This window comes from Pteropus medius, unplaced genomic scaffold (genome assembly GCF_902729225.1).
Source record: "Pteropus medius unplaced genomic scaffold, Ma_sr-lr_union100, whole genome shotgun sequence".
Taxonomy (NCBI): domain Eukaryota; kingdom Metazoa; phylum Chordata; class Mammalia; order Chiroptera; family Pteropodidae; genus Pteropus; species Pteropus medius.
The window spans coordinates 8,728,547-8,792,900 of record NW_024347788.1 but is presented as its reverse complement, the minus strand read 5'-3'; the positions used below and the strand labels follow the sequence as shown (position 1 = coordinate 8,792,900).

Here is a 64,354-nt window from a genome sequence, read left to right as displayed (position 1 = left end):
CCTCATTGACATAACAAAAGACACCTTTGGCTTTCCTCACTTAGGAAATGCCAAGGGTTTTAGGAGCTCTGTGCCAGAAATGGGACAAAGACCAAATATGTCTATCTCATTATAAATCACAGTCACATCCCCTAACACTGTCAGCCTCTCAGACATGCTCCTCCTCTCTGCCAGCTCGGCTTCCTCCTTGATTCAGGCCTTAGCATCAACTCTGTGGTCATTTCCTAACCGGTTGCCTTATATCTGGTCTCACCTCTCTCTGATCCATGCCACATACAGCTTGGGATGATCTTTCTACGGTACAAATCTGTTTGAGTCATCCTCCTTTCTATTGTAATGATTTTTAATGCCTAAAAGCTATCGTCTTACCTCTGTTTCATGTCATTCAGGGCCCTCATAATCTGGTCACTGCTTTTCCTTTAATTTCAACTTTGGCCATTTGCCTATATACATCACGCCTTCTTCCCGTGCTAAAAATGGTCAGACCTGAAATACTGTGCCATGTCATCTCACCAGGTAAACCCACCTTTGACTCTGCATCCATTTAAACTTTTAGACCTTACCCAAGGACCAGTTTATTTTTTGCCCATCCCAGCAAAGCGGATACTTTGGTCACCACTGTGCCCGGTAAATGCCTTCCATATACTTGTTCATATACCCGTTTTAGCTAGATCTTTTAACTAGAGCTTCTCCACTCTCAGATGGGTAGGGAGGGTTAGAGCAGATTCTGGCTTCGGGGAGAGACACAGTCAGGCATTTTATATATTATCATCACCACAATAACCACTCGAATGTTTGCAAACACGGGTGAGTCAATGATTAAAGAATCTAAAAGAGAAGGAATTTCAGGGGAAGAGAACAGAAAGAGCCAAGGCTCAGAAGCGGCAGTGAACTTGCCGTCATCCGAGACCAGCTCAGGGTGCTTCTTTCCTGACATTGCCAAATTGGAGGTTTTTATGAAGGTGCTAACGGTGAGAGAAGGAGCCATTTTGAACAAAGCAGTGACTCAACAAGTAAAACATAAAAATGAGTCAGAAAAATAACTCTAAGACTTCTGCCTGGGATGTCAGAAGATTAGTAGCACTTTCGCAGAGAGTAAGTGTCCACCATCTGATTTTGGAAAAATGTCTACGAGTTAAAAGCGAATGGTTACCCACAACATCCTTTCCAAGCTGAGGGCTTACGCCACCTGCTGGCAGTTAACCCAATTTTAGATTCAATTCTTCAAGCGGTTTAACTCTTAAAATTTGTACCTGCAAACCCTAGCTAGCTCAGTGCCAGGCACGAAGCAGCTATTCAAACATGATTTTGTTGAATGAATGAATACGTGAATTGAATGGATAAATCGATGATTCAACAAGGCAAAGCTCTGTGGTGAACGAGCTCTGATTCGAAGGTCAAGGGAGTAGTTCCCAGGGTGCGGGGTGGCTGCCCCAGGATAGTCCAGAATGGCAGATTGATTATTTTGCACTAAAATCACCCGAGAAGCAGCAAGAACCAGGAAGAGCTCTCTGACTCACCTCTGTCCCCTTAAAAGCAAGAAATAAATCTCCATGACAAGTGCCCTCCCGTTCCCCAAGGACTGAGAGATAACCTATCACAAGAGAGATCAGAGTCGAAAAAGCATGGATAAGCAAACCCTGTAACACTTTTACTAATTTACAACCCGAGCCCAAACCCTGTGCCGATGCCTCACTAACAAAAGCCCAAAGCAGCTTAGATTCCTTTCTGATGAGCACTAACTTCCTTGTCTTGTCAATTTCTCACCAATTTATTGTTTCTTTGCCTAAAAAGAATAAAAAAAGTGCCTAGTTGATCACTTCTTGGAGCCTTATTTTATGATCTGAGCATCATGTTGTGATTCTCTCATGCTCACATGTTAAATTGGTTTTTTCTCTTATTAATCTAGTCTTATGTTGATTTTATTATTGTGTAACTAGTCCAGCCAGAAGAACTAAAGAAGGGTGGAGTGAGGAGATTCTCTTCCACTCCCCAACGGTAGGCACTGAGTTCCACACTATTAACTCTGGGGTGATTCTAAAGAAGTCACCAAATTTCTGTGACTCTGTTTCGATGTTCATAGAAACCCTAAGTCAGTCTTTAAGGACATGTCCAGCTCTAACATTGTTGACTGAGGCTTCTGTTTATCCGTCTTAAAAAAAATGAGGTGGTGATACTTGATGATGTGTAAAAATCCCTTAAAGTTAAAATATCATGATTTTTAAATGTATACATAAATGTGATTTTTCTGGAAAATTACTAGCCAAGACCAAACTCCTTGAGAGTCAGAGCATAAGGTTTATCAGAGGGGATGTGCAGACTTTTGGCAGTTGAATTTGAACTCCTAGCTAGAGGAATCTTTATGGTTCTGACCTTTTAATTATATTAAAAGTTCCCTTTAATTATATTGTCATCTCTCCTCCTCAGACATATTTCTAATCATGGCTTGCTAGCTGTGATTTCCCCTGGGCTGACCCACTCCCCCACCCCCCATGGTCCCCTCTACAGTATAATGACCACCCCCTCAAATCCAGGCCATGCTCATGGGTGGAAATCGAAGAATGAACAACTACTACTATGTGGATTTTTTAAAAAGGCTAATATTAGGCTTAATATATGGAATTAGAATATTATATGTTTATCTAACTTTCTCAGCTAAAATGCAAGATCAGGATGAAAAGAGACTTTTTAAAAATTGTACTCCTAACACATGGTCTTGCATACAATAGACACAATACTTTTTAATATTGATGTTTATAACAAAGAGTTAAAAAAGCATGAGCCAATTCTAGGACCAGGGCGGGCATTATACAAGATGATTATGGAGGATATGTAGCATCAGAAAGCAAGAGAGTGCTAAAAAAAAAACTGATAATGATGGAGTTAGGTCAAAGGGATACAGGGGTCCAACTGAGAAAGTTCCAAATGGCCAATCTGAGCAACAAAATTAAGTAATATTGGATTATAATCCAAAATATAAAATAAATGTCCCTGAGTCTCTACTGATACAAAGTGTCAAATAAATAATAAATGGAGAAGAGTAGACAAATCTATATAGAATAATTTCGAATAATGTACGCAGGTCCTCTGCCCTCATAAAACTGGGGCGCAACGCCCCACTTCAAAGAGTGAAGCGCAGAAAGGGGGGATGAAAGAGTCACTTTCTCGAGGAGAAACCTGACAGATCCGCTTCCACCGGATAATCAACGGCGCTGAGTCACGCTGATAGATAGCAACAGTGCTGAGTCACGATGATGGCGCTCACTCTTGATATGGTTTTACTACTCTGGTCTTCCTCCCAAAATTCACACCCCAAGTCTAACCATTAGAAAAACATCAGAGGAATCCCAAAGCAGGGACATTCTACAAAATACCTGAGCAGCACTCTTCAAAGCTGCTAGAGTCATGAAAAAATAAGGAAAGTCTGAGAAATTGTCACAGCCGAGAGGAGCGTTGGGAGACGGAGACAGGGTGACCGAATGTTCTGTGGTTTGTTTCCTGAACATGATCCTGGAACAGAAAAAAAGGACATTAGTTGAAAACAAAGGCGATCTGAGTAAAGTATGGGCTTCAGCTAATAATAATACATCGATGCTGCTCAGTAATAGTAGCCAACATACCAAATGAATGTAAGATGTTAGTAACAGGAAAACTGAGTATGGGATATATAGGGTATTTGCAATTCTATATAAATTTAAAAGCTATTCTAAAATAATTAATTTTTAAAAAGCATAAGCCAACCCTCTCAGCACCATATGGCGATTCAAGAAAATGTCAAAGTGTTATTAACTACCTTTTGGAAAATTAGACAGCAGAACGATATATTAAAGAAACGGGGATTTTTCAGTGTATGAAGGAGAAAGATAAATGATGGTTTAGGCACAGTTATATATATTTTTTCACTTGAAAAAAAGTATTTTATTAAAGAAAATATAGGGAAAATACAGAAAAAGAAGCAAGGGGAAATAAAACTTTCATAATTTCGCCACCAAACAAAACCATTACTATTTTATTTTCAATTTTTAATACGTATATATTTTTTGTGGTTTTTCTCAGGTTGTCATCATACTTGACATGCAATTTGATTTCTTAGATGTTTTTCCCTCTCTTAATTGAATATAAATCTTATATAGAGCTAATTATTTGGTTTCATTCTGCATTTTGGACAGAATTAATTTAAGCAAAAAGGAACTTGATGGCTTCCCAAGGCTATACGAATAACCCAGAATCTGCTTGACTTCTCTAGGATGCTGTACGAAACCAGGGGGGGATGCATATGATACTACCCAGGAGCTTCAGGGTACATCTCTCGATTTCACTGTGGAGGAGGTATGATATTTAAGAAACAAAATGAAAAAGGGGCATCGGCAGGCACTAGCCGCAGAAATAAGGGGACGGGCACTAAGAGCAGTGGAGTTGGAAAATAGTTTAGCAGAATTTAGAAAGGGTTATGTGCTTAAGGAGAAGTATGGACAACTAGACAATGGCAAGGAATGAGAAGACCATGAGGGGCAGTCTATTTTGCAAATTTGTGACTTGTGAACATGTTAGCAGCAGAAGAAACGTGATTGAGTGGCAGGAAGTATTCACATTATCGAAATCTCCTTAGTCACTTCAAAGTAGGAGCTCGAATTCAGACAATACTGTTTCTTAAGATTGGATTACAGTGGCTGCTCTCCAGATTAAAAAGCTTGACATTTTTAGACTCAGCGAGATCGAGGGAGCTAGAAACAGCAAGCATTCCTGAGTATATATTGCCTCCCAGTGGATAAATGTGAATGATGCATGAGCATTTGTAAAAGAAAAGACAAAGGCTTATAACAAAGATGCTGGTATTAAAGCTTTATGTTCAGTGAAGACCAGTTATCAGATGTAAGCCAAACCCGAATCACACCACTCTATTAAAATTCCAGAGTAGGTTTTAATACACATTTTCAAAATATTCTGATAAACCCTATCAGAGGCTTTCAGCAACGAGTGAGTGTACCTACCACCTCGATAGATACTAAAGTCTCATTAATGCTAGTGAAACTTACTTATGTCCATAAATTTCAAATAAGACAAGTCAGAGATACGTAACTTATAATAGGGCAGAAAGAGGGTTGTCAAGGCAGAGATTGGAGATTCAAATCTTGACTCCCTGGGCTGCTAAGAGCTTTGACATGAAGTCTGGAAGGAATTACATACCTTGAGTTTCTCTTCCTCTGAAGCAAATAAATATACATAGGAATATGTAGAGAATATGGATGCAAGTTGGGTCATTTCAATATAAATTGAGACCGTGGTTAGGTAGGGATCTCTTAGTGGTTCAATTTGGAGGAGCACTTCTCTTGGGGGAACTCCATAAGAATCTTCCAGTATTCTGTAGCCAAGTCTAAACCTATTTATTGTTTCCTAAAAAAGAATTAATAGAATTCATATGATTTGAATGACATGGAAAATCGAAGGAAAACTAGCCTGTGGCTTTACTCTTTGCTATGTTTATGCAGTATCTTCACCAAGAGGTTTATCCCATTCCCTTTGAACGCCTAACAACTAACACCTAACAAAATTAACAATTCCTCGGTATCATTTAATATCTAGTCCACGCTCAAATTTCCCAAACATGTTTTATAGTTGGTTTCTTCTCACCGCAATCGAAACCAGGGCCACTCATCACCTGGAACTGTGATGTTTCGTAAAGTCTCCTTTAATCTAGACTAGTCCCCCTCCCAAACTTTAAAAAAAAAAACTCTTAACCAGTTGGGAAAAGTGGCTCTCTTTCTTTCACCGCTCTGAATCTGTAGGTCCTGAACTCAGTCCTCCCTCCCCCATATTTCCTACAAGTTGTTCGTTAGCTCTAGAGTTTGATTAGATTCAGACTCAACATTTAGGGAAGGAATATTTAAGGCAATTCCATGCTATTTCCTGTTCTGGCACACTGGGAAGCAACAATGGAGTTGCCTTGCCATGATTAAATCATAGTAAGGCATTATCTATTGATTCATATTGAGGGTTTTTTTTTTTCATTCTTCCTCCCTTCCTCTCTCCCTCTATCCCCCCTTTCTTTTGTCAAGAACATGCATTGAATTTTATCAAGCCTTTTAGACCTCCTTGGAGATAGTCACATGATTTTTCTTCTTATAATTATTGGTAGGATGAATTTATAAATTAAACAAATAGATTTTCTAATCTTGAATTAACCCTTCAGGCATTCTCAAAAAGAATCCCGCTATTTATATTGTATTTCTTAAATGTTTTGGATTCAACTTAATATATTTTTAAGATTTTTGCCTTGATATTCAAAAGCGAGATTGGCCTGTAATTTTTTTTGTTGGAAAAATGTTGATTAGATTTTAGTATTGATATATGTTTGCTTCATAAAAAAGAATTTGGAAGTTTTCTTTCTTTTTCTATATTTTGGAACAATTTAAGTAGCACAGGATTTATCAGGTCTTCAAAAGTTCGGTAGAATTCCTCGATGAAATTAATTAGGTCTAAAGGAATTATTGAGGGAGAGGAGAAAGCAGGAACAGATTTGACAACTTTTCAGGGCGTTTAAGTATATTTGCATGAATTATACAAAGTAGTTTTTCTTTCCTTCCTCCACCCCCCGCCTCCTACTCTCTGTTGCAAAGATTATTTCCCCTGTGTCATTTTGTATATTGTGAACTTATACTTCCTCCAATTTGGTCTACTAAATAGCGTGTCTATTTTTGTTGATTTCTTTAACTAGCTTATTTTTTTTAGTTGTTTTAGTTTTTCTCTCTTCCAGCTCATTAATTTCTTCCTTTATTTTTATCAATTCCTTCTGTTTACTTTTAGTTAACCCTTTTTTGTAATCTGTTGAGTTGAAATGTAATTCATGTATTTTTTGTTTCTGTTTCTAAAGGTATTTAATACTTAATAGAAAATGTAAATAACAGTGAATGTAATATAATGTAATATAAGCAACTGATGTTCCTTGTAACACCTCTTCGGCTGTATCTCATGGATTTTAATTTTTTTCGTTACTTTCTAGGAATTCTGGTTCATTTTGTAACCCCTTTTATTTCGGCAGCTCTTACGGCATAGCTGCTCATCTTGCTCTGGCCCTGCTCCTGTTGGTGATTTGGCCACATCCGCCCATACTTTTGGATTCTGAGGGATTTCATGTCACCAACTTTTGTGTGTTTTGTTTTGTTTTGTTTTTTCTTTTTCTTTTGCTGTGTCATTAATTCGTATGTTTGGTTTTCAGTAAGAGTTTCAAAGCGATGATTCAAAACTGCTACTGTGATCACAATAAATTAGTAAGATAACCTCAGTTAAAACTGCAGATATTTTAAAAAGAAGTTAAAGATTATTGCCACAGAACCTACTAACAATTCCTGAAACCTCGGTTCCTTTATAAGGGTTCTGTAAGAAACGACCTTTGCAAGGATAGTTTTACAACCCAGAATCATTTTGTTCTGTTCCGTTTTATTTTGTAACTAGAGAAGAAGGGACTTTTTCCCTCTATCACGTGATTTCTCTTATTTCCTTCACGAACAATTCGAACAGCCTAGAGTTTCATGGCCAGACATAGGAATCCCGTAAGCACTAAGAGAAAAGCAGGCCTGAGCAGCTCAAGACTTACAAGTATGAAAAGTAAAGGAGAGAATAAGAGTTTTAGTGAATGAAAGCTGAGACATACATCACAATGACTGAGTCTTCAAGCCCACATCTCTCTGAGGGGCACCGCGGGGTCCCGATAAAAGAGACCCCCCACTTGGACACTCCAGCGAGGATGATCTGCAACTAATCACCGAACAGTATCGGGGCCAAATTGTCTTCATGTACTTTAAGTAGATGTGATATTCCAAAGATTATAAATTAAAATCTACATAAGTAAAATTATATGAATAAAAACAGAATGAAGAAAAGATAAAGCGGAAACACGTTCCCTCTATATATGTCTTTTATTTCTTCTAGATTGGAAAATTCAAGATGTGATTTCCCACGAAGTTGTTCCAGAACATGAGATTTTTTTCCTGTGTGGAGTCTGCTGAATGGCTAAAGTTGAAAACCATGGCCCCAGATTCCAGGCACAAAAAAGCAGAATTTGGTAATAGGTGGACCCCTAAACGACTCCTGGCACCCTGAAACTATCACCTACCTGCCCAGATTCAGGCTTCGAGGCGGGGAGCTGGCGAGAATTATTTTTAAGAGCATTGTCAGAGTCTTGTGCGTTTCCGGTCCCTTCTCATGGATCTGCCGCCTCCCCCAGCAGAGCCCGCTGCTGCTGAAAAAGGTTCGGAGCCGCACGTGCCCATGCCACCTCAGCAAACCCAACGTTCCCATTCCTCTAAACGCTCTGCCAGACCAGAAGAGCACTCGGCATCCCCAGATGCCAAGCCAAGCCCGGGCTCTAGACCTAGGTCCTTGTCCCTCTCACCCCAAGCAAGGGGGACTGTGTAACCCAAGCGATCAGACGTTTCCTATTTTTCTCTTCCTTATTCTTTGTTCTTTAGCCTATAAAAGCTTCCTACCTTCAGGCTCATTTTGCAGTTCTCCAAATGGAGACTGTCTGCTCCATGAAGTGTTAGAGCTTGTGTCACCTAAATTGTTTCCTTTAATCACTTTTCAACAGAACTAAAGCTGATCATTGAAGCAGCTTTTCTAAACTTAACCCGTGGTCCCCAAGTTTGGGGATTGTGCACTGTGACCTGTGCCTGACTCTCCCATGACAGGCTGAAGAAAAGATGCTGGCTAGTGGTTGGAGCTGCCTAGAATAACAGGGAAGAGAGAAGGTTAAATCGGGAGTAGTCTGTACAGCCACGATATGGATGGGCAAAACCAGGCTCAAGTTTGCTGCAAGCTGGAGGACCACAGCTGGACTAGAACCATCTTTAAAAAACTTTGCCCAGGAGAACAGAGCGGCTGTGCAGAGTGAACCATCAGAGCGGAGTTAAACAGGCAGCTGGACACGGGCACGTGGAGGCAGCGTGGATGAAGCCTCCCGCCCACGCAACCTCTCTCTCGCCCTTCCTTACTCTCAAAACTGGCAACAGCGGGTGGCAAAGATGGGCAAGGGAGGGGACACGGAGAACAAACCAAGCCTTATTCCTCGATGCCCGTCTGGTCCAAGCTGGGGAGAGGAGAAGCTGTAAATTTCGATCCGATTGAACTTGTCAATACTCTAAAATTTAACACAAGTTAGAAACAGGGAAATCTAACGATGGGTAAAGTAACATGGCTGAGCACCTTCAAACAGATCTCCATCACTAATGTTCTTTCCTTAGAATGACTTTAATGTATCCTTATTATTTAAATGAATTCAGCTAAATATTGAAGCTATAAAGGTACCTGGTAGAACTTGACAACACGCACACATCCGGACTTTGTATTGGATCATTGAAGGATTCCTTCCTCACCCTCCCTCCGTTTTTTTCTTCTATAGATATTAGCTGTTTACAGTGTGTTAATATCTTTGCTAGAGACCAAATATATGAAGAGTAAGACATGGTTCTTACTCTGAAGGAGCTCATATTAATAGTAGACAGGAAAACAGAGTAACATTCAAAAATCAGTAAGGACTAGGAAAAATAATGCACAGGACGTCAGCGAGGCAAACGACCAAGGCACATGTTCTGGAAGAGGTGACCCCTGACCCAAGTCTTAGAGGACAACCGTGAGTTATTCAAGGGAAGTGAGGTTGGAATCGCTCTGCATACAGAGCCGGCACTAGGTGTAAAGTCAGGAGGCAAGAGAAATGTGGCTGTGGGAGATCACGGTGACCTCTGTAGGCCCGATGACACAGAAAAAAATCGTTCATGTTTTTACATGTAGCAGAACTTTCCTTATTTGGTAGAAAGTAGAACTTTGCACTGACACGCCCCTCACCCTGCCTAATGGAACAAAGGCTACTGAGCTTCTATATATGGCCTGGCATACTCCTCACTGTGCACATACCACAGACAATGGAACTTCGGTCCTATCTCCATGAGGAACTGGGGGCACACGAGAGGGCTGCATCCATTCACTTAGGAGTGTCTATTGTATACGTCCTTGGTACTGCTCATTTGCTAGTTTTGTAGAAAGCCTAAATGAAAGAAAGTCACCTTGAACCCAATCTGAGTTCTAGCCAGTCTTGGAACGCAAACCAATTTTTGTGGTCTGACCTAACTTCACAGCATGTTCTAGGAAATGAGAAAAATATGGAATGGCTGAAATATATGGCACAGAGTTGGGGGGAGCAGTGGAAGTTGAAGAGATAAGCAGGGGGGAGATCATGACAGCACTTATAAGCTTTAGTGAGTAGGTCTTTGTCTTGGAGACAGTGGAAAACCCATAAAATAATTTCAAAGTCTATAATACGACCCGATTTTGGAGCAATCACTACGGCAGGGTAAGAAAGGATCCAGTGGGGGAGGAGTAATGAGGAGGCTGCTCCGGTGTTGCAGGTGAGAGATAAAGGTCGGAATGTCGGCCGTGGAGAGAGAGAGACACAGGCACAGATGGGACACTCGCAAAGTCGGCAGGGTGGGAAGAGAAGGGCTGAGGGAAGGCGAGGAGTTGAGGAACACTCGGGTTTCCAGATGGGCAACTGCACGAGGAATTTCATTCCCTGAGACGGAACAGCAGAGAGGAACAGGTTTGCCAGAGAAAATGATGAGTTAAGCTGGGAGGGTTTGTGTTTGAGAGGCCCGCAGGACACGTCTAACAAGCAACTCTGTAGCCAAGTCTGAATACGTATTTAAAAGCAGAAAACTCAAAAGAATTCATGTACCCTGTGAACGTGAACTACCAATTATGAAAACAAGAAGGATGGGGAGGCAGATCAGAAAACACGAGTCTAGAACACACGCTAAAGGAAAGTCAAATAGGGAAGTGCTGGTGAGACAGAGAACTGAGCGATGTGATCCAAAACCAGAAATTAAGACAATGGAAGATGCCGAAAGCTCAAAACTCGACTGTCACCATGACCAGACCCATTTTCTACAAATGTGCTCATGAGAGTTATTCTTTTGTTAGAAAGGAATGTGGTATTTTGAGCTATAGAGTCTGCTGGAAATTTTAACTGTTTAATAAAATACAGTGGACATACATAAAGTAAGTGGACACTCCAGGCTTCTGAGAATTAAATAAAATTTAAAAACCTGCCCCCGATACAGAGAGGATATACTTCGCTTCAGGCACTTGGCACAAAGACAAAGGGAATGTGATATAAGCATTTCTTTGTCTTCAAAGAAAATACTAAGAGTATGAAAAGTTTGTCTCCACACAATTGACATGTGATCATCATCATCGCGAGTCCGAACTAAATGTGTCAGTCAGGAAAAAGCGCTGGCAGATTGCCTTTTCCTTTATTAAGCAATGGCCTAGCACGGAGCCACGCCATCACGGATGTCGGCTGACTCATCTTTGAAATCACAAGTTTAAAAACACTGCCTACAGTGGAAATGTGTGTGTTCCAGGCCAGAGTTCTCAGACACATGTGGTAAGCTTGTGGATCACACTTCCCATTCTTTACTGCACGATATGCAAACATTGTTGAGAGAAATCTATAATTCCGCTGCGTCTCATGGTTTTGTGTAAATTTACATTAGCTGAGTGAGGCAAAGAGGCTATATGTCATACATAGAAAATACAAATTTATTTTTTACCATTTAGCATATACACACAGAGATCCATATATACACACACATACTAACAGAGATAGGTACCTGCGAGTACTTTATATATAAAGTGCTGGGCTTCCTCAGATCGGTGGCATGCTCTAAGAGTTCACATGAAAAGTAGGATAAATACATTGTAAGTATAACTTTAGGGCAACCAAGTGAAAACAAATATCAAATCCCACTTGAGATGTAAGGTGATGTAATTCAGATGTCACAGTCATCTTATGTTCCAGCTTCTGAATCCATCGGGTATTATTTATGTTTTTATCATGTGACATAGAATAAGTTTCTCTAAATTTCTCCCCAAAAATCTTCTTATAGAAAAGCGGTTACTGGAGATTCCGTAGAGGGAAATCCAGGTGGCCGAGGGTCCCTAAAGGTTTTTATGTACTTGAACTACAGTATGTTACATCCGAAGTTAAGGGCAACATGCTCATTAACGTTTAATGTGCTCCTTTTTCTTCCGTACAGGGAAATACAGAGATAAAGCCTGGTTCGACTTTATGTCAGGAAAGAGCAGAGCTTTCTGTAGGAACACTACAGCCTAGTTTAAGATCACTTTTCATGTGTTTTATAAAGCAACAGAGTAGAGCATATTTAGTCACTATGCTGCTCTGCACAATTTAAAATTACAATTAAATAAATTTTTGTTTGATAATTGGCACCTCCAAAAAAAATCATGTCATGATCTCTTACTTGATTTCCAAACCTAATTTGTCTTCTTGATAAAATGACAGCTGAGATTTCCTATATGTGGTTAAGCAGCAATGCTTAGATTGAAAACAAAACTTATTAAAAATCATCATTGTGGTTGCAGCCTAAAAGTCCCAGAAACCTATATACAAACGCTTAAGAGTGACAGCAATCGTGTAGAGGCAATACGATATGATTATTTAACAACCTAGTCATTCTGTTTCTGAATTACTAAATCAACATTTTTTCACCCAGTAAAACCAAAGGAGACAATGTGCTTTGCTATAGATAATTCAAAATCACAGGTAATCACACATAATTTTTGTTTTTAAAAATATTTTCATGCACACAGGGAAATACAGCTGCCTAATAGTCTGTGAATTTGTAAACTTGAAACAATATAATGCACAGTGAAGAACTGGAATGTTATCGACCTTTCTCAATGTGTAGTTATTCCTTAGTCTTTAGTATAACCATCAAACAAAAAGAGTAGTTTCATGAGTTTGAAATTGCTACCTTATGTTATGTGTTTAATGTCTTCCCTCAATTGAAGGAAATGAGGTATTTTATTTAAATTTCATAGTGAGCTATGAGTTGCATAGAAGAATTAAACTAACCAAAGAATCAGGTTTTGATAACCTTACAACACATATCGTAGTGTTGAAACTGTTGGTTTATTGACTGTCACCTTTCAATGGATATTAAACATCTTGAGGGCTAGGACTGTATTTTTTTAACTTGTCCTAATACCTCAACAAAATTTTAACAGAATGTATGAGTAAATGATATTAATGAAAAATTGAAATTAAAATTTTAATTTAGATACCTTTGATTAACTGTAAAATCTGAAATGCGATTTGGAGTCGAAGATGTGCATTCAAATCCACTTTTTCACAAATTATGCGATTTTAACCTCCATATTGGTGAGGCTCAATTTTCTCATCTGAATGAAAGGGATAACACATCTAAGTATGTCGGAATAGCTATAAAGGTAAAAATGAGGTCACGTACATGGAAGTCCTTTGTAAATACCAAATGAATGCAATTTTCTGTTATTCTACTGTATATTCATGTAAGAACTATATGTATGAAATAAGAAATCTTAAGATGTAATGTGACAGTTCACATTAAAATATATACTATACCATTTTTTCCCAAATGAAAAATAACTTAATGCCTCTCCTCTTCAGCCTACAAATAAAACCCAACCCCCACAAAACACAAAAACAAAACAAATGAAAAAAACAAAACAAAACACACCCTTCCTTCAAGATACAGCCTGAGTGCTTTATCTTCTCTAGTAAGTTCTGTCACAGAAGACACCTGTGCGTCCCCTTCCCCGGTGAGTCTGACTCTGCCACCATGAGAACAGCTCAGCATGGCTAACCCATTAGTTTCTCCTCAGTCCTCATCTGATCTCTGAAGAATTCTTCTTGAAGAAACCTTCGCATGTTCACTGTACCTCTCACGTGTCCACTGGCTTCTTTCTTCAAAACGACTATACTCGCAATTTTTTTTTTCTTACTTCTTAATGCTTTTTACTGGTTCAGCTTCTTGTTCTTCAAATGCAGGTGTTGGATGAGGTTTCATCCTTGGGTCTCCTTTTTTCTCAGCCTATCATTCTGCTTCAATGGGCAGCCTACTCCAATAGCCTCTAAATCTCAATCTGTTTCCCGGCTCCCTCCTAGGTTCCAAGTCTATATTTCTAATTGTTGACCGAATATCTCCACCTGGATGTACTCTGTTCTGCATGTCAAACTTATTTTCCTTCTTCCTCGTCTCAAATCTCCTCTGTCTCTTTGCTGTCACTCTTGGTCGTCGGCCGAGCAGAAATCTTGGAGTCACCAATGATTTCACTCCCTCCCCACTCATCTCCATTATCTATTAACAACTTACTGATTCCATCTCTGAAAGGTCTCCCTAATCCACCTACTCTCTTCTCCATTTTAATGTCCAATACCTTCATTCACGCTTCATTATTTCCTTTATAAAGTATTCTGGCTGCCTCTGAACTAGTCTCTCTGCTTTGGTCTCACAATTTAAATCTATCCTGTTAAACATGATGTCAAGGAAATACAGACACTCCTCTACTTTTCATACCTACTCTTTGCCTGGGAAATAAACTCCCAACTCTTTGACCTGGCATTTAAGACCCTAGATAATCTGCTTCCAGCCTGTTTTTCCAGTTAACTCCTGTCCACACCCTTCTCCCTCTAAAACACATGATATGCTTTCAGTTTCATGCTCCAGTTCATGGTGTTCTCTCGACCTGTTACAGTAGTTTCTTATTTGTCAAAAGCTCATACATCTTTCAGACCCATGTGATCTCATTTTCTCTGTAATATCTTCTCTATCCTGCCTTCCAGAAAGAATTAATCCTGCCTCCTTCTGGACTCTTCTACTGCTATTAAAATTAAAGTGTTAGAAGTTTTTAATTCCTCTGGTGCATTAGATTCAAATAGGAAAAGTCTTACCTTTCTTTCACCTATGCTTCAGACAATGACTGACAAATAGAAGGGAATCTGTAAATACAGAACTGAACGGACCGATTCCTGATTTATGTAACAAACAGAACCAACTTTAAGAATACTCCTCATCTGTATAAAATGTATAAACCACATCATGCTAATTTTTTTGTCAGTTATTGTTAGAATCAAACGAAAATCATTTAGCTTTGGATAATACTGGAATTTTAACCTAAAGATAAATTATCCATTGTAATGGATTAAGGAAATCAAACAGCTAAATTTCTCCTTTGCAGTCAGTTTGGAAGAAGGCAGGAAACAGTTACATAGAAATCCAGTCAAGTTCCTGTAAAAATAAATAGAAATCAAATATGAGATCCTTCCTAGTACTATAGGAATATCAAAGGAAAGATCACTTAGTTTTTTAAAGTCTTTTGTATGTTAAAGGGTTAAAGATATTTTGAAGACTAAAAATAATATTCAGTTAAAAGTAACCTTAAGGAAAATTACATACATGCTACAGGACCAGTGCTAAATCACTGTCATGAAATATTTTTGTAGAACTCTGAAAAAAAACTATCTCTAATAAATGATAATTTTACAAAATTACACTCTGTCCTGCTCTATGATGTAGATCAGACGTCAGTAAACTACAGCCTGTGGGCCAAATCTGGCCCGTCACCTGTTTTTATAAATAAAGTTTAACTGAAACACGGCCACACTCATTTGTTTCTGTACTGTTCCTGTCTGCTTTTGCTCTGCACAGTTGAGTAGTCGAGACAGAGACTGTATGTCTCACAAAGTCTAAAATATTTACTGTCTGTCCCTTTAAAGAAAATTGGCCAATTACAGACAATCAGTTGGAAATCTAGTTGAAAACCAAGCCAGTTTGTGTATGTGAGAGTATCTTATTATTCTAGAATTTAGAATCTTTATGCAAATATGTCATCTCAAAAGGCAAAAAAAAATTTTTTTAAAGAAAGATATCAGGATGTTATGGTCTAGCAATCCCTCTTCTGGGTATCTACCTGAAATTTTTGAAAATGCTTATACATAAAGATATATGCACCCCTATGTTCACTGAAGCATTACTCGTAATAGCCAAGACATGGAAATAACCTAAGTGTCTTTTGACCAATGATTGGATAAAGAAGATACAGTACATATATACAACAGAATCCTACTCAGCCATAAGAAAGATGAAATATGACCATTTGCAACAACATGGATGGATCTTGAGAGTATCATGCTAAGGGAAATAAGTCAGATGGAAAAGGGTAAGAACCATATGATTTCACTCATATGTGGGATATACAAAAACAAACAAACAAACAAACAAATTCATAGACACAGACAATAGCATGGTGGTAACGAGAGGGGAAGGAAGTGGGGGGAGGATGAAGAGGGTTGAGGGGGTCAAATATATGACATAAGGAGACTAAATTTTGCATGCTGAGCACACGATGCAATATAGAGACGATGAATTATAAAACTGTACACCTGAAACTTATATAGTATAATGAAGCAATGTGACCCTGATGAATTTACTTTTTTAAAAAAGGATCTTATGATTGCAAATGTATAGATGTCAACTACAAAGGAGTGATAAAGGGCATATATACAGGATTTTTTTAAGAATAAATTATTTTATTTCTGTATCTTCAGCGCATGCCTGCCTGATCGGGGACAAAGAGTGGCTGCTCTTGACATGAGAGTATGTCACTGCAAATTAACTTTTCTACCTAACTTAACTAAAAAGTGGAAACTTAATTCTTTCTAGAGGAACAAAGGAGTAAAGTTCAACACAATTTATTTTTTAAAATCAAGGGAGGGAAAGGTAAAAGAAGAGGGAGAGAGGGGAGGGGGGAGAGAGAACCTACTGTACCTCATTCTCTGATTGATATGAAGCCAATCTGCGTGCCAAAATTAAGGCCATCTCGGACGTGGGAGAAGAACTTCTCAGGATGGCAGGATGTACAGAGGCTGAGATCCTGTTTCTGGTCCTGAATATTCTGCGGTAGAATTCCTCCCCGTTCTAGAAGAATCCTTAGGATAAAGATTTTTCACAGGACGGCAAGAGTTTATGTTACCAGTAATAGCCAACGCAGTATGAAAAAAGTATGCATATTGGTGTAAAAGAATTCTGGGAAAGATACGCTTGGAACAATGCCCATTGCTATTCGGTTTCAGAACACGGACTAGTTAGAAAATGGCAGATTTTATCACCGTTTATCACCTAAGTTCATATAGGAACTACAGAACTTTCCATATTGTCCTGCAGACATGGTCTGGGCACAGCATTTTGCAATCAAAATCGGGTAACTTTAAAGAAGAAACTTTAAAGCTACCAGAGTCTTTGTAGTCAAGATTCATTCGATTCAGACAGAGTGTGCTTTTTAGTTATTTGGACCTCCCATCTCCTTTCCTCATATTACCAGATTTTTCTCAGAAAACCTTTTTCATAGACTTTATGATGTGAAATATGACCATAAATTAGTGACATTAATTCTACAAGTTACATTTAAGAATCAATTTCAATCCTTTCTATTATGTGCTAAATGAGGCAGAATCTGGGCAAAGTTTTGCTGACTGGAATAGAAACATGATTCAAATCAGACATCAATTTTCCTTTGTAGAAAGGACAAATAATTTTTCACAGCTATTAAGAGCAAAACTTCATAAATACAAAATATATTCCTCTAGTTAATTAGAGAACATAAATAATTTTAAAATATTAGCTTCCTGAGAGTTTATTATATTTGGGAGAATTTAACCTAGGAATGACTATAAAGTAAATAAAGTACATGCCAACTCTTCTATATGAACTTTAAAAGTATATTTCCGAAAACTATATACCAACTGTTTCTTCTTCCTTCGCTTTTAAATCAGCCAGGAAAATTTCTGTTATTAAAACTTAGGTGAGAATAGATTTCATATTTAAAATGAGCTTTTGCGTACATGTATATGTCAGCTATTGAAATATCTGCCACATGAATTTTTCTTGGATTTACTAACAGTTTAGAAGCAATAAGCGATAACCACTCTTGCAGTTCCGGAGTGACATCAAACACACCTGGTGGCTTTCCGAATGTCGACGTAGGGATCCGGGGAGTCGAAGAGCCGCACGCACGCAGGGTCAAGGTTATGAAATGCTGCGGCTGAGTCCCTTGGAAGAGTAAAACAGCAAGGGCCTACCGAAGGCCCCAGTACGACAATAATATCGTCCAAACTACAGCCATATTCTGCTATCATAGCATTCACTGTAGCCATAGCAACACCTAACAAAGTACCTTTCCAACCTGACAAATGGGAAGAAAAAGAGGGAAGGAAAGTTAAAACATGACAAAATTTCACCTTAATTTAAACCTAAGTTAAAAATGAGCAGTCAGTTTATGTGTTTTCCAAAGTCCAGAAATAATAAATGAATCACAAAATTAATAATGCTAAATAATCAATTAACTAATTAAAATACTCAGTTTTAAATGAGGTATACTATACATAGAGCCTGACACAGAAGAGACATTTAATGGGGGGCGGGGTCCGTCCATTTCCTTTAAAAAATGTTCTATACTTTTCATTTCCACTGGGTGTACCTTCTTAGTCTTCTCTCTCTCTCCTTCCCTCACCGTTTTCTCCACATTTTAAAAAGTTGTGGAAAAAACATAATGTTTACCGTTTTAGAGTACACACTTCAATAGTATTAAGTCTACTTACATTGTTGTGCAACCAATTTCTGTTTTCATCTTGCAAAACTGAAACCTCATACAAGTTATCAAACAGTAAAACTCCCTCGCCACCTTCTCACAGTGCCTAGCAGCCACCATTCGACTTTCTGCTTCTGTGAAACTGACTACTGCAGATACTTCATATAAATGAAATCACATATATTTGTCTTTTTGTGACTGGCTTATTTCACCTAGCATAATGTCCTCGAGGTTTACTCCAGTTGTAGTATGTGTCAAGATTTCCTTCTTTCTAAAGGCTGCATAATATTCCATTGTATGGATATATCACGTTTGCTTATCCATTAATCCATCAATGGACGATTAAGTAGCTATGACCTCTTGGCTATTGTGAATAATGCTGCTATTAGCAACAGGTATGCAAATATCTCATTGAGATCCTGCTTTCAATTCTTTTGGATAGATACTCAGAAGTGGCTTGCTGGATGTAATTGTTTTAAAATTTTTGAGGAAACATGGTATCATTTTCCATAGCAGCTGCACCATTTTACATTCCCACAAACAGTGCATCTGGATCCAATTTCTCCACAACCTCACCGAATCTTGTTATTGCCCGTTTTTTATTTTTATTTTTATTTTTAATATTAGCCATCCTCTTGGGTGTGAAGTGATGTCTCTTTGTGGTTTTGATTTGCATTTTCCTAATTATTAATGATGCTGAGCATCTTTTCACATGCTTGTTGGTTATTTGCATATTGTCTTCGGAGACATGTGTATTCAAGTCCTTTGTTCATTTTTAACCAGGTTATTTTGCTGTTGTTGTTATGTTTCTTTAAATAGTCTAGATAATAACCCATTGTCAGATACATGAGTTGCAAATATTTTCTTCTATTCTTTGAGCTGCCTTTTCACTTTGTTGTGTCTTCTGATGCAGAGAAATTTTTAACTTTGATGAAATCCAATTTACCTCTTTTTAATTTTGTTGCTTGTGCTTTTGCTGTCATCCCTAAGAAACCATTGCCCAATCCAAGATCTCAAAGATTAATACTTGTTTTCTTTTACGAGTTTTATAGTTTTAGCTTTTAACTTTGGTTCTCTGATCCATTTTGAGTTAAATTTTTATATATGATGTAGAATGGTAAGGCTCTACCATCCGTTTTGTTTGTTTGTTTGTTTGTTTGTTTGTTTGCATGTGAATATCCAGTTTTCCCAGCACCATTTGTCAAAGCGATTGTGCTCTCGTATTGTACAGTCCAGGCGCGCGGTCAGAAATCACTTGACCATATATGTGAGGGTTTATTTCTGGGCTCTCTACTCTATTCTATTGTTCTATATGTTTATCTTTATGCTAGTACCATAACGTTTGATTGCTGTAGCTTCATAACGAGTTTTGAAATAAGAAAGTGTGACACCCCTCGCTTCAAATTTCTTTTTCAATAGTTTCATTTTGACAGCTTTAGCTTTGATTCGATATTTTAAAACTTAATGTTTTAAAACCTAAAAAGTAACAAACAATATTATTTTTTATATCCAAGAAGATTCAAATTTTAAATAACTTTTGACAATGTCAAATACTAATCCCAACTTCTAGTCAACTAATTCTATTATTTTAGCTAGATCAAAAGAAAAATATGCAACTTTCTTATTTATCTATGTCCTGACAAGCAAAGTTGCCACAGATTTTCAAGCAGAAGGAAATCCAAAAGATCATTTCTCATTTCACATAGAATCATCAACACTGATTAACCTAAAAAGTATTTTAAAACACCTCCGGAAAACAGAATTCCATAACTTTAATATGTCATCAAAAAATTCTTCTTTGTTCTTATCTTCGGAGAATAGTTAAAGCCACCAGACTATAGTCATTAGCAGAGTCAGGAATATACTTGAGATTTTTCAAAGCATAAAACATAACTTTACCTTTGTTCGGTAAAATTTTTTCACATTAAATACCGCATTTGGTAAAACTAAACTAAATGCAGTTTTCCAAACATTTCTCGCTTTCTCTTACCCCCATACTTTTACACGTGCTGCTGCATCTCATGAGCGCCTTTCTGCAACATGTCCAACCTTCCTATGCCCCATATAGCCATGACTTCAAGGCTTCTCAACCAGAGCAAGTACCACTCCCTGGGAGTGTTTTCAAAAGCATAGAGGCTTTTTTTTTTTTTTTTAAATTATGACAACCGAGAATTTTGAAGGCCAAGCAAACTATCAGCAGTGTAAGATTATCTTGTCCAAAATGTTAACAGCATCCCCAATGAAAAACACTGGCACCTAGCCAAACCCTACAAATTCCTCAGGAATCAGCCTAGGTACTACTTCTTTTGGGAATTCCACTCTGATTCATATAATCTGACTTAGATACTTCTGCTTCCATAATAGGAGTGTGCTGAACCTACCCCTATCACCAAGTAAAGTAATTAACTGCTCATTTATTTCATGCCCAGCAGAAAGGAATATTTTTTTCTATACTACAAAACTGGTAAAATCCTATATGCTTAGTTAAGTTTACGTACCAGAGTGAGCCACGCCGCATGCTTTTTTGACCGGATCTGCAAAAACTATCGGTATACAGTCAGCACCAAGAGCCGCTATTGTGACTCCCCTCTGATTTGTGGTTATTCCGTCATAAGATTCAGGCTCCTTCCTTCCCATGACCCAGACGTCATTGGCATGATCAGTCTAATAGCAAAGATGTGCAATTAAAACGTTTTGAAGGTAAGATTTCTCACACCATAAGCTTTTCTGAAAGTATTATTTTGTACAAAATAACATAACTAGTTTAAGATTACTAATCATTAAATATATCACTTCTATACATGGTAAAATACCAAATTTACTTATCACCTAACTTTTGGTATTATAATCTCTGCATATTTTATTCAAAGGAAAGCTGACTTTAACATTTAAAAATTCAATATTGTCCATCATGAACGCCTCCCATTAGAGATGGGTCTCTATGTGCAGTACTTTCCACAAAGAACTAATCCATGGAAAGAAATTAATTACCAAGTCAATAATATTTTTACTCTTCCTAGACTCAAGTCAAGTTAGAATTCTGTAAGAAATAAGGCATTATCTCATCGATTGTACCCTAAGTTCCTCCTGGTGTGGATTTAGAAAAACATGGCCTTTCTTTTCCACCATTTGGGAACCTTCCTTCCAAATCTAAAAGGGCAGTGGTACTGTACAATATGAGAATTAACTACATTTTCAGATGTGAGAAGCTCCACGTGAAATACATACATCACAGAGCTGATTGTTAGGCTATGGTATACAGAGCTAAGAAAAACAAGAATTATCCTAAAGTTTTAGATAAAACACCGACCAGATGCAAAAGCTAAATAGCCTGATTAAAGCCCAGTAGTCATTAGCAGAGTCAAGAATATACTTCAGATTTTTCAAAGTATGAAACATAACTTTACCTTTATTCGGTAAAATTTTTTTGCATCGAATCCTGCAGCAGTCCCCAGCCGACGCAGGTTTTCTTGAACAACGACCTTGGGATCTCTCCGTTTGGAACTGCTGAAGAGATTGAATGAACTGAGAGTTGGTATATAAGATATCCCACCAGTCCTCGTAGTAAATCCATGAATGAAGATATCTGTTGAAGATAAGTACCGAAAATTAAGAATGTGCTCTACGAAAGACAATAAAAAGCACGATAAGCCCTGTCTCTCAGGAAGACCTCCCTGATCATCTCAGCCTGCATCTGTTTATCTGGTATGTAATTTCCAAAGCCCTTCCCTGTGTTATTATGCACTGCTTTATGTTTACCTTTCCTATGGGGTTACTGCTCTTCAAAGGGTATCTTCTGTCCCATTTTTCTTTGCTATACCCCAAAACATATAGCTCATAGTAAATATCATTTAACTAAGAAGTCAGTTTGACTGTTTTAAATGTCACTCTTTCGTTAAGGGTCAAGGTGCCAATACGTTAAGGTTTCAGAATTGCTAAACAGGAGATGATTAAGAGTCATAAAGCTCATTTTAAAGGCAGCCTGGGGACTTGTCTTAAAGCTGAATTTGTCTTAAAGCAAATTTATTTATTTAGGGTGGCTTTGAAGGGACTATCCCTTGATGTCCCTGGACATCCTTAATACTATCCATGACATTTCCATGCTTCAATCAATGTTAATGAGCACATAAACCTCAAAGCAGTCTACAAAAGAAAGGAGGAAAAAAGGTGAAAGGCTTCTTAACAAAAGGCTGCTTTTCATGTGCATGGTGAAAACAACCAATAACTGTTTAATGTACCTGAGATCAATGGAGATGTGATAATGGTTAACTCTCCTTTAAGTGCTGGCAGACTTCTCAAATATGTTTCGACTTCGTTCTGGATTTCTTCTAGTTCTTGAGCTGTGATCTTGTCTATTTCTGTGGACTGTTTCAAAAGACTTCCCCTTAAAGTCACCTGTAAATCTTCAAATTCAAAATTGTAAACATCAGTGAAGAGTTGATCAATAAAAGCCTTCATTAAGTTCTTCCGGTGCATAGGTACAATTACCTTAATGCTGCTCAGATTTTTTTCATCAATTTTTTGTTTAATGGTATACAAACAGGCAGCCATGCTGGGATTGCTAACAGTCTCAAATTCTCTGAAGAGAGTTGATAATCCATTGCTTGTTTCTACTTCATAGTTATCATGGTCACTGTCTCTTTCACAGCCGATGTTACCGCAACGTATTATGCAAAGGAACTTGGCCTTGGCAGCGTGGTGGTACTGAACAGCATTCAACGTCTTCAGCAATGTCTGATGATAGCTTTTCTGAGAGTTCAATTTCAAACCAAAGAGATCAATCAACACTGCTTCTGCCATCCTTCAGTAACCTTATGACGTTCTTCAAAGAAAACTTTTGTGCCCCCCCGCCCCGAATCACCTGTAAAGAAAAATTAGCATAAATAAGAATACAATTTTATATCAATTTTCTAATAGTTAAAACAGAAATTTGTGGCTGGGAAAAAATTGCATTGATCTAAAAATAGAACCAAAATTGTAAATATAGAACCCTCCCAGAAAAGCTAGTCCATTGTTTGTCATAAGAGAATCATGACAATTAATGCAAAGCCAAGTCTTAATCCATTTCCTGAAAGCAGATGTACATTTTCCCAGTAAAACAACAGTTCCTGTTTTTGTTTTGTGTTTTCATATAGCAAATTTTCAATAAGGAATTACTTGCTCACTTAGACAAAGTCCTGTTTTTTAATTACTTGGTGTCTATTTATGTGCTATATGATTAATTCTGACATGACTTGCATGTTAAGTCACATCCCTTCATATGAAATACCGGGGCCTTAAATTCAACATGTTAAACGGAGCTAAACTTTCAAATCGCGTTTTTAAGAGAGAAAAATTGAAACGACAGATACATTTCCCTCCAGGATTTACACAATACTCAGGTGTGACAATGAGCGCAACGGCGACTGTGATTTGGGGCAGACCTGCTTCCTATCTGCTTTCCTACTCATCGCCGCCGCGAGATTTTCTCACCTCCAGCCCTTGTCCTCCCACCCCACGCCATCGTCTCTCTTTGGAGACACGTTTTCTTGACCCCCTTTGCCCCCGACGGTTTTCTCCCGCCGCCACCCCTAACTTCGACTCCCTACCGTACACGGATCCCGCTCAAGTTCATCTCGTCAGTTTCGAAAAACTTGAGGAGATTGGCGACGCGGGGCGGGGCGGGGCGGGGCGGGGTGGGGTGAATCCCCGGAACGCGCCCGTCACCGCCCGGCACCGCCCCCCGACGCCCCTCCGGCACCGCCCACCCCTGACGCCCCCTCCGGCCTGGCCCCGCCCCCGCCTCCCCGCTCCGCCCCAGACGCCCCTTCGGCCGCCCCGACGCCCCTCCGACTAGCTCCGCCCCCGACACCCGGACGCCCCGCCCCCTCGGGACTTCCGGGCGCGCCACGCACGCGCGGCGGTATCTCTGCGAGTCGCGCACCCGTCTGCGACGAGCTCGGTCAGGCTCTGCTACCCCCGCCCCGCCCCGCCCCGCGCCCCCGCGAAGCCGGGAAGTCCCGAGCGGGTCACCTGAGGTCGAAAGCCCGATCCCCGCGTCTCCGCCCGCGGCGCCTCGCCCGCCCCCGCGGACCGGCGTCGGCCCGGTGCGCCCCGCAGGCGGAGCGCGCGGGCAGTCCCGAAGGCACCCGAGCGGCCTCAGCGGTTCCGGGCCAGGCTGGCCCGGCGGGCCCGCGGGCGGGAGGCCGGGACACCCCGCACACTCACTCCTCTGCGAGGGCAGGCCCTGTCCCCAAGGCCGCATTCCTTCCAGAGCCGCTCGAGCACCGGTCGCTGTCCCAGCCACGTGTGCCCGGCGCACTTGTCTGTAGTCACCGGAGCCCAGGCCCGGGGACCGCGCTGTGTCAGCACTTGGCAGTCCGTCCGTCCAAGATTCAAGTAATGGGCCTCCTCGTGGTGGTGGTGGTGGTTTTTTTTTTTTGGTTGTTTGTTTTTGATGGTTTTGTTTCCGCAAGCTGGTCCTCCCTGTGCCTGCCGTTTGTCTGTCCCCGCCTTTCTCCTGACTGGACCAACACTGCACAGCTCCTTCACTTGCGTTGACAGACGGGTGTCCCGTACGCCCCTTCAAAAGTAGTGCCAGGTGTAGAAAAGCAGAAGGCGCCGACCGTTGAGAGCGTGACAAAGGTGCAAAGTAGCATCCTTTATCAGCCCTCCAAGAGTAGAACGTTCTTTTCTTTTAAAAAATTGAGCAGATACCATGTGGAAGGCAGATGCTATGGTAAAGGGAGAATATAGCCAGTTCGGAGAGCAGGAGAAACGGTGTCCTCTGTGGAGCTGGTCATGATGGCGGCGCGGTCCCCTTTACGGTGGCTCAGAAATGCTGGAGGACCTTTACCTGAAGGAGAAAGAAATTCGGCTCTGTGGGAGCTCAGGGCAGCACCTGGGGGTGGGCAAGCGCCTCTCTTCTGTTTGACCAGAGAACGGGATCACCAACCCTAAATAGGAACCTGCTGTTCAGCATCCCCGGCAGATGTTTTTGTCACAATTTGTATTTTCACTCTTTTCTCTGGACATTTGTTAAGAGCCCTGAGTGGTACATGGTACACCTGATGGGACGGGCACGCTGCCCTGAGCTTGTTCCGTGTTAAATATTCCCTTAAGCAACATAGAGATCTTTTAGTTACGAAGCCGGGTTTAAACATTTATCCCTGTTTTTATAGACAATGATGGCAGTTCATTTTCTTTCATGTTACAAGTAGTGGCACTAAAAAATTTTTTAAAAATACACAATACTGAAGCTGTCAGGGAAGAGAGAGTTTGTTGCTCTATTTTATTTACATACCATTTCCTTTCACCATCTGGTGACACGCTCCTGCACTCTTACCTCATCTCCAGTCACGCCACTCCAGGTTCTGAGTCCTGGCTGCACATCAAAACTACATGTAGAACTTAAAAAAAATTTAGGGACTCCACTCCTTTGCAACAAAATCTCAGAGTCAAGTGTAGGCATGTTTTGCTTTACTGTTTTGTTTTGTTTTTATCTCTACAGATGATTCAAATCCATAATTAGGTTTGAAAAACAACTGCCCTATTCCCTAGCCATTCAAAGTCAAGGCTGTTCCTTGGGTGGGCCGCATGATTTCATCTTTTGTGTATGCTGTTCCTTCTACTTAGAACACCCTTCTCTTGATGTAATATTTAACTGTTACTTGTTCAAGACCTTTCAAGCACAAATGTAACCTTCCCTGAATCTCATATATTGCTTTTTATTTAGCATTTTGGTCATATGAAAGAAGCCCTCTCATAGGTGCAGTCTGGACCCATAGCCAAGCAATAAATTGAAAAAAATAGATTAAACATTGACTTATACACTATACACCAAAACTTGTATATTAATTATATCTGAATGAAGCTGTTTAAAAGAAAAGTCAATTAAACAGAGTGAAAAAATATAAGTCCCTTAAACAACTGTATACCCACTTGCCAATATATTGAGGAAGTCCAAGACTTACTTTGCATATGGCCTGCTCATGAGAGTTCTACACTGTATGTCTCGCATAAACTGTACCTCTAAACCATTAGCTAAGAGTTCCCAAGATTTTGTTTATTTACAAGGAATATAACTTAAGGCACTTGAGAAGCTATCTGAGTACAGATTTCTTCTCTATAATCTTTCGTAGTTACTTCCCACATTCAAACAACTCGGATTTATTGGGTCTTTCCAAAATATTAAACAGATTTTAAGAAAACAAACTTAATTTCCACACTACTTCCCTGGTTTACGTAACATTTCATTAAATTACAAAAGCATAGTCACAAGTACAACTGGCATAAACAGGTTTGGGAACAAACACAAGTAACTCTGGCAGATCGAACAGGTCGACTGGTATTAAGGAGTGGGCAGGCTCACTAGAAAGTAGCTTTCTAGCCATTCAGCGTGTAGCGCAAGCATTCAGCATGATGGGGGAATTAGTAGTTTATGATTTACAAAGGAAGAATGAGTTAACTGTAAGGGGTTAAGTGTAATTAGACTTAGAGATTGTCTACTGTAGCTCCTACATTTTAATTATTTGATTATGTGTGTAATGCCTGCTATTAAGAGGAACCGTTGGGAAATCCCCAGACATTCTTATATCATCATGTAAATCTTCTCATGAAAACCAGTGGGATTTTCATAATCTAAACAGTTGTTTTTAAGCCATTTATACTAAGGTTTCTGGGTACTTCCAGAAAAGGACATATAACATGCTAATTTTCTGGTTAAAATCTTCGTCGGTTTCCTAAGGTTGCCATGACAAATTACCACATGTTAAAAAAACAAAAATGCATTCTGTCGTATTTATGGAGGCAGAAGTCTCAAATCAAAGTGTCAGGACCATGCTCCCTTCAAAGCTTTCCTTGCCTCTTCTAGCCGCTGGTAGCTCCAGGCGTTCATTGGCTTAGGTCTGTAAGGTTCCATTTTCACGTACTCTACTTTCCTATGAGTCTGAGTCTCAAATCTCCCTCTGTCTCACATAAGGACACCTGTGTGGAAACAAAAGCCAACCATATGAGAACAACCAAAAGCTCTTCAGAGCTTGCTACAGCAAGGGAGGCAGCCACCAGCCCTTGTGTTTTGGCAGAGAGTCAAAGGCAAGCAGAGGGGTGGAAAAAAGGGAAATTTTCAGATATGGCCTGATTGAAGGCTTTTGGCACAGGGAAGCTGTAGGAAGCTGTGGGGCTAGCTAGAAGCAGGGCATCCTGTGCGATTGGTTAAGGTGCATATTTGTTTTTCTCTGGTTGGTCCCAGGTTGGAAGTGGGAACAAAAATTAGAGAAGTTGTCAGTTATTAATAAATTTTGGGCCAGTTGCTACAGGCATTATTGTTTGGCTTTCTGAATTGTTAGTAGGGATAGTGTTCCGACTTCCTCCAAGTCTGACTTACAGATAGCAGGCAGGCTTCCTGGGCTGATTACTGGAGATAATAGGTTGGTGGGTGCTGGTTTCCTGGGTCATTGCTACAGATTGTAGGTCAGAGTTCTGTTTTTATATATGATATGGTCACCGCTTGTTCAGTCTCTAACCCGTTATTGAATTTAGGGCCCACTCTAAATCCAGAATAATCTCGAGATCTTTAACTTAATAACACCTGCAAAGACCCTTTTCCAAATGAGATCACATACACAGGTTCTAGGGGCTAGGGCATGGACATTTTTGAGAAGGGGGCACCCCTCAGCCCACTGCATGCTCCTTTGGTTTAGAAGTCACGCTTGCTTGTCCTGAATGAGACAGGCTGGTAGTCATGACTGGGGTTCACAAAAGGCCTACCATTTCTTTTTCAAACAGCTGCCAGGGCATCTCGTAAAGCTTGGGATTCAAGCTCCCCACCAATCCCTGTATGCCTACACCCCAAAACAAGATATTTTGGTAGTCCAGTCCTATCTATACATTCAGAGAACCCCCACCTTTGGTAGAAAACTATAAGCCACGTGGGTAATGTATGAATGTTGTCTATATTGTCATTGCTAGGAAGTTAAAGAATAGAAAAATCCTCTGGTTTCTTTCTGTTTTCAGCATTCTGAAACTTTAACTTCATTGCCTAGTCAGAGAAGAGAATAACTTCTACTTTCATCAGATTCTAAGACGTTATATATATAACAGGTATGCAATATATTTTTAATAATTTAATTGATTCCTTTTGGATGACTCTGATGATGTCATAACTTCTTGAAAATGTGGTTGAAAAGACTAAGCCTTTTTCACCTGAAGTGTATATTATTGATTCTTACTCCTCTGTGCACTATGTCACAATTTTTCCCATTATGCTTTTTTAAATTTATTTTTATTTTATTTTTTATTTATTTTTATTTTTTTCCATTATGCTTTTAAAATTTATTTGTTGGAATTGAACCACCTATATCTTATTCTTTTATGCTTATAACAAATATGGAACATAATTTTAAATTCCCTTGATTCCAGGAAAAAACTTTTAACTCATCTTTTCTCAGGTTAATTTTTTTTAGCTTACCCAGTTGAATAATCAGCTTTAATATTAAACTCTCCCTCCCCTTACAAAACAAAAATGAGTTCACGCTTATGTGACAATTATCTACATAATTTTTCTTTCCTCGTTTTCTAATAAAATACTCTCGAGGGGAAGGATGAAATTCTAAAATCAGCTACTTAAACTACCTACCTTGTGGGTCCTCATAACAGCTTTTTCCATTCAAAATGGTGCTTATGTGACATGGGTGCACATATATAATTGCCTCTTAATTCCTCTAAGCCAAAAGCTCTCAAAAGCCCCAGTAGAGTTTGACAGCTTTGCTTTATTTTGCTCGCTAACTTGGAGGAATGTACCAGGTGATGAGTTTCCAAAAGCTGGAACCACATCCTTGTTAAAATCTCCTTGCACAGACCAAGTGTAAGGGCTTACCTCTTGTATTCAAATGAGATCACGCACAAATCGTTCTCATCACAGTGCTTTATTACATGCTAAGTACTTAGTAAATGTTAACTTGGGTCCTAATTGCTTCGGATTCCATCCTTCCCACTCATTGGGTATGTGACCTTTGGCAAATTTTCTAATTTTTCCACATCCTAGTTTCCTCATCTACAAAATATATGTAAAAGTAAAATCTAACTTAATAGGATTGCTCTGAGGGGGAGAAAAAGATAATCTATGCAAAAACACTTAAAACAGTGCCGGTTACTTAGTACTTAATAAACATTGACTATAATTAATATGGAAGAATGGTGGTTTATTATGGTATTTCCATTGCATTGTTCTCTGTAAAACTACTTTTTTAGTTGAAAGTGTTTTTTAAATGATTTTGTTTTATATGTAATGTTTGAGATCAAATACTGTAGGTATTGTAGGTTTATTTGTTCATTCGTTTGTTTCGGAAACAGAGTCACTTAATTCATTATTATATTCCCTACGATGCCTTGCATATACACCAAATATGTCGTTTGAATGAAGAAGTAATTGGTACAATCTAGTCTCTAAACCCTTGTTTTCATTGATTTATACAATTGTAATGAATTATCAGTAGATGGCAGTAGTTTATTTTCATTTTTATTTTTGTCTATTCTACAATAGAGATCCAGAAAAAAAAAAAAACACTAAAACTGTCCCAATTTTAAAGCAGATATCTTTTCATGAATATTTGATTTAAATAAATATCCCAAGAGTTCTTCAATTTATATTGCTTTAGAACTAGAGATCAAGAAGTACCAGTTACTTTATTTTTTATTGTGTAAATCTAATTTTTAAAAATTTTTTTAGATTTCTTTATCAAATACTTTAGCAAACAGAAAAACGAGTAAGACATCGTACTTGTCTTTCTGGAGCTTAAAGTCTAATGGAGAGATACAGTATAAAATAATGGAAATAATAAGAGTAAAAATATGTTGAGTGGCAGGAATTTGCTAAATGCTTTGTGTGACCTCACAGTAACCCTGACAAGGCAAGCACTACTGTTTTTTTAGTTTTATGGATAAAGACTCTGAGGCCCGGGTTAGAAAGAATTTACCTAATAAACTAATAAGTGGAACAAACTGCATTCAAGATTAGCTCTGTTCTTCTCAGGGACCTATACTGTCATAAGTCACGATATTATAAAGAGATAGAAACAGTTGTACTAAAGAGAGAGAGGAAGAAGTCACATGTACCCAGCAAGATCAAGAAAGACTTCTAAAAGAAGATGCCTTCACAGAGAGAGTAGAAAGATTGGTTGCAATGTTGACGTGATCAGAACAGTGTTTTAGGAGTGTTATTCTGTCAGATCGATAGCTACGGTCAGATGCCTGTTATGTGCCAGGCACAGTCCTAGATCTCTGAGCTCATGGAGCTTACATTAGTAAAAGAAGATAGAAAAGAACCAAATGTGTAAGACGTTAGTGGTGATAAATGCATTAAGAAAAAAATGAGGCACGGTGAGTAAATGGAGGAAGAAGGAGAGGAGGTCATGTTTTTTAGACGGTTATCAGGAAAGGCTTCTCTATGGACATAGTATGGGGAAGTGGTAAGGAGTGACTGGATCCCGATATAATGGGAAGGTGGAACCGATGAGTTTTTCTCAAAGAATTGCATGCAGCTGGTAAGAGAAAGAAAAGAGTCAAGATTCCGGCTTGTCCTTCGGGTAAAACAGTTGGGGCAGCAGTCACAAACAGTTGGGCCACATACTTGGGGAAGATGTCCAAAGAGCTATGAAACATCAACACCGAGCCTCATTTATGCTTAAGGAAGTCTCGTTCAGTTGCTCTGGGCTCCCCACCCTTTTGGAGACCTCCCTGCTAATGTCTCTAGGGTTTGGAGCCTGAACGAGAAAAATGAACTTGTGATCTACCAAGATGGAGAAGACAGTGAAGAAGCAGATTTGGTGGCGATGTCGAACACCTGTGGTGAACAGAGAACTCAGGAGTTCAGTTTGGAACATTAAGTTGAAACGCCTATAAGAAATTCAAGTGGAGATGTCAGGGAGGCAATTTGGTATCAGTTTGGAGCTCAAGAGGGATATTCAGGTTAGAGATATAAACTGGGGAGCCATCAACCCGTAAGTGAATTTTAAAGCAGTGGAACTAGATGACATCACCAGCAGAGTGAGTATGGGGAAGAGGCCTGAGGGTTGAGCACTAGGACACTCTGAACATAAATGTGAAAAATAGGGAGGAACCAGTAAAGGAAACCAAGAATTATGGTGTTTCAAGAAGGAGGGCATGATCAAATGTGTCAGATTATGTGGATAGTTCAAGAGAGATGAGGACCAAACTTACCCATTGGACACAGGAACATGGGGGTCATAGATACTTCGATAACTTTTTTTTTTTTAACTATGGGTGAGGAGAGCTCTTAAAATCATGAGGAATCTGGCTATTTTTGTGCTCTATAAATTTAGGATTCGGATTACATTTTTAGCTGGCAGTTTTGCAAAGAGAATTATTCTACAAAATACAGATTTCACCATTAAAAATGAAAGCATAAGACTGAATGACATTAGTAGATAGCGTTGTGTCTTTCTATTGGTATGGAACTCCACTTTGGGCAAGAAATAATTTCTGAGAAGTTTGTGTTTAGTTCTGGCTGATGAGCAGGGAGAAGAGAAACCTGTGAGGAGTGTTAGTCCGCCGACCTGCGACACTTACGTACTCTCAGGCCCATTTGCATCATGCATAATATGCACCTGGTACACTTGGCAGCAGGTAATCTTCAGGGTGGGAGCGAATTATAGTCATGAAAGGAGGTTGGGGAACAGCCTGAGGAGTTTGTGGTGATAGACAAGAGATGAAATGGGAATGAAGAGTGAAAAAAAGAAGCCAAATCCGATAAAAAGAGCTGGAAAGACGGGCAGTTCACACTCTTTCCTGGCGCTTAGGTGAGTTCTTATTGGATGCAAGAAAGGGGAGCCAGCTTGAGAGCTTGACTGGCATAGACTAGACAATAACTTAATTTACTTATCAGTTCTAATCGCTCCTCATATCTGCTTGGTTTTAGGCAGCACCACACGAGTGAGTGAGAATGATAAAATGCTTTGTTATTTATATTGGAAGACAAAGTGAAAATGTAAAGCAGGTGTTTCCCAGGTGAGGCTGACATATATTCAAGGCTTTCTAAATTACCATCCTCACGATCCCTTGAACATGTTCTTTACTTAGAATATTATGTGACACGATTCTAGAGAGGTGGGTTATAGACAGTGAACCATACAGTAGTTGACCATCTAAAATAAAAGTGAGTTTAAATAGTGGTGTTATTTTTTCCTATAAATGCATTTTATTGCTACTTGAGCATTTACAGTACCATGGTTGGGCTCTGTAAAGCTGGCCTTGAAATGATTCTTATTGAAAGAATGAAAACTAGGAGTGTTTTTTAATGATACAGAGCAGTGGCTAAGAGTGTGTATTCTGGACATAGTATTTGCCTACTCTGCCACCTGTCAGGGTTCCTGCCCTTTGCAGAGTTAATGTACTAGGAGGGAAAACCCACACACTTAGCTCAGTTTGCAGGTATTTTCCTGCAAACAAGGATTATTATAGGTCTGCATTCTATTCCTCAAGAACTCAGAAAAGATACTAGGAAAGCCCCATCGATAACAGAACACACAGCATATCTGTCTGCAGTCTCTACCAAATGAACTTGCTATAGGCCTCAGATATGAGCATGCTGGTATCTTGAGGCTGGCCGCCTGAGATAGGCACATGGCTCTGTGTAGAAAAGAGCAGCAATAAGGTTGTGGTTTTCAGGGCTGTTCACTGGGATTCTGACTCCACTCTTTGGGTGTATAATGGAAGTCATTTATTATCTAAACTTGGGTGTGCTCACACTGGCTTTGACCAATGGAATGTAAGTAGAGGTTATATGTGCCATTACTGAGCAGAAAACTTTAAGTGAGAGCATGACTTGCCACGTTTCCTTCCCTCTTCCATGTTGATAGATGCTCATATCACGATGGAGCCCGAGTTCCCTTAGATGGGAAGAAGCTCCCTCCAGCCTAATATTGACATATAACACTGTAAAAATTAAACCTTTGTTCTTTAAAGCCTCTGAGATTTTGAGGTTATTTATTATTGGAGCATAACTTTGCCTCTCTCTTTAAAATTTTTCTTTTAATATAGTTGTCATACAGTGTTATATTAGTTTCAGGTGTATAACATAGAACTTTTAAGGTAGAGTGGTGAATGATTAATTACAGTGGGTTCAAGAAGAATGATAGGAAAGGAAGTAGATAGCAAAGATCTGGACTATAAAGAAGAAAAAGAAATAGCCGAAGAGGGTTATAGGGTCAAGCAAGGCTGCTTATTGTTGTTGGTTTCATGCGGGCTGTTCAGAATAATACGTTTGACTAAGAAGGAAATTCTGTCGAAGAAACAATTGAAGGAGTAATATTCTTAAGTAGAAGAGAGAGGACTACCAAGGAGTGGATTGGCCTTAAATGGGAGCAAGGACACTGTTCATTGCAAGAAAAGAATAGACTAGATACAGCTGCAGGTGCAGGAAGACTGGGAGGTGGGGGATTTACCATTCTCTCTGATTTTTTCTCTCTCATCTCAATTAAGAAGCTGGATTATCGACTAAAAGAGGAGGGAGAAAGAGATGTGGGCGGTTTCAAGACAGAGAAGACGGGACAAAATAATTACCTATGAAACTTGGTAAATCCTAGGGGCGTAGCACCACGGGCCTCTGATACAGCCTTGAATTTAAAATGCGACCCCAGCACCGGTGACCATTTTCCTTTCCGCATATTCAGCCGGCTACTAGAGTGTAAGCAAAGCAGCTGGTTGGGACTTTTCCAGGGGAGTAGGACAGGGAGAGAGCGGTAAGAGGAGTGAGGACGAGTGCAAAGGAATCTGAGCCAGGTAAGGAGCAGAGTGAATACGTGACGGGCTGAGGGATCATGAAAATGTACACGCGTCAGTGTGGTTGAACCGCTCTTATAGGCAAAATACTAGGAATTAAAAATGAAAAATATGAGTTTGACTCAAATTATGGATGAGGTGTAGTTATAACGTGTGGGTGGTTGAGGAGCATGGATGAGAGAGGATGTCAGAGAACTGAGAGGTTAAGATATTAGAGGTTAAGATAAACCATCTGTGTGGATGTTGAAATCCCCCCAAAATGTAAGAGGAGTCATAATAGAGACACCATAAGTCAGATGCTGTAATCTAGGAGTGAGGAGTAGAGTCAACAGGTAACAGCAGAGGAGGGTAAAGCTCATCTATTCTGATGGTGCAAACGTCACAGAAAACTAAGTCGTTTTAGGAAGAGGAAAGGATAAAAGTTTGGCAATGATAACAGAGAACAGAAAAAAGGCCGCACCTCCAGATTGTGGCTTGCGGATGAGAACGCATTTTCTTTGGACGATTTCAGTTCTAACTGAAAAAACAGTGAAAAGAAAGTTCACTGAAGAGCTTGAAGAATGAGACAGTTTTGCTGAAGGAAGGTGGGAGATCCATGGGTCACAATTGAAGGATAAAAAAATTGGGAAGTGGTTGACATATCACATTAGAGGACTTTCGAAGCTTCCTGAGGATGAGTCTCCACGATGAGGAACGACCTGGGAGTCAGGCTGCTCCTGCAGACTGAGGTTAACAGAGCTGTAGGAGCGGTGCCCACAGCATCTTAGGTAGATGTGGAGATGACACTACGATCTGGGGGAGAGAAAGGCAGGGGACTCACCAGAAAGGGACCTTAACCCGGAAGTAACTTAGCAGGACCATGAAGAATTCACCGAGTCTCCTCTTCAGTCGTGCGGACCGCGGTGTCGAGGCTGCTGGAGGTCTGCAGCGCCGCGGCAGGTCCATCAGTGAGCTTCACTGGCATGGTTTTCCTAAGAAGAAACGTGGCAGGTAGTGGGAATGGAAGGGAAAGGGTCGATTAAAATGGCCTTTGAGCAACACAGAAATAACAGAAGTGGTTGGCTTCTGGAGCGGAATATGAAGACATGGCTCTTCGCTCAAACAAGTCAAACTCTTGGTCGTCTAGCATACTGGTTAAGAGTGCGAACCTTGGAGCCGCACTACCCGAATTCCCATAAAATCTCTCACACTAATAACTGTCTGATTTGGGGTGGATTTCTTGATCTCTTTGTGTTCACTGTATTTCTCTGTTAGATGAAAATTACAATAGTATCTACCTCATAGGATTAAATGAGTTAATATTTGAAGGTTAATATTTGTAATGTTCTTACACATGGCACAGAATAATCACCATATAATGTTTGCTTTTGTTGTTATTTTTTATCTAAAGCACTTAGAACAGTCAGGTACAAAGTAAGCACTATGTAATTGTTTATCATTGTAATCAACCGAGAGAACTAACCGAAAATATAAATGTAGAAGGCACGCATTTTCAAGATAGGTAGGCAGAATTAGGGAGAAAGTCTGTGACCATGAAACCCATGCAGCAGAGTTAGAGAGAAAATCAGATGTGGATTTATTAGTATTAATCCGGGGTAGTCTGTATGTGAAGCAGAAAGGACATAGATAAATAGCGTGAACAGAGTGAATGGCCCCGTCAGCATCAGGGAAGGCAACGCAAAACAGGCAAGTTCGAAGTGAGATCGGGGGAAGGAAAGGGCAAGAAAAAACAGGAAAGAATCATAAAACGGGTGATTCTGACCTTCTGCTGAGTAAAGCTCTCCGGATTTAGCTTGGTAAGATATTTCTGGAAAGATTTCAGTCTCCCGATTCAGGAAGCAATTTAACTTTGTTCTTTCTTTTTCTTTATATATCAGGTTTCAATCCTTTAAATTTTTGTTTTTGAAAACATGTGTAATTATTATACAAGTGCTTTGTATTTAACCAATCTTTAGGAAAGATATTTAGTGGTTTTGCACATTTCCTTATAGAAACTTCTTTACACATGCCTTCCTGTTATGGTAATATTTCACTGCTTTTGGCTTGCAAACTTTATCATGACTTTTTATGATTGGAAAGATTCACAGGTTCTATAAAAATCATCGCGAAGATTTTTTTTAAAAGGATGTCATTGAAATAGGAAAAAATCCATATGTTCAAATGTTAAATGGGAGATGACAATTCCGGAAGTATTTAACAACATTACATTTCTTTTAATAATCATGCAAACTCGAATGAACTCCTTGGTGTAGGAATGGACAGACAAATCCAGATGCCCTTTTCCTGAAAACTGGTAATGTCTGACTCTGCCAACTCAGCTTTCATTTGCTGTGTTGGTAAAGGAAGGGACTCTTTCCATCTTCCAAAGGAGAAAAATATCTACCCCTTCATCTTATCAGTTACTCCTACATACAGAAGAGATTGAAATGCAGTTTTAAACCTGCTTAGGGCTTACCCTGCCCAGAATAGAACTGGACAGGAGTGCTTTATTTTCTACACCCTATACAGAAATTGCTGATCTAACTCGGCACTGTTTCTCCTTGATTCTGCTATTGTTTTAGAATTCATTTCATCACAGTATCGACGGTACCAGCTATTAATCCATAGTAATTAATTAGTCGTTATGTATATATGTATGTATGTATGTATGTATGTATGTATGTATGTATATATGTATGTATATATGTATGTTAGATACTGTGCCCAGCATGTTACATATGTTACTTTAATTATTACAACAGCCCTGTGAGATTTTACTGACGAAGACACTGACGATCAAAGAAGTTAAGAAAGTTGCTCAAGATTATTAACAGCTGAAAAGATGGAGAACCAAATTCAAATACAGTTCTGCCTTCCTTCCCAAATCATTCTTAACCACTGTATTTTAATTCTTGGAACTAAGGATGAAATGTCATTGCCATCCCTGTATTTGGCTACTAATTTACTTGCAGGATCAGCAGGATATATGAAAAGAGCAAAAAACAAAGAAAAGTGAAAGATTATCAACATCGATTATTCTGTAGGAGTAAAGAAGGTGAACCAAAAAGGAGACAAGAGACACAGAAGTATGCCAGGCAACGAAGAAAGGGGGTGTCGAGGAGTTCTTGGAGAAGGTAATAAAGCAATCGTAGGAAATAAATAATGAAAAGATAGGCAGCAACAAAAAAGTACATGTGATAAGATAATTGTGTTAAATTTTATAACAAATTGGAATATAGCGAAGCTGTTAAATTTCTCCAGGAAGAAACTTATTCAGTGTTTAGAAAAGGCATAACAACCTGAAAATGCAGGCCTATAATGAAAATTCATCAACTGTAATTGCTATGTAGTTGTTATAGTGGCAATATAATTATAGTATATGCGCAAGTGGTCTGGGTAAAAACAACTGGGACAATCAAAATATTTATACTGTTCCATAAAGGAAACAGGTATAACATTGCAGTAGGCGATTTTGAATCATCTGTTATTATGGCCTTTTATTTTGGTTTTGTTTATAGTCAGAAAGGGAAGATTACCAACTCTGAATTTAGTTTATTGATGAAGAAGCATCACATTTTTTATGACTTTGAGTAAAGAAACATAACTTTTTTAGAATGTTTGCATTTAAATTTTTTAATGTACGTTATTTTTTTTGTCTAGCTCTGGCTCAACAAGACATATCTTCATTAACCGATGCTGTCGAGCAAGTTGCAAAGCAACAACAATTGCAGACATCAGAAATAGAAAGACACAAAAAGATTCTGTTTCATTTGCAGGTAACCTGTTTTGTACTGTCTTCTAAACGAGTCTAGATTTTCCTCAAAACTATATTAAATTAGTAACAGGGAAGTTATTAAGGACACTTAATTTTGGGAGGCAATTTTAAACTCATATTTTTTTATATTTACCTCTTTTTTAATTATTCTATTATCCCTAAGTGAAATCTATGAGTATTCCAGTCTGCAGAACATTTTATGCACTCAATATACAAATATTCAAAATGTCATTGCAGCCGTGGTATAAGCATATAACCCAGCGTGTCACTTAGAATTGTTTTAAATTAACTTTTATTTGATAGTTTTTCCTAAAATACTGAATTGAAGGAAGGTTAAGTTTATAAGCCGGTGTTTTGAAAATTATCACTTGTGAGTTATGAGTTTCCAGTGAATATTTAAAGTAAATAAGGAACACTTCTCTCTTCTTTGTACTTCATAATATATTTATAATTCCATTACAGAGAATCTGGAAGCCGTACTTGGTTTTTGTATACAGCATAATTAGATGTAACTATACTCCGTTAATATAGCTAAAGAAACAAAATGGAAATAGTATCTTTACTATGTGCTCTGTAAAGCTTTTTTATTATTATTAAATATATCATGGAAATGAAAAGAATAGCTTTTAGAACTAAACTGCCTAGTTTGAGAGACAAGATTTGGTACTTTCAGCTCTTTGGTTTAATTTCGTGCTTCTGTTTTCCCATTTGTAAAACGGAGATAGCAATAGAACCTGCCTATAAGATTTTCATGATGATGAAGTGAATTAATCATACTTGTAAATATTATGTAAGGCATCCTTGCTAGGATGAGATACTGATATTGGCTTTAGGTATTAATGCATCAGCAGAGATATGATGATAATAATTATACTATCATGGTAATATGGATTTCTTATAAATATTTGCATAGCATTAGTCACTGTTAGAAAGATTACATGTTTGCAATAGAATATAAGGCAAAAATAGTAATGTCTTAGATTTCTCCAAAGAAATTTTCTGTTAACACTTCTCAGTCTTCAAAGACTTTCACAGATGTTATTTCACTTATATGGAGGCATTTTGCTTATTCGTAAGTTTCTCACCATCTAGGAAGGAGGGGACAGTGAAGTAAGTAAATAATTACATGCAGAGCAGTAGTGTCAGCAGTAAAGGCATGAACACAAGGTTAACACCAAAGGAGGAGCGATCTCAAAGAAAGTGATGTTTCAGTTGACTTTGAAGGGACAGTTAGAGTACACCTGAATGATTGGGTACCTGGGACAGGTGTAAGGGTTAAGGGGTGAGGAGGACAATATTCCAGACAAAAAGAACCTGAGAAAATTCACAAGAGCCTGAAATCACGTTGGTATATTCACAGAACTCTACGTGGTTTGTGGTGGTATAGCAGAGTATGTTTTGAGAACTGAGAGCTGTATAGAATGGTATGAAACTTGGACTTTATTTTAAAGGTGATGAGGTTTTGATGGGCTTTAAGGAAGGAAGCAAATTATTAAATTTATGTGTAGGAGGGAATTCTAGTGGTATAAAAAACAGTTGTCATAATCCAACATCCATTCATGCTAAACCCTCTCAGGAAATTAGGAATCGAAGTTTCTCAGTCTAAAAAAGGGCATCTACCTAAATCCTACAGCTAACTTTATACCTAATGGTGAAAGAGTGAATGTTTTACTCTCGAGATCAGGTATAAGGCAAAGCTGTGTGCTCTTACAGCTTGTGTTCATTTAAGCCACTGCAGTCATACAAGAAAAATTTTAAAAAAGCATCCACATTGGAAAGGAAGAAGTGAAACCGGTTTTATTCACAGACGACATGATTATCTTTTAAAAATCCTAGGAATCTATTTTTTTTAAAAAGCTATCAGGAATAATAAGTGAGTTTAGAAAGATTATAAGCTATAAACATAATTATAAAAATCAATTATGTTTCTATATATTGAAAGAAACAATCAGAAATTAAGATTTAAAAAGGAGTGTCATTTACAGTAGCATCAAAATTATGAAATACTTAGGGGTAAATTTGACAAAAGGTTTGTGTTATGTACTGAATGTTTATGGGCGGCAACACCCCCCGCCCCTGCCCCCGTAACAGTATTTAGAGGTGGGGCCTTTGGGAGGTAATTAGGGTCAGATGAGGTCATGAGGGTGGGGCCTCCTGATAGGATTCCTTCCCTTGTAAGAAAGGGTTGGGGTGCTTGCTCTCTCTCCACTCTCTGCCCTGTGAGAACCAGCACGAAGGTGGCCCTCTGCAGGCCAGGAAGAGTTCTCACTAGCACTGGGCCAGGCCGAGGCCCGTACCAGCCTCCAGAACCATGAGAAATAAATTTCTGTTGTTTAAGCCACGAAGTCTATGGCATTTTGTTATGGCAGCCCGAGCAGACTAAGACAATTCGTAAACTGCACAACATTTCTGAGAGAAATTAAAGACTAAAATAAATACAGAGATATACCATTTAAATGAATCAGAAGATTCGCTGTCGTTGTTCTTTCCATTTTATCTATAGTTTAAAAGCAGTTCTGCTCAAAATCTCAGCAGGCATTCTTTTTGAAGAAATCGATAGGCCGATTCTCAAAGTCAAATGGAAATCCAAAGGACCGAGAGAAACCAAAACAACTTTGAAGAAGAACAGTGTTAGAAGTTATTACATTACCCGATTTTAAGATTATCATAGAGTACGGGAATCAGGACAGTGTGTCACAGCGTACAGATAGATATACACATCCATGGAACAAAGCAGAGTGTCCCGAAATAGCCCCCCACATATCAGTGGATTTCAAAAAGATGCTGGTATGGACTGAACGTTTGTGTCCCCCGTGGTGTCTGGAGGTGGGGTCTTTAGGAGTTAATTAGGTCTAGATGAGGTTACGAGGGCGGGACCTGTATGATGGGATTATAAGGAGAGAAGGAGACCCACGGGCAGGCATGTGCTCTTCCTCCACTCCCCTCCCCTTCCCTCTCTCTCTCTGCCATATGAGGACATTGCGAGAAGGCAGCTGTCTGTAAGGGCTCTCACTAGGAACTGAATCCAGGGCTCTCACTAGGAACTGAATCCACTGCACCTTGATCTTGGACTTCACAGCCTCTAGACCTGTGAGAAATGAATATCTGTTGTTTAAGCCACCCAGTCTTTGGTGTTTTGTGATAGCAGTTCGAGCTAAGACAAGGTGCCAAGACTGTTCATTAGAGAAAGGGTAGTCTTTCAACAAATGGTGGAGGACAGCCACATGTATAAAAAGTAAACCTCAACTTTCACTTCGTATTACACGCAAAAATTCACTCAAAATGGATTATGGGCCTAAATGTAAGAATTAAAGCTGTCTAGAAGAAAACATAAGAGAAAAGTCTAGTGATTTTGTGGGGTTTGGCAAAGATATTTTAAATAGAACACATTTTTTTAAATTGGACTTCATTAAATATATTTTTTTAAATTTCTGATTAAAAGACACTGTTATGAAAATTAGATATACTTGCTAGGGCCCACTGGGCATTTGGGTTGTCATAGAAAATATTTAAAAATACATCTGACAGTGTATTTGTATTTACGCTATGTAAAGAATTTTTGTCATTCAAGAAGGCAAACAATTTAAAAGTGGAAAAAAGGTTTGAACAGTCATTTCATGAAAGAAGATATTAAAAAGACAAGCATATGAAAAGATATTCAATATCGTTAATCATTAAGGAAATGCAAATTGTGAAATGATAATAAGATAGGTTCAATAACCACTAGATGGGCTAAATTTAAAAAAATAGACCATACCAAGCACTGGTACAGATATGGAAGAACCGGAACTCTCAGACCATGTTACTTGGAGTGTGAAATGGTGTGACCACTTGGGAAACAGTTTACATATTTTTAAAAGGTTAAAATATATCTACCATATAACCCAGCTGTTCCATTATTTAGATACTTGTTTATCCAAGAAAAATAAGTGTATGCCCATTAGAAAACTGGAAACAACCCAAATGCCCATCAGATGAATGGATAAACGAAGGATGATAGATCCACACAAGGAATAGTACTTAGCAATAAAAAGGAAGAGCTATTGCTACGTATGCAACTATGTAGATGAATCTCAAGTATGCTGAGTGAAAGGAGACTTAAAAAGTATAGTTTGTATAATTCTATTTATGTAAAATTCCTGAAAATGACAGAAAGCAGATGAATTGTTGCCTGGAAACAGACGAGGAGGGAAGGGCGAATTGAAAAGCAGCAGGAGGAAACTTCTATGGGAAATGGATATGCTTATTATGTTACTTGCAATGGTCTTATGAGCATAAAAGTGTATCATACTGTAAAGTTTAAATATGTACAGTTTATTTACATCAAGTATGCCTCAACTCTATAAACAAACAGAAAGGAGAAGAGGGCAAAGAGGAGGAAGAGGAAAAGGAGGAGGAAGAAGGAAGGAGCTGACGGAAAAAGGAGAGGAAGGGAGAGGGGGAGGAGGAGAAAGGGACAGCAACAGTAACGAAATCTAATTCTGGCGAAAGAGCTTAAGTAGACTGGAGGAGGAATCGACTCAAACCAGAAACGAAAGTTAACAGTCTATTAAGACAACCAAATCACTAACTACAAATGTCATCTCTTCCCGTATTGATCAGTAGGGTCAGCAGCCTAGTCCAGTTGGCAGGGCATGTATCCCATTCCATGTGCATCATTAGTCACTCATTTAATATTTTTTGAGCACTCCTTTGTGCCAGGCACTATTTTAAGCCCTGAGAAAATGGTGGTAAAGAAGACAGACAAGGTTACTGCACTCGTGGCGCTTACCTTCTAGTCAGAGGAGGCGAGCAATGAGGAGATAAAGAAAATGAAGAATATTCCCTTGATCGATGTGTTAAAGAAGAAATACAATAGGATAATGTGTTGAGAGTTACTGGGGGAGGAGAGTGGGTGGTTAATTTCTATTTTGATCCAGGGAAGACAGTTCAGAGGATCAATTATAAAGCCGAGCTGTGAACGACAAAGACAATAACAGGTAATAACTAGGGGCTGAGAATTCTAAAGTAGAGCAATTACGAGTACCCTTAGGTGGGAGGGAACCGGGCATGTTTAATAAACAGGAGGCTGGAAGCTGGAGAGAGTAGTGTATGAGAGAGATGGAGCAGTGGATAGGGACTAGAACATGCACGGCCTTGTGTAAGCCACAGTAGAAATTTGAATTTTATTAGTACAGTGAGAAACCACTGCGGGAACTTGGGCAGGGAAGTAACATGATATGATTTATATTTTTAAAGGATTCTTCTGCTCAATACAGGGAGCCTAGTTGAAGTACAGGGGGAAGAAATGAAACAGGGAGACCGATTAGAAACTAGAATGCTACAAAAATTGGCCGGAAGTGAATTTGGGATTTTATTTTGGAGGCCCGACCATCAAGATTCGCTGGTCGTTTGTTGGAGGTGAGGTAAAGGGAAGAATGAAGAATGACTTCTAAGTTCTCGAATACTCAGATGGAAGGAAGTACGGCTTATTGAGTTCAGGAAGACTGGGGGAGGAACATGGTGAGCGTGTAAGTGAAATGTTCTTTTCTAAACATGTAGTTGATACACGAACAGAAATATCGAGTGGGCATTTGAAGTATCAGAACTGGAGATGAAGATTGAGATTCACCAGCACGCTGTGTTTTTCAGTGTACTTCCCTCTTTTGTCTCTGCCAGGAAAAGGATAGACTGGGTCTGCTTGTTTAGCATAGTGCATCTTTCCCAAAATTATAAGTTTGTCAAGGAGAATAATCGTACTAGACAGAAAAAAAAGATGGAGGATGGCCTGCAGAGTTGACTTGGTGGCAGTTACATACAGGCAGTACAGAGAATGGAGGAAATAAGGGTGCTTCCAAAATAGTACCATCAGTTAATTAGTTTGTGAAAATAGGGGTGTAGTAATTTGCATTTCAGTCCCAATTCTTAATCCTTGTGTATATACCCAGACATGTATCATTACGACGCCCTCCCACAATGGGTGGGCATACATCTAGCCCCTGACTGTGAGTTTCATCATGTGACCAGCTGGGATGTTAACAGATGTTATTCGAACAGAAGCTTGAAAAAGGTCTTCAATAATTGGGCTTCCATTCTTCTGCATCTGCTATCATTACGAGAAGGACACACCTGGCCTGGCCCATTGGAGGTTGAGGTACATGTGAAGCAAAGCCAAAACACCCCAGCTGGCCTAGTTGGCCAAACTAAATCATCTTACAGCCAGCTTACAGCCAGCCAAACCCCAGACATTTGAGCAGATTTAACCAAGGTCAGCATCTAGCCCGCTTCAGCTGCTCTCAGTCATGTGAGCAATAAACACTTATTTCTGTACGTCACTAAGGTTTTGTGGTTCTGACAATACATAATTGAAGAACAAGGAAGCACAGGGTGGGATTGGGGGAGGATTAGGCTGCTTTGGACATGGATCAGTTTGATATGGCTAGTGGCAGCTGGGTGTAGGACTCAACAGCCACTTCTATTCTGTGACTCATCAGCATATATATAGCTCAAGATGTATGTATGGATAAGATTACCCAAGGAGTATGTATAGAGCGAGGGGAGGAAGTTACGGTGACTGCACCTGAGGAAGACCTGCATTTGAAGGAACCATTGTGATTGAGAAGGAATGCTCAGAGATGTCTGGGAGAACCGGTGTGAAAACGAAGTTTTAAAAACAGGGTACTTGGTGGAACTGCCAAATGCCCAAGAGGTAAGGTAGACATCTTTATACTCATTTTACAAAGGAGGAAACTGAGATCGGATAAGGTAATTAAGTTGTCTGTGGTCATACCAACTAGTCAATAGAACTAAGGGCACAAAATCTATGTCTTTTGATTTTTTTAACTCAAGTCTTTGTCATGTATATCATACTGCCTTTCTTCAGTGTGTACTTCTGATGCCCATAAATATATTATTAAGATGATTGTAAAGTATCTTTTACACATAAAATGTTAAAATAAATGACAAAATTTTAATATTTAGAATTAGATGAACAATAAATAATAAGAAATATATAACTCTGGGCTCCCATTGAGATTATACCATAACCTTCTTATGTTATTGCATGTTTCCTTCTATTGTACATCAGTTTTTCTATATCTGATAAATATATATTTTTTATGTTGTGATTTGCCTACATGCACTATGGGTCAAAAAATAACTTTCCTCTCATGTGAATATCGTGTTGAATTAATAATGTTGAAATATTTTACAGAATGAACTTCATGAGCTGGAAAAACAGATAGCATCTGTCTCTGCAGAAACTAAAGAAACAGAAAGGCAGATTCATCAGCAAGATGCTGCCATGGAGAATAGCAAACTTCAGTGTGAAAACCTGGAAACACAAATCAAAGCCTTACATACAGAAAACGTAAAGCTTAAATTTGACATAGAAGCAGCTCAAGAAGAATTTGAGGAACACATGATAAGATATAATGAATACTATGCAAAAATAAAAGCGCATAAAGATAGTTTGGGGGAGGAAGAACGCAAACAGTCTTTTATGATTGAACTCCATGAAAAACGAGATCTTGTTAAAAAACTGAAGACAATGAAAGAGGAACTTAGGCAGGATCTCCAAAATCCAGAAGGAAATCGGATGAAGCAAGTACAGGTTTGATATAGCACTTATCCAAACTTTTTCTTCTTCTTTTTTTTTTTTTTTTTGCAAGTACACTTTTGTAAGTGATAAATTTATCATAAACTTAATTAAATACCCACTGCTGCTCTAACTAGATTCAGAAACTATTATCACAACTTTAAAAATCTGGGATAAGTACATGAGTTATGTAACAACTATGCCAAACGTGCAAATGCATAAAGAAAACATCCCCAGATCTCCCATGGATTAAGAAAAATACATAGTCACACAAAATCACAGTGAACAATTAATCCATTTGTTACAGAAAGTGTGACTCAAAAACGTTGAAACTCTACCTTCTAAGCTAATCTATGTCGATTTAGTACGCTTAATGCTGCTATGTAAAGAATATGAATTAAGCATCTTTCTATTTCTTTTACTATTCTCTGAAGACAGGGAGAGATACCAACTTAAAATATCATTTTGCTAGAGAATTAAAAAGTACCCTTTACACTGCTGTTCTGGAATTGCCATTTAAACTACCACTATCCTTTATGTCTTATTTTCATTTGAATTTTAGTTTTCAATTTTCAAATCTAAGGTTTCTTTGTTTGTTTGGATAATTGCTTTTTTATTATTTGTACCATAGAAGTAATATTCAAATCCTGTTTATCAAAATTAAATATGATGGCTAGTTTTCTGAAGTTATAGAAATACTGAAAATCTAGGATTTATACTGATCATTAATTGTTTGACTTGTATATTTTAAATTTTATAAACATACAGGATGATATTACAATGCTAAAGAATAAAATTATAACTGTAAAAGAATCTATCATTGAAAAAACTTGTTTTCTTGAGAAAGAAAAAAAGATACATGAAAAATTAAGAAAAGAAATCGAGGTAAGTCTTAATTATCTGGATTTCACTTTTTACGCGATCGTTTCTTAAACTTATGCTGTATTCATAGTTTCCACAGTTTACTTCCAAACAGCTAGAGAACAAAAACTACAAAAAGCATTAGATAAGTACAAATCATTAATAGATAATTGGAGATAACTCCCCCATTCAGATACTCAGCTATGAATGTGTTTAGACAAAGGAAGCACTCGCTACTGTTTAAGTCTGGCCTGGAATTCTTCAGGTCTCATGCCACCAACAAGCTGGTACCCAATTAATGGCTAGAGAGTCAAAAAAGATGACCATGCTTAGATAGACACCAGAGACTTCTCAAAATAAAGTAAAAGACAATGAATTCATGGGTGTCCTACAGCCCTCTAACTTCATATTTGCAATTATGGAATCAATTAAAAAACACCAGTCTGCAAAACCGAAAGTGAGACGGAATTTGGGGCACCAGCGATAGACTTCTGTAGTCATTACTATTTAGTCGAATGGGAAGGAAAATGGAAGAGAGTGTGTTAAGGGAAGATAAATAATTTCCACCCTTAAGACATTAATTTGGAGAATAAAAAGATTCATGTCTTTAACTTGCTTGTGACTAATTTAACACAATAAAAAAGCATCTGATGAACTCGAAGATAAAAACCCTTTCTTTAAGAAACACTGTGATTTTACTTATATTTTACTAGTAATATAAATAAATGGGTGTGTTTCGTTTTTGCTCTTTTATACATAAAGATTTATTATTAAATTATAAATAGTAAGTATATAAATGGCATAGAAATAGAAAAAATGATTAATGAAATAAAAATAATCAAGAGATTGGTGCAAACAAAATAAATCAGCTTTATAAATAAAATAAAGAAAATGAGATAAGATTGTCATAACACACTTCTAGGAGTACTGAAGACAATATAGGGAACAAACTTAATCGTTTGAGTCGGAATTATTCTCTTTAAAAGAAACACATACAAACTGCATAATTAAATATTTGGGTGTATCATTAAATTTCTCGAGTATTGAAATGCACCAAAACAAAAAAGATTCATTTTAAGAGAAGGTATTTGAAACAAATTATGACTAAAATATTAGAAAATGTCAAATAAGCCAGCAGAACATTGGGTAAATGGTATGGAAATTCTTTTTTTTTGAAATATGAATATCCAAAAAACAATGGAAAACATGACTAATCTCATTAACAATGAGGGATTGACCATGAGGTCCCATATTTATCCTGTCAGTTTGTCAATATTACGATTGGTAAGATGTGGACTGCCTGAATTCTAATATAATATTGATACGAGTATAAATTGGTAAAAGTATTTTGGAAAGGAATTTGAGATTTCCTAATAATTTTATGCTAATATACTTTATTGGGATATAATTGTCATAAGATTAAGTGAACAGATTGTAAGGGTTTAGCTCGATTAATTCTGACTAATCTATACGTACACCCACATTACCATCACCTAGGCTAAGATATTAAACTTCCCGATCATGACCAGAAAGTTCTCATGTGCCCCTTTCCTCAGGCTACCACTATTTTGATTTTTAAAAACAGATTTTTTGAGATATAATTTACATACCACACAATTCATGCATTAAAGCGCATAATGATTTTTGGTATATTCACAGATAATTTGCAACCATCACCACAGTTAATTTTACATATGTTTAACCACCTCAAAGAGAAACTCCATACCCTTTAGCTAAGACCTCTCCATTTGTCTATTGCATTTACCTATAATTTTGCTCTACCATATTTTTTTCTTCCTTCTTGTTGTCCTAAGATTTCTTCTTTTGTCATCTCCTTTCTCTTTAGAAAACTTCTAAATTCATTCTTTTAGGTTAGGTCTGCTGGTGACAAAATCTTTTAGTTTATTTAATCTGAGAATCTTCATTTTCTCTCTGTTCCTGAAGGATATTTTTGCTGGATATAGAATTCTGAGTTGACAGTTCTTTCTACAGATGAAAAATGCAGTGCCGGTTCTTTCTGGCTTCCAGGATTTCTAATGAGAAATCCTCTGTTATTAAAATTGTTTTTCTCCCTATGGATAGGATGTTTGTTTCCTGCTGCTTTCATGATTCACTCTGTTTTTACTTTTCATAAGTTTTGCAGTGATGTGTTTCAGCATGAATCTTTAGATTTATTCTATTTAGAATACTCTCAGATTCTTGATTCTGTAGTTTTTGTCTTTTGGCAAATTTGGGGAATTTTCGGCTCTTATTCCAATACCTTTTCAGCTCTACCCTCTTCTCCACTGTCAGGACTCTGATGATGCAAACAATAGATCTTTTTTGTTTTAGTGTCACAGGTCCCTGTGGCTCTGTTCATTTCTTTTTTCAGTCTGTTTTTCTCTCTGTTCAGATTGAGTAATTTCCAGTATTCTAGCTTTCATTCACTGATTCTTTTTTCTTCCCCTACATTCTGCTATTGAACCTCGTTCTAGGTCTGATGAGTGATTTTCTTTGAAATCTGGACATGGTGGGTATTATTTTTAAGATTCTGGATTATAGTTATTTCTGGGTGGTGATGGAAATTCAGATTTCCTTCTCAGTCTCCACTGATACTCTTGTTACTGCTGACCAGGGGCAGGAATTCCGGCTGTCCACTAGGCCTCTGCTGGTAACCCTCTGGCTGGGAGGGGCAGGGGCACCTTGTCAATTCCTCTTTGTGGCCTCCAATGATGCCATGTAGATGTGGACTTGTTACTGCTATCTCTCTACTAGGTCTCCTCTGACATTCAGTGTGAAGGGAAAGGATGCCTTATTACCACCAGATGGGGGTAGAAGTCCAGGCTTCCCAAGTGGGCTCCACTGTCACAGCAGTGTTTGGTTTTCTACTACCCAGGATAGAGGCAGATTCCTGGCTCCCTAAGTGCCCTTCCCTGGTGTCACTCCCGCAGGGGAATTGGAGCACCTTGTTATAGCTTAGCAATGATGGAAGTTTAGACTTTTCACTCATATGGATAAATCATGAACAATACAGAATTTAGCAATATATTTTATATAACGTTGTTCCCCAAAAATGTTAGCAGCATTTGCTTTACAAAAACTGTCTCATTTTATTTATGTATGTATTCATTAATTCATCAACACATATTTTGAGTTCATACTATGTGCCAATTACTCTTTTAGGCTCAGATGATAGAGTGGTGAATAAAATAAATGGATAAAAGTCCATGTCCTTGTGGAACTTGGGTTCTAGTTGGAGAGAGACATAAACAAGATGTAAAAGTAAGATATGTAGCACTAGCTGTGGCTGGTGATCTAGAGTCCCACTTAGGGGACGCTGTTCTGATCTATCGTGTATGCATTTCATAGCTTAACTATTGAAGAATAATTTCCAAAGGAGGCTAATATACAACCAACCAAATTTATTGATTAACCAGAAATTTGTTATTTTATTTCTATTAATATATTCTATGAACATGAATATAAGCATATTTAGTCATTATAATCTCCTTAGGAATATATTCTATTGGCTATATCAATGCAGATATATTTTATATAGTAGACATATATAATATATGCATCAGTGGACCTATATCTTGAATATATTTGATGTATAAAAATCTTTCGAATATAGCTTCATTATTTAAAAAAATTTTATTAAAATATAGCTAATATACATTTATTTTATTAGTTTCAGTAATTTTTCAACAATTACATAGCTAAAGAAGTGGTCACATGAAATGTTCAGCAGGCATCTGATTCCGTACAGTTATCACAATATTATTGACTATATTCCCTATACTGTTCATGACAGCCCCATGGCTTATTTGTTTTATACCTGGAAATTTGAACTTCTTATTCCCCTTCACCTTTTTCCCTCCTTTAAAAACATTTCAATTACAGTTGAAATTCAATGTTATATTACTTTCAGGTGTACACATAGTGGTCAGGAATTTATCTAATTTATGAAGTGATCCCCCTGACTAGTCTAGTACCCACCTGGCACTATATGTAGTTTTTACCATATTGTTGACTGCATTACCTGTTCTTTACTGTACATCCCTGTGACTGTTTTTATAACTCGAAATTTGAACTTCTTACCCCCTTTCACCTTTTTTACTCACCCCTCCAATTCCCCTCTCATCTGGTGACCATCAGTTTGTTCTCTGTACCTATGATTTTGTTTTTTTGTTTATTCGTTTAAATTGTTTTTTAGATTACATGTATAAGTGAAATCATATGGTATTTGTCTTTCTCTGTCTTATTTCACTTAGCATAATACCTTCCAGCTCCATCCATGTTGTCATGGATGGTAAGATTTCATTCTTTTTATGGCTGAGTAATATTCCATTGTATATATGTACATCCTCTTTATCCAGTCATCTATTGATGGACACTTAGGTTGCTTTTATATCTTGGCTATTTTCTAATGTGTCACTTTGGGCAAAGGAAACAAACAAACAAGAACAACAATAATGCCGTAGTAAACGTAGTAAACGGCATTATTGTTGTTCTTGTTTGTTTGTTTCCTTTGCCCAAAGTGACACATTAGAAAAAATATTACAAAGAGCAATGTTAGGAGGTTTCTTGCCTATGTTTTCTTATAGGAATTTCATAGTTTTGGGTCTTCCATTTAAGTCTTGAATCCATTTTGTGTCTATTCCTGTACATGGTGTAAGAAGGTAGTCTAGTTTCATTTTTTTGCATGTATCTGTCTAGTTTTCCCAACATGATTTATTAAATAGAGTGTCTTTACCCCATCATACATTCTTGCCTCCTTTGTCATAGATTGATTGACCGTATAGGCGTGAGTTTATTTCTGGGCTCTCTTTTCTGTTCCATTGATCTGTGTGTCTGTTTTTATGCCAGTACCATGCTGTTTTGATTACTATATCCTTGTAGTATAATTTGATATCAGCTATTGCGATACCTCCAACTTTGTTTTTTCTCAAGATTGCTGTGGCTATTTGGGATCTTTTATAGTTCCATATAAACTTTATGATTGTTTATTCAAGTTCTGTGAAAAATGCCTAACTTCATCATTAATATTTCAGTTTATTGCACATTTATTTCTAATCCTTTTAAAGTCATTTTCTATTTTGCCAACATATCAGCAGGACTAGTTCACCAATTTTAATGAATTATCTGAATTTGAAGAATTTCCCAAAACTAAGAACTTAAACAGATGTGTAAAGTTTATAGCAATGTATATGAAATGTTAGTTGATGAGTTTTCACTTTGTTTTTGTGGCAGTATTTTAGAATGCTAGAGCGTCTCTGTCCCAGTTTCCCTGCTCCATTGCAGAACTATGTTTCAATATAATTGGTTTCCTTTGTAGTCCTGTGTGTTTTATTTTATGCTTTTAAAAATAATATTCTAAGGAGTCCATAGTCTCCATAATACTGTCAAAATGATCCATGGCATAATAAAGGTAAAGAAACCCCTAGCAAAGGGAGGAGCTGGGAGAGAAAGAAGGGAATTTTTGCTGGGGGAAAAAAAAACATGAGATTCAGTGTATAGCACAATCTAGATCCCAGTAAGGACAGCTGAGGGGTAGAGAGAAGGGAAGACAAGTCGAGGGCTGAGTCTCAAGGCCCCAGAAACTAAGAGTCTTGTCTCCCCACATCCCTCTTAGGCTATAAACTCATTTTTGGCATATTGGTTATTTTGATAAATTTGGTGAATTGGTGTTTTGACAAATTGATCCTTATTTGAACTGACTTAGAACCAGTTTTCTAACTTTCTAGAGCACTCCCTTAGATATAGGAATGAAGAGGTAACTTCTCCAGCTCTATTATTCTATCAGTTTATTTAAAAGTAGGTATTTTTAGTCTATTGGCCATGCCACCTTGAACAAGCCCGATCCCATCTGATCTTGGAAGCTAAGCAGGGTCAGGCCTGGTTAGTACTTGGATGGGAGACCACCTAGGAAGACCAGGTGCTACAGGCGTAAAAATAAAAAGAGAAAGGATTGTAAGCTGACAAGGTCCTTGCAATCTGTGAGGTCACCAAGGGTTGCCTCACTTAAAAAATAAAAATGAAAAATTTTAAAAAGTAGGGATTTTTACTAAAATGAAATATCACTTCATACCCAATAAGATGGCTATGATAAAAAAAGAGATAAGTATTTTCAAGGATTCAAAGAAATTGGAACCCTCACACATTGATCATGGCAATGTAAAATCAGAAGATAGTCTAGTAGTTTCCCAAATGGTTAAACATAGAGTTCCCATGTGATCCAGTAATTCCACTCCTAGATATATACCCAAGAGAAGTGAAAACATGTCCACACAAAAACTTGCACAGGAATATTCACAGCAGCATTCTTCATCATAACCAGAAAGTAGAAACAACTCAAATATTTATCAACTGATAAAATACATAAATAACATGTAGTATATCGTACAATGGAATATTATTAGCCAATAAAAGGGAATGGGGTATTGATACATGCTAAAGCATGGATGGCCCTTAAAAACATGCTGAGTGAAAGAAGCCAGTTACCAGTCATAAAAAACCACATATTACATGATTTCATTTTATAAAATATCCAAAATAGGCAAATCTATAAAAGAGAAAGTAGTTTAGCGGTTGCCTGGTGCTCAGGGTGGGGGTGGGGGAATGGAGAGTCACTGCTTATGGGTACTAGGCCTCTTTGGGGCTAATGATAATGTAAAACTGATTGTGGTGATGCACAACCCTGTGAACATACTAAAAACCATTAAATCATGCACGTTAAAGGATGAATTATATGGTACATGAAATATATCTCAATAAAGCTGTTAGAAAACATTGGACGCTCTTTGTATAGCCATACTGATATCCTGAATTTTGACTTTTTTACTTTCTTGTGGCCTGACACCAAAACACTTGCACTTCACACTGCGCTTCATTGACTTCCAGGGTCACATTTGTCTGGCTCAGCGTAAATACCGATCTGCTTAAGGGCCGGGAAGTGGATGATGTGCTCTGGATCTTTTAGGTCAATGCGTCTGTGTTCCAGCGAACCACTGGTACAGGAGATGAAACCATCGCTCTTAACTAGTACCTGCTCGATAAGCCAAAGGCGCATCTTCGTGGGTGTTTCCCCTGGGTTCGAACTCCACACACCGGCGGTTGCTGGCTATGAAAACTCGGTCAAATACTGAAACTCCTTGATCTTTGGTTTCTTTATACAAAAATGGAGTTAATGATATCCACGTCATAAAGTGTTATGAGAATTTAATTATATGTAAACAGCTCTCAGCACAGTAACTAACATGTAATAAGTGTCAAATAGTTATAATTACTGTTTATTGTCATTATTTACAGTGAATAATTTCTAATCAAGTGTTTTCCTTTTTAGAGTAGTCAAAATATCCTTTATGGCTGTGTTCCATTTATCCTTCTCAAGCCCTGTTCACGTGTATTCTTCTTTAATAGGTACAACATAAGAGATATGGTGCGATTCTTAAGCGTTTGCATTGTCAGGTGAACAAGCTCCAATCCCATAGAAGACAATGGCAGTGGAACATTCAACAGCTAGAAAAAACTGCAGCTGAACTAAGAAGGTGCATTGCGATGAAAGAGTAATGTGGCCATAGGATAATGTAGAGCACAGAGTATGCCAACAAAAATTGGGACAGAATGTTGAGAAATCTGTTTTTAAATTTTTATTTATTTTTATTAAAGTATAGTTGACATACAATATTATATTCATTTCAAGTGTACAACATAGTGATTCTGCATTTATATACCTTATGATGAGCATTCGCTATCAGAGGTCTTAATGTCTTAATGACAGATACATTTCCTTTTTAGAGTCAGTCATTGTTAAAGTGCCTTCCAACCCTACAACTGATAGTGGTGGATAGTCAATAGGAATGCTTACAGAAGTATCGTGGATGACTCTGTGAATATCATTCATGTATAATATGTGTTATACTCATGAACACCTGTTTATAAACATGTTGCCTTCACTATTGCATGAAGTAAAAATTTAGAAGAAAAGAAACACTTGAATTTACAATGATTTAAATTGTTAAGATATTTAAAGGGTTGTCTGTTTCTAACTTTTTATTAGAACTTGTGTTTTTTTTTACTACTGCCTTCACAGTAGTCCATAAATATTAATATTTACAATAATATTGTTATATGTTCAATGTCTCAGATATTTTTCTTAGTTTTCCGTTTCATCCAGAAGGTAGTAATCATTTTTCTTTGTTATTAGATAATGTATTTTTAGAGTGTTGCAAAGTATAAATTTTTTTGTTCATGTTTCTGTCTGTAAATTTTTTATTATTATTCTTTGACTAAATATACAAGCTCTGTAAGGCAAACATAAAAGCTCTTAAATGAAGTGTTATTCAGTATAGACTAACATGTATTTGTTGTTCCACTGGAAGGCAAATGCTTTGACCATGGCGATAAATCAAAATTTAACTTGTCTGTTTTAAGATAAAAGTGCTTCTTCTCATGGCTCCATTGAGTCAATTTTTTAGGAGCAGAAACAAAATACTAATTATTGAATACATGTCTTTTTAATTTTTATTTTTTAATTACAGTTGAAATGCAATATTATTTACTTTCAGGTGTACAACATAGTGGTTAGACATTTATGTAACTTAGTACAAAGTGATCCCCCTGATAAATCTAGCAGTACCCATCTGGCACCATACACAGTTATTACAATGTTATTGACTCTGTTCCCTATGTTGTACTTTACATCCTGTGACTGTTTTATAACTGCCATTCTGGACTTCTTAATCCTTTTACCTTTCCCACCCAACCACCAAGCCACCTCCCATCAGGCAACCAGTAGTTTGTTCTCTGTATCTATGAGTCTATTTCTGTTTTGTTTGTTTTGTTTTTCAGAGTCCGCATGTAAGTGAGATCATATGGTATTTGTTTTTCTCTTTCTGACTTATTTCACTTAGCATAATACCTTCCAGGTCCATCCATGTCATCACAAATGGTGAGATTTCATTCTTTTTTATGGTCGAGTAGGAACACATGGTTTTAAGTATTTGCTTTAGGGTTTAATGATTTCAGATCACGACATCAGAATGATAGCTCAAGTTTGTTTTCTCCTCATCTTTCTATGAGCCTAAGATTCAGTAAGATTATAGCCGATATAAAAACCTGATATTAATAATCTTGTCATGTCTAACATTAATAGTCTTATTATGAATTAACATGGCTTATTATGGCTAACACTTTAAATGGCTTATGATATGACACAAACAGCTTTGGTCCATGACTCAGAAACACAGGGTTGAATAAAAACAGTAAACCTGTAGGTCGTGGAGTGAACCCACTATGCTTAGCTGACGACAAAGCTGAACCAAATGCTTATTATATAAAAATATTTAAATGTAGTTTGCATATTTAAAAGGCTCTTATAGTTATACTTCACAATTTTATTTATAGTTTATAAAAGGAAAATTCTAGTTTTTAAATCCTTTTTAAGTTCACAATAGGTTTCAAATTATTTGTACGTGATGTTAATACCTTGAGCTATATTTTCAAAAGTTTACTTTTAAAATAAATATAAAGAAAATAGGTTTAATCTGCTTAAAAAAAGTTACCTATTTTAGAAAGTAATTTTCAGTCTCGTTTTCTAAAATAACCATGATAATAATACATGTACCTATTTTAATTTTGTGACAGTTAAAATAATTATTTGAAAGAGAAAACTTTTTTCCTTCCTTGCTCTTGAAAACCATTTCAGATGATGGAGGCTTTCAAATGAACCAAGAAGAACTAAAACTCAGGGTATCCTCAAGCCTGATAAGTAGTTAGTGGATAATATTTCAACATGTACACAAACTCTAAAGTTAGAAAATTAATTTTTAAAATTTCTACATAACTGAATCTAGCTTAGAATATGAGCTGTTCTGTTTAATGGCCTTTCTCACATATGCTTTTGGTTTAAAATTCAATCTCTTTTGGGTAAACATACAGTTCAAAATTTCCCTCCTTCTCCTTCTCATTTCCTTCTTGGAAATGGTCTGAGCTCTTAGGGGACTTATATTGTTTCGTCGTCAGGGGAGGAGTCCTGGTCCAAGTTCTCTGACCTCAATGGCCTCTGCAGAGGTGTAATCTGTTCCTCTTTGTCTTGAGCATCAGCTTTTGTCCGTGCGTATCTGCCATTGTTTTCTCCTATCAGTGCATTCAGCTTCCACATCCAGTCGCAAGGCCTTTCTGGTTCTGTTTAGTTCTCTCTTTCTGCATGCTGGCCAAATTTGCCCTCTTGGGGGCCTGTTATTCTATTCATGCATTCTTCCTCACTTTTTGATTTCAAGGCTCTTTCAAGGCTCTTAGTGCTTTGGGGCTAAGCATATATTTTTCTCTCTTAAAATATCAGTCTTCTGTAAAGAAAAGCTATCATTTCAAAAATATTGTTTCTATTGTGGAGTGTTTTTAAAAGCCTAATATGAAACCCAGAGCTGATGAATGACTTCTTACATCTCAGCATTATCTGTCCTGACCCTAGCCTGCTAGGTTCTATTGCCTACGTGATCAGGAAAAGGTAACTAGTGCGAGGAAGCAGAGGGAGGAAAAATTCCACAATTAATATGTCAGAACATTACTTAGTGTATGTGTAATCCATGGGCAAATTATAGTTGACCAATGCAAAGAAATCGATACATATCTTAACCATGTAAAACACAAGGTAGTATACATTAAAACCAGTTAAATCAGCCACCACGGACATAGCCAATATAAATGGACTGTATTTTATCTGTTAGGCCATGTTCTTCCAATCAATTGATTAATCATGCTATTTTAAAAAACACTATAGATATGAAATAATTCTAATAATATACTGAGCAACTATGCTGTGCAGTCTGTATATATTATACTCTTTGGCAATATGTATATATTACTCATTTAAATGTCAGAATAATAGTTTAAGGTATATATTATTATACCTAATTTATAGATCTAGAACTAAGGCTTAGACGGGTGAAGTAACTTGCCTAAGATCTCATCACAAAGCTCATTAGGAACAGAATAGAAACCTAAAACTCTGTTTCTTTACTTACATGAGACTGTCGAGGGTAAGCCTCGAATTTACTATAAAGATTTATTTCTATATTCAATCGATTCTTTTCATAGATTGCAAGGCATAGAATGAATTTAACCAAAATGGGAAATTTTATGGTTAAAAACAAAACGAAGTGTGGTTTCATATGTTAGGAGCTTGCAAGTCCTAACAATAAGTAAAAAGCTGAACAGGCTGAAAATCAGCAATTCTTGGATTCCTAAGAGAAGTGAAGATACAGGACAAACTTATACCCCCAAGATGAGAGAGACAGGTGAAGATAGCAGTGCCAGGACAGGAAAACCTGAGCTGTCATTGATGAATTTCTGGAGGGGCAGCGTGGACAACTCAGAGTTAAAATAATATCATGAGATTTACCTCCAGATAAGAATTACATAGAATTTTCCTCAGAAATCATGCAAGCAAGAAGAGAGTGGAGAGAAATATTTAAAATGTTGAGAGAAAAAATTTACCAGCCTAGAACTCTGTCCCTTATGAAATTATCCCTCAAAAGCAAAGCAGAAATAAAGATTTTTCTCAGACAAATTGAGAGAATTTGTTGCCAATAGACATGCCTTGCGAGAAATATTAAAAGAAATTCTTTAGAGAGAAGGAAAATAATATAGATCAGAAACTTGGGTCTATGCATAGAGGAAGGAATAAGTGAAGATCAAATAAAAACTTTGTTTTTTTTTATTCTTAATTGATATAACACTTTGTTCAAAATAATAAAAAAGTAACACTGATTACATGTGTTTATATCTTATGTTTAGTTACATATGCTTAAGTACGCTGATATATAAGTGAAATGAATGATAGCAATGTACAAGGGACAGAAGGAAGGACTTAGAATTATTTTGTTATTATAAGATACCACACTAACTGTGAAGTGGAATAGTGTTATTTGAAAGTGGACTTGAATTAGTCGTAAATGTATATTACGAACTCTAGAGCAACCACTGAAAAAAAATTTTTTTAAAGTATAGCTGATATTCTCCAAGGAGAGAAAATGGAATAATATCAAATGCTTGATTAAAACCACAAAAGGCAGAAAAAGAGTGGAAGTCAAAGTTAGGAATAAAGAACAAGGGCAACATATTGAAAATACTGACAAATATGGTAGATTTAATCTAACTATGTCAATGATCACTTTGAATGTCAATGGTTGGAATGCATCAATCAAAAAACAGACTGTCAGAGTGGATCAAAAGATACAACTTAATTATATGTTGTCTATGAGAAACCCACTCTAAATATAAAGACACACATAGATTAAAAGTAAATGGATAGAGAAAATATATTATGCTGACAGTAATTAAAAGAAAGCACAGTAGCTATGTTCATTTTAGACAGAGCAAAATTCAAAGTAAAGAAAGTTGTGAGAGATAAAGGGGTCGGTTCTCCAAGAGACATAGAATTCTTAACGTGTATACACTTGATAACTGAGAGTCAACTATGTGAGGCAAAAGCTGATTGAACTTCCAAAGAGAAGGAAATGAGTCCACTATTATAGTAGCAGACTTCATCTCTTTATCAGAAATGGATAGACACAGCAGACAGAAAATCAGTAAGAACATAGTTGAACTTAACAACACCATCCATCAACTGGATGTAAATGACATCTATGGACTACATCATCCAACAACAGAAGAATACACATTTTTCTCAAGCTCACATTAAAATTCACCAAAATAGATGACATCGTGAGCCATAAATACACCTTAACAAATTCTAAAGAAATAGAAATCATAAAATGTCAGCTGTCGAACCACAATGAGATTAAACTAGAAATCAATAACGAAAAATAACTGGAAAATTCCAAAATAGGTGGATATTGAACAACACAGTTTTTAAATAATATGGCTCCAAAATAAATCTCAAGAGAAATTTTTTAAAAATTTTGGAACTAAATAAAAATGAAAGGAACAACTTATCAAAATGTGTGGGATGTAGTGAAAGCAGTGCTAAAAGCGAAATTTATAGCATTGAATGCATATTTTAAAAAAGATCTAAATTGATTTTAAAGTTTCTACATTAGGAAACTAGAAAAAGAAGAGCAAATTAAATTCAAAGTATGAAGAATAAAAGAAATAGTAAGAATTAGAGCATAAATCAATAAAATTGAAAACAGGAAATCAATAGAAAAAATCAAAATCAAAAGCCGATTCTTCAGAGAGATCAATAAAGTCAATACACCTCTAGCCAGGCTTACTAAGAAAAAAAGAGAGAGGACACCAATTACGGATACCAGAAATGAAAATGAAGGTATCCCTTGGTCATTATATGAAGCCAGCATTACCCTAATAGCAAAACCAGAAAAAGACATTACAAGAAAAGAAAACTACAAATAATTATCTCTCATGATCATAGAGGCAAATATCCTCAACAAAATATTAGCAAATAAGGTGCAAAAAAGTAAAAAAGAATTATTCATCATGACCAAGTGAGATTTATCCTAGGTATGTCATGCTGATTCAACATCCGAAAATGTAATCTACATGTACAGACTTAAAAAATATCACATGATCATATCAATAGATGCATAAAATTCATTTGACAATATTCAACATGGATTCATGATAAAAAAAAAAACTCTCAGTAAACTAGGAATAGAGGAAAACTTTCTCAACATGATAAAGATTATTGACAAAAAAAAACCTACAGCTGACATAGTTAATGGTGAAAAACTAAGCTTTCCCATTAAGATCAGGTACAAGACAAGGATGTCGCCTCTCATAACTCTTTTTAAACATCATACTGAAAGTCTTTACTGTTTCAATAAGGCAAGGAAAAAAAAACACAAAACAGCTATTGGGAAGGATGACATAAAACTGTTGCAGATGGCATGATCATCTAGGTAGGAAAACCAAAAGAATCGACAAAAAACTGGAAATAATAACCAATTATATAACAAAGTTACAAGATACAAGATCAACATAAAAAAATCAATTGTTTTTCTATATACCAACAATGAACGGGTGGAATTTGAAATTAAAAACAATACCATTTACATTAGCACTTCAAAAAATGAAGTATAAATATAATAAATATATGCAAGATCTTTATAAACTATAAAACTCTGATAAAAGTAACCAAAGAATAACTAAATGTATGAATAGATATTTCATGGTCATTGATAGGAAAACTCAATATTGCGAAGATGTCAGTTCTTCCCAACTTGAACTATAGATTTAATGCAATCCCGATCAAAATCCCAGAAAGTTATTTTATGGATATTGACAAACTGATTCTAAAGTTTATGTGGAAAGCAAAAGACCCAGACTAGCCAGCACAATATTGAAGGAGAAGAACAAAGTTGGAAGACTGATGCTACTCAGCAGTAAGACTTACTGTGAAGTTGCAGTAACCAAGACAGTACAGTATCGATGAAATAATATACAGATCAATAGAACAAAATAGTCCAGAAATAGAACTACATAAATATAGTCAATTGATCTTTGACAAAGGAGCAAAAGCAATATAATGGAGCACAGGTAGTTCTTACAAAAAAACGGTGCTGGAACAACTGGACATCAATATGCAAATAAACGAATCTAGACACAGACTGTACACCCTTCACAAAAACTAACTTAAAGCAGATCGCAGACCTAAAATGCAAATGTAAAATGCAAATGTAAAATTCCTAGAAGATAATAAAGGAGAAAGTCTAGGTAACCTTGGGTTTGGAGTTGTCTGTTTTCATACAGCACTGAAGGCACAATCCATGAAAGAAATAATTGATAAGCTGGACTTCATTAAAATTAAAAACTTCTCTTCTGTAAAAGACACCGTCAAGGGAATAAGATAAGCCCCAAACTGGAGAAAATATTTCGAAAGACACGTTTGATGAAGGCCTATTATTCAAAATGGAAAAATCAACAATAAGGAAATAACCAAATTAAAAAATCGACCAAAGACCTGAACAGACACCTCACCAAAGAAGATATGCAGGTGGTGAATATACATATGAAAACATGCTTCCCATCATGTGTCATCAAGGAAATGAGCATCAAAATAACAATAAGACAATCACCATACACCTATCAGAATGGTCCAGATCCAAAACACTGGCAACACCAAGTGCTGGGCAGGATGTGGAGCCACAGGAAGTCTCATTCATTGCTGGTGGGGATGCAAAATGGTACAGCCACTTTGGAAGACAGTGGCAGTTTTGCAAAAGTAAATACTCTTACCACGTGATCCAGCAATCATACTCTTCAGTATTTATCCAAAAGAATTGAAAACCAGTGTCCACACAAAAACAGAGATGCTTATAGCAGCTTTATTCATCATTGCCAAAACTTGGAAACGACCAAGATATCCTTTAGTAAGTGAATGGATAAATAAGTAGTGGTACATCCAGACATTGGAATAGTATTTAGTGCTAAAAAGAAATGAGATATTCAACCATGAAAAGACATGAGAAACTTTAAATATATATTTATATTTATGTTACATATGAGAAGCCAATATGAAAAGATTACATATTGTATAATTCCACCTATATGACATTCTGAAAAAGGGAAAACTATGGAAGCAGTAAACAGATAAGTCGTTGCCAGGGTTGGGGGGCGGTGGCGTTGGAGGAGAGATGGTTTTTAGGCAGAGCACGGAGGATTATTAGGGCAGTGAAAATGCTCTGTATGATATTATATTGATGGATACACGTTATTCTACGTTTGTCCAAACCCATAGAATGTATAACACCAAGAGTGAACCGTAGGTAAGCTGTGGACCTTGGTCGATTACGATGTGTCAATGTAGGTTCCTTCTTGGTCAAAGGAAATGTACCACCGTAGTGAGTGATGTTAATAAGGGAGGAGGCTATGCATGTGTAGGGACAAGGGACATGTGAGAAACTTCTGTACCTTCCACTCTGTTTTGTTGTAAGCCAAACAACTGCTCTAAAAACCATTAGGTATTTTAAAAATAAAAAGCACCCAAACACATAGATAATACTGTATGAAAGTCAATGTCAGTAAACCATTTTGGCTAAAGAAAATGAAATCTCGATATAAAAATTGCTTTAGAACCTTTTAAAGTTTACACAGGTGATTGCAGTTAAAACTCTTAAGTTTTGTATCATTGTGCATTGAACATGGAATTCATTGTTCATCCATAAAAATCATTAAGGCCTATATTAGTACTATCAAGATTTGGGACCATTTTTTGGTAAGTGGATTCAGAAGTTTTAGAAGAACTTGTAGTTTTGCAACTGAAAACTAAAAACTATTTGATTTATTAGTTGTTCATATTATCAATATTATATTTTGTTTTTCATTAATTAAGCTAATGATTACTAAAACTAATGATCAGAAGCTATAAGTTATGTGCCTGTCAAAAATAACCTATGCTATATTTATTTATTTGAATTTATAATGTATTTCTTAGGGAAAGGTTTTGTTTATTTAAACTTCTCTGATAAATTTAGCAGTGTAAGAAATAGGTCTTCAATATCACATTAGCTACCCTATAACAATTTCTCCTAAATGTTACTGAACTATGACCAAAACCAGGAAAAATAAATTGAAATGGAAACTAATAGCACACTAGATTTATTCAATATACACCTAAGATGCTCCAAATGGCATTTTCTCTTCTGCGCTGTTCCATTTAAACAATAGCTGTGAGATCTAGATCTTGAGAAAAATGAAAAATAGCATATGATTTGGTAATGACAGAGCCGTTTACATAACCCAGTGAAGACAGACAACTAATGAAACCTCAGTCTCTTAATTAATGAGATGGCGTATTCCAAAAGCAAAACCAGAGTTCACGTGGTAAATAGTTTTAAAAGTCTTCTTACCCAAAAAGCAACAATCATGTCAAATTGGAGTAAAACACTTCAAATTACAGATATTTGCCAGTATCATTCGGTCACAGAGCACAAGGTAATTTAGAAGCAATGATAATACACAGCCAGTCTAAGATACATTTTCAAATACTTTTTGTCCAAAATGTTTGTCAAGACATATAATCCACCTCATCTATTATTTATTACTCCCCGTGACATTATTTTACATGGAACGGACACACGTCATCCCCATGCTTGCATTGGAGAAGCTTCCTCAAGGTGCTGTCAGGACTGTGCTGCTTTGTGTATATGACACAGAGGAAAAACAGCAACCCCGCAATTTGCAGGGCGGTTAGATAACCTCGATATTATTTTAATTTGTGGCTCATACAGATTTGTATAAAACACTCCATTCTCGGAAAGTTCTTCTCTAATCTTTCGCTAATTTGGATTATTCATCTTTTAAGCCTTTCAGTCTCAATTAATCTGTCAGTGTGATCTACCCATGCACAGTTTGCTGATAATTAATGCAATCCTCTCGTTTTTCTTTGGTTCCTCTCCTCCTTCAGAGCTTACTTTTTTTCAGGCCCTGCACAGTCACTGTTATATCATCTTTAGGCGCCAGTTCTCATTTTTGTTGTAACTCCAAAATTTAATTTACTGGCCTAAAGTTAGATGCCAAACGCTGAAAACAATCTCTTCATGTATAACCATTTTTTTAAAGTATTTTTGGAGCTCGCCTCTCCTAGCTGACTCATACTATTGTTTCCAATAGCTGTCACCCAAGACCGTCTGTAGGAGGTTTGCTACCCTAAAAAGGATAAGGCAGCCTTGCTGGGCTCCTTTCTCCTTGCCAGTCTTGCGTCCCTTACCTGTTTCTCCTTACTTCAGTAGTAAATCACTCACTCAGAGTCTGCTTCTAGGAATCCCTAAGTCGCCTTCAAAAATAATCACACATGGAAATTTCTGTTTTCAATAGATGACCTTTACTCTACTCCTCTGCCTCATTCTAGATCAATTCCATCCCCTGCAGCAGCAACAGCAGAAAAAAAGAAAGAAATGTAGCACCTTTGACATCTAATCACTGTCGCATTCGTATAATCTGGT

At 37.4% G+C, this 64,354-nt stretch overlaps 2 protein-coding genes and 1 pseudogene across 17 annotated transcripts; 2 read left to right on the top strand and 1 right to left on the bottom strand.

Annotated features, from left to right (window-relative positions):
• Window positions 1–11,574: 11,574 nt before the first annotated feature.
• LACC1 (laccase domain containing 1) lies at window positions 11,575–24,815 on the bottom strand. Of its 4 annotated transcripts, none has more exons than XM_039877219.1 (7): window positions 24,687–24,815; window positions 22,719–23,342; window positions 21,888–22,066; window positions 20,979–21,144; window positions 17,850–18,075; window positions 16,662–16,822; window positions 11,575–15,122 (listed from the first exon to the last, which is right to left on the bottom strand). In XM_039877219.1, the coding sequence occupies exons 2-6, from the start codon at window positions 23,278–23,280 to the stop codon at window positions 16,663–16,665; spliced, it is 1,293 nt and encodes a 430-aa protein (XP_039733153.1). In that variant the 5' UTR covers window positions 23,281–23,342; window positions 24,687–24,815; the 3' UTR covers window positions 11,575–15,122; window position 16,662. The 4 variants fall into 4 exon arrangements, with proteins under 4 accessions (XP_039733153.1, XP_039733154.1, XP_039733152.1 ...); XM_039877220.1 differs by lacking the exon at window positions 24,687–24,815 and adding an exon at window positions 24,493–24,511 and having other exon boundaries at window positions 22,719–23,341; XM_039877218.1 differs by lacking the exon at window positions 24,687–24,815 and adding an exon at window positions 24,069–24,156 and having other exon boundaries at window positions 22,719–23,341.
• CCDC122 (coiled-coil domain containing 122) lies at window positions 24,403–54,854 on the top strand. 13 transcript variants are annotated; one of them, XM_039877231.1, is made up of 8 exons: window positions 24,715–24,858; window positions 28,474–28,560; window positions 32,396–32,484; window positions 37,281–37,370; window positions 37,897–38,012; window positions 45,204–45,602; window positions 46,356–46,472; window positions 53,850–54,854. In XM_039877231.1, the coding sequence occupies exons 4-8, from the start codon at window positions 37,325–37,327 to the stop codon at window positions 53,997–53,999; spliced, it is 828 nt and encodes a 275-aa protein (XP_039733165.1). In that variant the 5' UTR covers window positions 24,715–24,858; window positions 28,474–28,560; window positions 32,396–32,484; window positions 37,281–37,324; the 3' UTR covers window positions 54,000–54,854. The 13 variants fall into 13 exon arrangements, with proteins under 13 accessions (XP_039733159.1, XP_039733165.1, XP_039733157.1 ...); XM_039877223.1 differs by having other exon boundaries at window positions 36,999–37,370; XM_039877225.1 differs by lacking the exons at window positions 24,715–24,858; window positions 32,396–32,484 and adding an exon at window positions 24,403–24,421 and having other exon boundaries at window positions 36,999–37,370.
• Window positions 52,258–52,377, top strand: LOC120614475 (uncharacterized; annotated as a pseudogene).
• Window positions 54,855–64,354: the final 9,500 nt, after the last annotated feature.

What these genes read in the sequence shown, in the direction of transcription:
- LACC1 (XM_039877219.1), bottom strand. Translation starts at nt 23,280, where the DNA reads ATGGCAGAAGCAGTGTTGATTGATCTCTTTGGTTTGAAATTGAACTCT. An exon ending in ATGCGGCGTGGCTCACTCTG is followed by an intron (nt 18,076 to 20,978) that starts GTACGTAAACTT and finishes CCCATTTGTCAG; the next exon opens with GTTGGAAAGGTACTTTGTTA. An exon ending in GACATTCGGAAAGCCACCAG is followed by an intron (nt 16,823 to 17,849) that starts GTGTGTTTGATG and finishes CTTTATCCTAAG; the next exon opens with GATTCTTCTAGAACGGGGAG.
- CCDC122 (XM_039877225.1), top strand. Translation starts at nt 37,325, where the DNA reads ATGCCAGGCAACGAAGAAAGGGGGTGTCGAGGAGTTCTTGGAGAAG. An exon ending in ATCGGATGAAGCAAGTACAG is followed by an intron (nt 45,603 to 46,355) that starts GTTTGATATAGC and finishes ATAAACATACAG; the next exon opens with GATGATATTACAATGCTAAA. An exon ending in AATTAAGAAAAGAAATCGAG is followed by an intron (nt 46,473 to 53,849) that starts GTAAGTCTTAAT and finishes CTTCTTTAATAG; the next exon opens with GTACAACATAAGAGATATGG.